The sequence below is a fragment of the Coptis chinensis genome, chromosome 3, assembly GCF_015680905.1.
Source record: "Coptis chinensis isolate HL-2020 chromosome 3, ASM1568090v1, whole genome shotgun sequence".
Taxonomy (NCBI): Eukaryota; Viridiplantae; Streptophyta; class Magnoliopsida; order Ranunculales; family Ranunculaceae; genus Coptis; species Coptis chinensis.
Window position 1 is genome coordinate 80580438 of NC_141458.1, and position 72089 is coordinate 80652526.

Below are 72089 nucleotides of genomic sequence, written 5' to 3' on the forward strand. Positions count from 1 at the left end.
CAAGGCATGCGGGAACTGCACATACGCTAGGAAATCATCATCAAAAGTCTTCTGGAATTCCAAGAACATCAAGCAATGCACGACATTGAACAGGAGGAAATCGTGGAACATCACTCTCAATCCTTGGAAAATCATGCTCTCCTAGTGGAAAATCAAACCATTCTCTCTGCCAACCAAGGGGACATTCAGCTTCAGCTCAGCCAACAAATTGATTAACTATACAGTCTTGTGCATGATCGGTATCCCCATAACCATAACCATAACCATAACCATCATCATCATCATCGTCATCCCTGGTCCATGATCATTTTCTCCTATATATAAATTATTAATTAAGTCTTTCGTTGTGTTCTCTAACAATTAAAATTGTTTGTTTGTGTGTGTCTTCTTTTTGTTAAGATATGTTTAAACAGTATGCCTACTAGGATAGTCATAATTCTAGTTATTATTAATAATTAGTCATTTCGATCAAATTTTAAAATGTTGTTTTAAATTTGAATACAGGAGGGGCTTATCTTCTTCCATACTCTTTCATCCATCCCATCAGACTTTATTAGATACTTCTCTTTGTATCATATTATCTATTAGGTGTGGCAGACATACTTGATTCCCTTACAGTGGGACCTTCTCATTGCTTCTTGCAACGTGACTATTTCATTTTGGACGTTTCCTCACACTGATTGATAGTCTGTCAGGAATCCCTACCTTACCCCTATATCTGCTCTAACTGACCTATCTTCATCAAGCATGGCTACACCAAGAATCATTCCTGAGCAATCTTTCCAGGCTATGCTAGATTCCAATGCTTATGGCCTTCACTTCTGTGAATACGTCACCAACATCGGGTGGTCTTCCCTAGTTCTTCGACCTGACCAAAAGTATTCTCCAAGTTTGGATGCATACTTTTATGCCAATATGGGAGACACAGAAGCATTTAATCATGCCCAAGGCTTCTTCTTAGACGGGTTCACAATCCAAGTTGGAGGCACACAACATATATTTTTTGAGCCAACACTTGCCTTAACTTTAGATCTTCCCTATCACGAGCCGGCAACAATGCGGCCATACATCAGCCAGAACTCTACTCGTTCCTTTTTATGGCCTGCTTTTCGTGGAACATATGGTGATGGTCTTGCAATTAAAGAAGAAGGCGCTGCAACTAATAGATGTCCAAGCACCACCATTCCCTTAGCAAGCATGACCATGAACGTGGGGAATGCGATGTTGTTTATCCTTCTAAACATCATGAGAGATTGGCATTTTTCTACTGCCAATGATGCTGCCTGTGTAGTTTTCAATGTGCTTGCTCAGGGTCATACATTGTTTGATATCATTAACTGTGTTATCACCAATCTAAAAAGAGCTCGCACTGTTCGACATCAGTATCTACTTTTACCTATAACCGCTTGCCAAATTATGAGGACACATTTCCCACAGTTTTCAACTACTTTTAACGACTGGGTTAAAGTAGTTTCAATATGCCCAGTGAACAGAATAATTTGTTCATTAAGGTTTCGGCAATGGCGTGAACATCTTTCATAGTACCTAAGGAACGTGAGTTGATACCCTGACGACGATGATATGTTGACACATTTGAATGAGTTGTGGGAACAATAATAGAGCACCATTTGGCAAACCATTATCTTTTGGCGCGATGCTAGGGAAATGCATTTCACTCGAGATGACGTGAGAACATCAGGACCTAGTGGTTGGTAAATTTGAGTAGGCTATTGTGTATATATATCGAACTGTATATAGCTGTGTTTAGTGTGTTATTGTTTTCTTTGTTTATTTCTGTATAATATATTATGTTAGAATAACTTTCTGTTGTAGCTATCTAGCCCTAATTTTGCTCACAGTTCCCAAGTAATTTCTTTCTTTCTCTCTTGATACTTCGAGGACTAAGCATCATTCTGTTTTGGGGTGCTATAAACCTGTAGCAAAAATTAGGCAAATTGTAGGTTGAATATAGTTTCTAGTTTCTTTTTAGTGAATGTACTTAGTGACAAAGTATTGTTTCCTTTTCTATGATGAAAATTATCTAGAAATCTCGCATTAGCATTCAAATTAGGATTTGTTCTTAAGAAACTTAAGATAATACGTACGCAATATTTTTTACATCTTTTCATGAGTATTCATGCACGGAGTATCATTGATTGTACATAGCAATAAGTTTCGAACTCACGGTTAGTCTACTTAAATAATCAATCATGTGAGAATCTAACCAACAAGCCTCGATATGTGTGATATGTGAATAATGACACAGAAGAGTAGTTTTTTTGAATAAAGAAAATCACGCGTCTACTTACTTGATTACCATCCAAACCCTAGGCGGGAATTTAGGCCGTCTTTGGATCGACATAGCCAAAAATTCATACCTCTTACAAATTTTACCGCTAGTAACACCACTAAACCTTTCATCAAACCTTTCACTTTCACCAAAAATTCCTTACCCATCTATTAACCTCAAATAAAATAAACCTACCTAAATGATGAGTATGAGAAATAGGATGAAATATAGAAAAATAAAGAGAAAGACTTGTCCCAAATCAGTTACTTGCCTCAGGAAAGAAAAAGAAAAGAAATATAGAATTATTTTTTCTTAAGCTTTTAAAAAAAACAAAAACATTTTGGCGGAAGCGTTCTATGGTAAGATTTTTGTTGGTCTCAAGAGGGAGTTTGATTTATCTGTTCGTCAAAAGGCAGTCATGGGATGCTTGCAGTCGGAACACACAAAAGATTCTCTACTTACTATTCTGATGGAGGGACTTGGACAGTGTATGTCGTCGGTGGAGTATCGTTCTATTTTCCGATACCGTCTCATGATTCCTTTATACTCTGACAGTGGTTTATGCCCTACTTGCAAAAAGAGTAGATTGAATGCTTTCGGGGACCATGCAGCACATTGTCGACATTTTCCAAGTTTCAAATACCGACATGATCATGTCAGAGACATTTTATGTGATGTATTTTGGAGGGCTGGGGTACAAGTGAATAAAGAAGCTCCTGTTAACTTTCTCACTGATCCAAATAAGGGAAGATTGACTCTTCGGCCTGCGGATGTCTTGATTTACAGTTGGTCTGAGGGAAAACATGCATGTGTTGATGTAACTGGAGTCTCTCCGTTGGTAGGGTTGGTGAATGGTGACTTTGAGGTGGGAGAAGCAGCTAAAAAAGCAACGGCAGGGAAGATGGAGAAGCATGAGGAAGCTTGCATGGCTAACCAGCATTGTTTCATTCCGTTTAGTTTCGACACTTTCGGTTTCTTAGAACAACAATCTGTTGAGCTTCTCAAGAGACTTCAGAAAGTTATGAATAGTAACATTATCACACCTGGTTCTAACGAGTTTGTTTTTAGAAAGATAGGATTTGCTATTCAGAAAGGACTTGCGGCGCAGCTTGTTGCACGCTTGTCCAATTTTTTTGTAAAATTTGTTATCAGTATCAATAAAATTTCCACTTAAAAAAAAAAAACTCTAAAAGCTTAAGAGCAAAGTATGGAAACTCATGTAGAAGCAGGAAAAGAAAACAAGGATTTCTCTAATATAAATATCTTGAAGACCTTATTCTCTTATACTTGTCATTTTTTATTTTCCATTCCCATTCTCGTCTACACCACCACCTAAGCCCTACAATACCTAATATAGACCTCTGGCTCAATTAAGAGTAGGATGGTGTGATAATAAGTAGTAGATATGATTGATCGACCTCGGCTCCTTTGTTTATCATTTGAGATATGAGGAAACATGTCACTGCACACTGGAGTTAGTGAAACCTGAGTGGAAAAATTAAGAGTGAATTTGTGTTTCGACACATACCTGTGAGAACCTATTTAGGGACGCTCTCCAAAGGATCCAGAAACGACCCTGTTTGTACATTTCAATATAAAGTTCATTGTATGTATGTTCATATGTAGATGTTTTAATTATTATTTGTATGCATATTAACTTGAGTTTTAAAAGAATTAATCATCATTCCCCACTAAGGAGATGTATAGATATCTTAGATTAATTTAGGAAACAAGTTTTTGTTACTGAGTTGGTGTAGTATAGATAAAGTTTGTGAGTATTTCTCTGGAAAACTCTCACGAAGCTATAACTTGTCTACTAGGGAATTCCTAGTGGTTTAAGGCCTTATTGCATACAGTCAATGCAACCGCACTCTATGGAAATAAGAACTAGCTTAGGACTACATATTTTTTGCCACTTATCTATTAAATGTCTCTTTTTTACTTAAGGACAAGCAAAGTGCTATTTGGGGGTGGTGTGATAAGCACCCAAAATTGTAATATAAAACCCCATAGAGACATAACATTTTGGTTAATTATGTGTTTAATAATCATGAAATAATCGTGCTTTTGCAGGTTTGAGCAATCAACGTCAAAATGAGGACAAAGCCAGTATTTAAGCATGGAATAGTGCGCCTACGTGAAGCTTTCGGATTTAGCTCATGCAAAACTCAACAAAGCTGCCTAAAGCCTAGGAACTCCAACAGGACGGTTCCAAGTAAGAATGGGATTACGAACAGAAAAGCATCCAACTTTCGAAGCTTATATCTCTTGAACCTAGACTCCAATTTCGGCAAGTAAGCTGCCCAGACAATCAATGAGACAATCTCTACCTCATGCCAGATTTTACAGAAATTGACTTGCGGACCCGCCACTGGACACAGCATATGGACCCACTCTACGGGCCCACAAGACATGATGAATCATCAATCATGGAGCAAGTTAAGACAAAAGTGGCAAATTATTAGCCCAAATTAACACCTTGCATGTATTAATTACCTTGACTAGACTTTTTGTGCCAAATAGTGTTTAATTTTGGCTTTGTTTGATTTGGAGATAAGATGAAATTAAATGTGAGTAATGGTGGGAGGTGATTCACGTGGGAAAATGAGAGAAAGCTCTTGAAATGGGCTGATTTGTATTCACTCTCATCCATTCTCATTCATAGATGCATGTTTTATTTTTTGAGAGAAAAACTTAAGTTCTTGTAATGTTGTTAATGGTGGAAACACTTGTATCATAAATAAAATCTTTTGCCTTCTAACTAAAAAAATTAGGTCTTTCATTCTTGTTTTTCTTCTTCTATTGTTTTATTAACTTAGCTTAGAAAAATTGCATATCAATTCACTCCAAGGATCATGAGCTAAAACCCTCCCAAAGGGAGGGTTAATGATGCTCATGTGAGGATCAGGTTACGAATTGAGAATTCCAATATCACGAATTAGAGGCTTAGGTTTGGTTTTTCATCCTGCCCCAAAATGGCAGAGATTGACCTAGTTTAGAGTCTGGAACTCCGGAAAAGGTCGCGTGTGTGACCCATTGACGCTGGGTACACTCGCGCAGGCGACCTTAGGGAAAACAGGTTGCGAAACTTGCTCGACTGGTGTAGAACGAAACCAAGAGTTGAAGGGATATTTCAGAGATGAAATATCTTGACAACTCCTCATGCTAGTAAGATGGACTCAAAGATGAGTACATCTTGCTAGGGATCGATACTCGAATCAGTTTCGGGTTTGTCTTTGAACCTGCAGCTGATTAGAGATGTAGTGATCTTATTTCCTAAAAGCTATGTAGCTAATCTTTACATGAGTAGGTTAATCATCTCCTTATCTTTCTCTCTCTTTTTATTTAAGAAACAAACTTGCAAATTTTAGATAACTTGTGTAGTAAGTAACCATTAGGAAAAAGAAATCTTCAACAAAACAAAAATCCTTCTCATGCACTAGTTCCCTTGAACATATTCTAGTTATGACGCCAGCCTAGTATTTAGGTTGCATACTATTCTTTTCTTGGAAATTTTATGTATACCAATGCGAGCATGTCTTATCTCCCTTACTATTTAGGAGGCATCCACCCTATATAAACTACCCATTTTTATTTTGTAACAACAGTTCAACTTACAAGTTCATCGAGCAAGGGTGAGGGAGCAACTTCGAGCTCAAACTCTGACAGAAAAACCCAGGTAATATATATATTTTTCTACACAAGAAAATTCAACTGAATAGTTTAGCGATCATCTCTATAAAATGGTCAAGGGAGTTAGGATATGCATATAATTCTTTTCTCGGCAAATTTGTTTTTCCCACTGCTTGCATGTCTTAATTTTTTTTGTAAAATTCATTTTTGCCCCAACTTATTGGTGGGCATATGCCAAACGGCACTTAAATTAGGCAAATAATTATGTTAGAAATTAATGTTTGGCATGCACTGTCTTGCAACATTCGTATTCAACATCTTGCATGTTTTGCTAAAGAAAAATATGAATTGGTCTTCCTCTAAGATTTGGACTTTGTTTGCTTTAAAAATCATATTATGTATTAAATCCACTTTAACTTGATAAAATTATCATTTTGAGGCATGTTACCTCTTGATGTCACGGTATGGACACACATATCGATACATTATGTTGTGCTTGAGGGAATGATCCCAGCCTTTGAGTTGGGATAGTGTAGCTTCATTTCAGCACTGTAGTATGTAATGTGTTAGTATTCATTTATCCATTATTACAGATGTCAGTATATGTCCACTTCTTTTATGCCTTCTAGAGGCTCACGTCCATTGATAATTTCTCCAGAGCGACAAATAATAACTCTTGACATTTGAATAGTACCCCATAATAAGGCATGATTGGAACATTTGAACATGTCAATTCTGGATATATAAGGATCGTATTAGGCTTGTGCAAAGTCCACTGAGGTCAATATTAGATTGATGACCCATTTATATATTATACGTATAGTGGTATTGTATACTTTCTTATTGTCCCTAGCATACCTAATACTTACACTGATCCCCCTTTCCCTTCCTAGATTTGCCCTTCCATTTTAAAAATGTGCGAGTCATTTATATGGTTTGCACTCCTTTAGAACCCTGGCACTCGCTAAATCGATACATGTAACCTCATGCTCTCCAATATCGTTTGTCCTTCTTACAATAATACACAACCAAATATTCATACAAAATTTTGTGGAGAAGTTTTGAAGGTAAATATTGTCGTGAAGGTGCATAATTTGGGTTGCTCATATAGGGATAGGTTTGTTGGACTTAGCTCTTTTATCAATTTATTTATCCTGCAGACCTAGGGTGATGAATCATAAAAATTGAAAATAATGTTGATTGGTTCTGCAAGTTCATTCCTCAATACCACAAGTAAAACATGAAATTGAAAGTTCGCAAAAGTGATTATCTCTTTAAACTGCCTAAAGATTTGTCAAGATAATAAAATGCTTTAGAATCCTTAACTGTTAATTTTCCTTGCTTAATTTCTTTTTTCTTAGGTATTTTTCAGAACTTATTTGGCAGGTGAGGTGGTATTGAACATGGACATGGAATGATACAATACTGTCATGTTTTCATCATTCATTTGTTTATTTTATGGAATCATAGGGTGCAGTTTTGAATATTATGGTTATCGTATGTAATACATTGCTTCTTTTAGTATTGGTTATGCTGCTTCTTGAAATGATCATAGTTTTATGTGGCCCACCAATCACAACCTGTGTAATACCAAATCCCAGGTAATTATATTCTTCATGACTACTCTACTCTCTTCTCTATTTTACCATTTACTTTAGGGAGTTTTGATCTCGAGATGATGATTTATTCGCTATTCGATTCAATCCTTGATCCCACCTACTGTATGTCAGTTGGTATATTCTCCAAAAAATTTAATCACCAATTTGTGAGTTTGTGCGATGTGGTTAAGGGCCATCCATTTAGCCGATTTGTTAGTCTTCCAATTGCAACTATTTGAACTTTGAAGTATTTGAAGGTATGTAGGAACTGCTCTGTCAGCCTTGACTATCTGTGTATTATCTTACCATTATTTGGACTTTTAATAGTTGAACGGTCAATATTAAAAACCATCCTTAGTGGGTTTTCTGTATAACAAACATTATTAGTGTTGCATTTGTAGGAACCGTTATGGTTTCATGTAATGATTTACAAACCGCGAAAACCCATGCGCAGCGGAATAAAAGGGTTCTCACGATTTGGTTTAGAAACACACCTCTTAGATTAGCTGTGATAACTCTGAGAATCCAAGCTCTACGAATCAGCAACCTCTTGATCTTCTGTTGTATTCATATCCTTAGAATGGACGTTGTGTGGGCAACGATCTACCAACCCTTTCTTTATCTCTTTGCCTCTCTTTTTCAATCACAGAAATTGATTAATTTTGGCCAAGAAGAAATGTTTCTTTATATAGGCTACAACAGGGACCATGAGGAGAAATTAAGGTTAGGTCTCTTGATGGGCTTGGGCTTCCCATGTTCACCCAGAACACACGGCCCTAGTCCGTCAACAAATAGCTTATTCCACTAAAGGCCATTGTTGTGATAGGGTTATATACTAAAAACATTACTTTTGTATTAATTCTAATTCTTCATTTTTTGAATAAGAATCATATGGGCAAATGTTATGCATATTATATATGTTATTAGTTATATGCATGTGTCTAATACTTTATGTTGTAGATGATATGGTGTGAACACACAGAAGATCATATCATTAGTACCTTATAAAGTATAACTAATCATTCACAACCTAGATGGATTTGGACAAACCATTGGTACGGTTATAGTATAATCTGGTATTAGTCAATCTTGACTATAGGATTATACTAGTACACTTTGTGTGTATTGAACATGACCAAGTGAGGTTGTTTCTTCTTATACTGACTATATAAGAGAACAAACACCTCTGTTATTATGGATGTTTGTCCTCCTAATCCGGATATAATAATGGGCACTTACGTGCATTGTACATTACTTTAAATCATCAATGAGTGAGATTCATTTGTGAATCAACAAACTTGATGGATTGGGTAATGACATTGTATGTAAGATGTGATATTGATTATAGAAGGAATCTGTGTCCCGCAAGAAGTCAGGTTGATGATGTCCCCTTGAGGAGCTCAAAAAGATTATCATGTAAACCCTGCAGGTGGATTTATTCCGACATGACAATGAGGTTGAGTGGTACTACTTAAGGAAATAAGAAGTTGATTAATGCAGTTGTCAGTAACTTGACTTAATCAACGGACATTTGATATCTTAAACACGGGGAGATCAACAAGCATATAATATAGAGCCCATAAACGCTGACACGTAATTTGGGATTAGGGCGGTAGTGCAACAATGGCCTTTAATGGAATAAGCCATTTGTTGACAGACTTGGGCCGTGTGTTCTGGGCAAACATGGGAAGCCGAAGCCCGTCGGAGGCCAACCCTAATTTCTCCTCATGGTCCCTGTTGTAGCCTATAAATAGAATACTCTCTCTGGCCGAAATTTACTATTCACTAGATTAGAAAAAGAGGCAAGGAAAGATAGATCCAGAAAATTGGATCTAGCTTTGTGAGAAAGAAGGGGATTGGTAGATCGTTGTCCACACAACGTCTAATCTATTCTAAAGGAATACAACAGAAGATGAAGGGGTTGATTGTTGATTCGGATTCATAAAGCTTGGATTCTCAGAGTTATCAAAATCGGATTCAAAGGTATGTTTTCCAATCACAAATCGTGGACACCCATTGATTCTGCTGCGCGTGGTGTTCGCGGTTTGTAGAAATATTTGCATTCTGAATAATGGTTCCTATATGTTGCACTACCGCCCTAATCCCAAATTACGTGTATTACGTTTATGGGCTCCATATTATATGTTCGTTGATCTCCCCGTGTTTAAGATATCGAATGTCCATTGATTAAGTCAAGTTACTGACAACTACATTAATCAACTTCTTATGTCCTTGAGTAGTACCACTCAACCTCATTGTCATGTCAAATTAAATCCACCTACAGGGTTTACATGACAATCCTTATGAGCTCCTCAAAGGGACATCATCAACCCGACTTCCTGCGGGTCATGGATTCCTTCTATAATCAATAGCACGCCTTACATATAATATCATTACCCAATCCATTGAGTTTGTTGATTCACAAATGAATCTCACTCATTGATGATTTAAAACAATGTACAATGCACGTAAGTGCCCGTTATTATATCCGGATTAAGAGGACAAGCATCCATAACAACAGAGGTGTTTATTCTCTTATATAGTCAGTATAAAGAGAAACAACCTCACTTGGTCCTGTTCAATACACACAAAGTGTACTAGTGTAATCATGTAGTCAAGATAGACTAATACCAAATTATACTACAACCATACCAATGGTTTGTCCAAATCCATCTAGGTTGTGAACCTTTACTTATACTTTATAAGGTATTGATTATATGATCTTCTGTGTGTCACCACACACCATATCATCTACAACATAAAGTATGCATATAACTAATAACATATATAATATGCATAACATTTGCCCATATGATTTTCATTCAAAATATAAAGAATTAGAGTTAGTACAAAAATAATGATTTTAGTATATAACCCTATCAGCATTAATGAAATTAGAATTTTTGAAAAGTTATGTGTCAATAAATTTCTTTTGTGTACTGTGTTGGGTATTCTCTTTTTTTTCAAATCCTTCATGATATTGGTTTAATGGCTTTTAATAAGTATCCTGAGGACTAATAAATTATAATGTACAAGAGATTCCAACTGCGACCAAAACTTGGAATTATTCATACAAATAGGCCTGCTCAGCTGGAAAACCTCATGATTTTTTTTTATCACTAAAGTTCTTCACCTCTTGATGCACAAGTCAGCAACTTATCAATTTTTTAAGACAGTTTATGTTCAACCTAAGCTCGGAGTGATAAGTAATAAACGATATGTGAATCATAGGTAAGCTTGTGATAGGAGATTTGCAGGGCTCAACATCGGAACGTGAATCTTTAAGTGGTGTTGGTATAGCATGTGGAACTGGGATGCTTCAAAAAACAATGGAACTTTCACGACGTCCGCCTTAACAAATTGAAATCAAAGTTCTAGGTAACCCAGGTCATGGAGGTGCTAGGATAGTCTACATAGGTCATGATGCTAACTTAATTATTATCATGGTATAATGTCATAGTCATATTAGCATTGGTGGTTGCAGCTAGCAAGAATTGGAACAGAAAAAGGTTAGAAACTAACATTAGTGCAGTGGTGCGGTGCTTGCTTCTAACAAGATGTGCCTTGGAAGTTCTGAGCATGGTGGGAAAGACCTTAGGCTCAAATAACATAATGGAGGCTCACATGGACGTTTTGGGAATCATTTTTACGGCTCAATTTGTTACAGCTTTAGAGTGGCCTTTTAGACCGTACTATAGGTTTTGTTGATGTACTCTTAGTAGGCCCTGCTTCTAATGTTAACTTTATGATACCAATTTTATTATTATTATTTATAATATTGCTCACTTTTCTTGGGAAAGGAACATTTTCTAAAAGAATATTTCTCCTGCTTTTGGTTGTTTTTATTGTGTTGAACTCGATCACCATCTTACCTTTGAGAATAATTTTGTGATTGTTAGTCAATATGCGTTTGCTAATCTTACTTGAAAGTTGAAATAGATTTATATAGAAACAAAAATAACTGCAACAATTATTTTTCACATATGCTAATGCAACTTATTAAAATATCACTATAACTTTATGCAATCCGTGCCTCAGCACGGGAATTAACTAGTTCATTCAACAATGCATACATTGAGACCAAAACATGTATAACACCTAAGCAACATAACGTCTGTGTTTGGTTCGTGGAATCTAAATTCCTGGAAAATGGAAAAGGGCGATAAAGAATATTGAAAAAGAAAATATCGAAGTTGGAGAGAAGTTACCCCATATGCTCCTTCCATTTGAGGAAAGTTAACACCATTTTTTCATAAATCAAGCTGTTTTTCCTAATTACGATACCCTTAGAAAGAAATCTCTTGGATTTTATGGCCTCTTTCCCACGAATTACCATTTTTGCTTTCTATTTTCGCGCCTCTCTGTTCCCTCCCCATTTACATAATTTATGAATTTAAATTCCTTGAACCAAACACAACCAACTAGAATACACCCAAACAACATTGCTTCATATTAAATTAACTATAGGGGTGACAACACAATCCCATATTTTTATTTTTATTTTCAAATTTACAATAGAAGTGAATTTATTATTTTACTCCTATACGTAAACCTTTCTTCCGACACAGGGCCTACACATTTGACAAAAACAAATTTAAAATCACAAAATTACTATTTTACTTTTCAAAAGTAAAATAAATAAATAATAATAATAATAAATTGTGTAATTACGAGATTGCCCCTTTGACGTACACAGATTACCGTTGGTAAGGCAATGGATTCTTATAAGGAGTTAGATAGAGAAATAGATATATTCAAGCCCAATTGAGAATCTTGACGTTTGACCAAAGTATTTAACCATATTCAAGCCCAAATGAGTTTTACTTCCTCCCCAAGAATACGTCCTCTCCAAGAAACAGCCCATTCTAATCTTCTTCACAGAACCTTCCAGAATCAATTCCCTTTCTATCACAAAGAAGTTTCTAGTCACTCAACCATCTATAAATACTTCCATCTCTTATCTTCTCTCTGTCCACCAAATTCATCAAACCCCAAAGTAACCCTTACCACTTTTTCCCAATTACCTTCACTATGCCGATGAGATCAGCAGGCCCAATAACACAAGACTGGGAACCAGTAGTTCTACACAAACGCAATCCCAAGTCCCAAGATCTCCGTGACCCAAAAGCCGTAAACCAAGCTTTACGAACCGGCGGTTCAGTTTCAACGTTGAAAAAAGCAGACGCTGGTTCAAACAAGAAAACAACACAACCAGTAGTGAACGCGAGGCTGAAACGGTAGCACTAGACCGGGTTTCTACGGAAGTGAGACAAGCGATACAGAAAGCGAGGTTGGGTAAGAAGATAAGCCAGGCTGAGTTGGCGAAACAGATTAATGAGAGGCCTCAAGTTGTTCAGGAATATGAGAGTGGGAAAGCTGTTCCTAATCAGAATGTTTTGGGGAAAATGGAAAAAAGGTCTTGGTGTTAAGCTTAGGGGAAAATTGGTGGTAATTGATTTTGTGTTTGTAGGTAATGGTGGTTCTTGAATCTTGTTGATATTGCGTTGGTTGTTGTTGATAGTATGGCTAGTGTTTGTTGTTCTGTTTCTCGTCTAGAATTTCTGATACTCCCAATTTCACGAGTTTGAAATCGTTATATACCGTTGTATTCTGTCAAAGCCATGATTTAGTCAATAAAAATGGGCTCGTATGTGCGTATGTGTAGAGAAAACGATGTTTTTTTTTTTATCTGGTGTGAAGGGCGCGACCCGTGCTCAGTTTTCACTTGGGCAAGGCGTGACACGCGCTCATGAGGTTTTGGATTCTAGTGATTTAAGCGCAACCCGCGCTCTACTTTGCCTAGTCGAGGGTGCGACCGGCATTTATGAGTTATTTCAGCACGAATTTGTTTTTTTTCGGAAATTTCTGAAATAGTATAAATATAGGTTTTTTCTATAGAAATCTAACTTTTCCAAAACCAAAAAGATAGATTATAATAGAACAATTCTTTGTGAGTTGAGTATTTATTTTTTGTGAGTGGATTGAGAGAGTTGTAATATGTTACTCCAGACATCTAATAAAACTTGGAACTCGCAGTGTGGAAATAGGCAAATTGCCAAACCATGATATATTTCGTCTTGTGGTTTGTTTTTTTTTTTATATTAATTGTTTTACTTTATATGTTTGTTATTTGATATTGAGAAGTGTTGGGATATTGTTTGGAGGGTATTGAAGTCTTGTCTAATAAGAAGGATTGATCATTGTGTAGGATTGATCTATTGTAGTGGGTAACGTTGTTTCCGCAGTGTTATATTCACAACAATTGGTATTTTTGTTTTGGGTTATTGTGTGTAACTTTAAAGATGGCTCTCAATATGTCAAACGCAAGGTTTGAAGTAGATAAGTTTAATGGGAAGAATAACTTTGGAATTTGGCAAGTCCAAGTAAAGAACATCCTCATCCAATATGTCAAACGCAAGGTTTGAAGTAGATAAGATTAATGGGAAGAATAACTTTGGAATTTGGCAAGTCCAAGTAAAGAACATCCTCATCCAACAAGGTTTGCACAAGGCTTTAAAGGGGATTAAATCTAAGGCAGCGAATATGAGTAATGATGATTGGGAAGAGTTCGATCTTCAGGCTTATTCATCAATCCGGTTATGTCTTGCTAATGAGGTCATGTATAGTGTGATAGGAGAAAATATCGCTACCGATATTTGGCTCAAACTAGAGTCTATATATATGACCAAGAGTATGACGAATAAGATGTACCTTAAGAAACGTCTTTATCGGTACATGATGGTCGATGGTTCAACAATGCAAGAGCACGTTAGTGAGTTCCGTCGATGTCTAGCGAATTATTTGAATGTGGGTATGAAGATAGATGATGAGGATCAAGTGGCATTTTAATATTCTCCTTGCCAGAAAGCTATGAGCATCTAATGACTACATTTATGAACAGAGAAATCGTCGATCTTGACTAAATTCAGAGTGCACTTTTTTCTTATGAGTTGATGAAGAAGACACGTGTAGAGAATATCATTAATACAGGTCAGGGGCTAGTGGCAAGAGGAAATTCGTATGAACAGAATTCTACAAATAATGAGAATTCTAGGTCCAAATCAAAGAAGCCTTTAAAACATATACAGTGTTACAATTGCAATGAAAATGGACATTACGCAAGTAATTGTCCTCACCCGAAGAAAGAGAACAAGAGAGATGGTCAGAAGAAAGGTAAGGCAAAGATTGAGGCAAGTTATGCTTCAAGCTCTAAAGAGGATGAGTTCAGTCTCTGTGTGTCCACACAAGACTATATGACTGAAGGGTGGATTCTTGATTCCGGATGTTCCTATCATATGTGCCCGAATAGAAAGTGGTTTACTTCTTATGAGCCATTGATGGTGGTTCCGTTTTGATGGGTAATGATGTTGCTTGTAAGACGGTAGGAATTGGAACTATACGAGTCAAGATGTATGATGGTGTAGTGAGAACTTTAACCGATGTGAGACATGTTCCTAAGCTAAAGAAAAGTCTTATTTCTCTTGGTACCTTAGATTTCAAAGGCCATAAGTTTGTGGGTGAAAGTGGAGTCCTAAATATTGTTAATGGCTCTTTAGTTGCTATGAAGGTCAAAAACATGGAAACCTTGTATACTCTGATATGTAGTACGGTGATAGGCGATGTAGTAGTGGGTGCATCTAGAAATGATTCTGAGTGCACTAAGATATGGCATATGCGTTTAGGGCATATGAGTTAAAAGGGTGTGTCTGAGTTGTGCAAGCGAGAGTTCTTGAAGAATTTGAAAAAACCAAGTATGGAGTTCTGCGAGCATTGCGTCTATGGAAAGCAGTACAGAGTCAAGTTCAAGTCAAGCAAGCACACGACAACAGGTATCCTTGATTATGTGCATACGGATGTTTGGGGACCCTCCAGGGTGGCTTCCAAGGGAGGTAACCGCTATTATGTCTCATTCATTGATGATCATACTCGCTATGTGTGGGTGTATATAATAAAATTGAAAGATGAAGTGTTTGAGACATTTAAGAAGTGGAAGGCAAGTGTTCACTACACCATAACAGCCTATTTGTAACGGATATACATCTATTACAAAAAATATTAGTAACGATTATCTTGCGTTGACACAAAAATGTGACAAATATTACTAACGGATATTTGTAACACTTATTATCTGTTACAAAATTTACTAACGATTATAAAGTGTCACTGAAATTAATTTCAGTAATTGATACTTAACCGTTAGAATTCATTAGTAACGGTTACCAAATTTGTTTGTCCACTGTCACTAACAGATATAAACGTCACTTTGATTTTCTATTGCTAACGGTTCTGTATCCATTACTAACGAATTTCCATTGTATAAAAAAAATTAATTGGTGTCTCTGGCCCATTTATATATATGCCATCTGGGGATGCACGTACCTATTCCTACACCTTTTTTTACTCCACAATGTATCATTTAAGTTCTTCTATTCATCTATAACTCTAACAAACTCTAGTAATTAAATTCCTTCTATTCATCCACACAATGAAACGTAATGAAAAACAACAAAATATTCTAAATGCCCACGCCAACCAGAACAACTCTTTACACCTATCTATCAACACTAAACAAATAAGCAAAAACCAAACTTCTAGTTAAAGTGTTTATCAATTTTCATCGACAAAAAATTAAAACTAACGCAAAGAAACAATAACAGAGCTACATAAATGACTCCGCTGCATAAAAGCTTTGCATATTCATTCCACAATGGAAAAGCTTGAATACCACCTAGAAGGAAAAAAATGGAACACATGAACAATATATATATATCTATTCAGTAGATTACTTTAACAATAAACTAACAAACTATTTTCTAGTGTTATTTAAGTTAACTCTCTAGAACATAAGGGGTTTGGGCAATAGTGAGACTTTGATCTTAGGGCTTAGTGATTTAATTACTACTACTATTTGCTGATATCCTAATACTACTACTATCTGCTCTTATATTACTATTGTGCCATTGAAATCTATACCATGGCTATGCTATTGGCCGAGGCAGGTATCCCCACCCACTAGTATATAAAATAAGCAAAGGACTACAAAATGATTAAAAGAAAACTATACATTGAGAAAAAAACACACCATTGACTCCTGAAACTTAGCTCCAAGATAGTCGCTGGTAGCTCGGAAACGGTTATCCATAAGCAAATAATATGCAATGGTGGCCTGAAAAGGTTTTAACAAATTACACCAATGAAGTGGAAAAAATATCAAGATCGCCATGAAACATCAGATAGTACCTCATTTTGTACTCTCATCGCAAAAGAGATTCAGTTAATTGACTCCTGTCAAATCCCATCTTAATCACTTCCAGGAGAATGTCTTCATCAATCTGAAATTACATAAATTATGGCAAAAAAATAACATCAGGATTACACAGTGACTCAAACAAAGGTAAACAACACAATCAGATCTATCGGCAATGGACCACTACATAAGCCATCCAAAGAAAATTTATGAAAACTTCTCGATTGGGTTTGAGTAAAACAAAATCCAAATGAGATTTACAAATACTAAGAATGATTTCAGTATTTGATAAATTTAACAGATAGTCGTCAGAGTACAGTATTACATACTTTACAGTCACAATTGACATTTCTAAAATATATAGGATAAAACTTCAAAACAATATATGGAAGTTTATGCTACAATGCTCTACAACAACTTATATGTGTCATAACAAATTGCACCGAAGAACTTTGTGATCATAAGACAAGCTTAAACAACAATTCCAAACATTAAATCAACACCCTGGAAACAAAAGCGAATTCGCAGATATCCATCCAGAACTAGCAGTAGTATTAGAATATCAGCATCAATTAATTGCATTCAAACAAATGATCATACCATTCATTTTTTCAGCTACAACAAACTATAGCAAGCCAAATTCAGATGCATACCAATCAACCAATAAAAAGTTACTAATAAAATTTCATATTAATAAACGTACTCTGCGCCTAAATCTCTGTTAGTCCTAGAACGAACTCTCATAACATGTGAGTGAACCTCACACGAAACACGGTACTGCATCTTAGCATAAACCCCTAACCAAATTCAAGGCATCATTAGAAATCAGTCTATCAAATCAACAAAAAAAGACATGCACAAAACCGATAGAGCAGCAATTTCATAACCAATATAAAATACCTTTTTTTTAGTAGTGATGAGCTAAGCTAGATCTCTGGAAGGCTCTACGTTTGTTGTTGAGCTTTCGGAATCTAATTGGTGCTAGACCAATAGAGTGTTGTTACCCTGTATGAAGCAAAGAAATTTGATTGAGCTATGTTTTGATGCTTGAGATTGAGCTTAGTTGTACTCTTAAAGAAATTCATTTGGAACTCTATAAAATCCTGACAAAAAATAAGATTCCACACATAATCTTGGCACATAATAATCTATCACCTTGGACCTAAAAAAGACGAATGATCCAAATTACAAAAACAGAGAACTTAGAAGACTAAACTAAGGTAGATAGGTAAAAAGAAATAGAATTTGATACATAAGGAAAAAACATACATAAAGTATGTACTATCTATTCTATGCACGTTGTACTACCTGATAGGTAACTGCAGGCCATTCCTTTTTTACTTCTCTATTTCCAGCCACTGCAGGCCATACTCTATTTCATTTACCAAGCAAAACTGAAGAAGAGAGTGGAGAGAAACAGGAAAAGAAGAAAAAAAAAAGTGGGAGAGGAGAAGTGAAATGAAGAACATAAAAAGAGAGTGGAGAGAGGCTGGAGAAGAAAAAGAAAAAAAGTACGAGTGTAGGAACGTACCTTGAGAGTGGAGAGAAGACCTGGAGCGCTGGAGTGGAGGCGTGAGATAGTTGAAAGTGAGGAATGATCATCAGTAAAGCTCCCTTAGACATTACAACCCAATGAACTGCTCCCATTCCTATTGAGAATGAAAGTTAGAACATAAGTAACTTTAGCACCAGCACCTTCAAATAGAACGAAAGAGCAGCTATCATATAGTAGAGGACCACCTTGTTCTAGAAGTTTACAACACAACTCCAGTGACTAAAAACATAGCTTAAGTAAGAAATGATAATTCAAGTGCAATTATACGACGAATGCATTTATTTTTCAAACATGCCATTTGGTGGAAGAAGGATCGACATTTAGTGTCCATTTAGTGAGTCCAAGAGGTAATGAAACTAACACCAGTTGACAACTCAGTTTCTACTTTCTACTTTTATCTAGTCCTTGATGTTAAAAGTAATTGTTTAGTGTCTCCCCTTACTCCACATTTCACCTTCAGATGGAAATAAGAATATATACAACTCATTAGCTACAGATTTCAGACAGAAGGCTAGAACTGAAGTTCTGGAAATCAAGTTAAATATTTATACAAAGAGTGTTGAACCTACAGTGAAGGTCCTTGTTGCAACAGAAATGCCTTCATCAGGGACAAACAAACCATACAATAGAGCCATGTGCACAACAGTGAAATAAGCAGAGAGTCTTCTCGCGATAAAAAGCAAAATCATAACCGAAGAGAACAATATTGTTAACGCAACACATGTGAAACTTACCAATAATGTTAAAGCAATATTCTTCAGCAATGACATTTCTGATTTAACGACATCACCACGCTTGAGCCAAATCTCACATAATGCAGCCAACAGATATGCTATTGCGATTCTCTAAAGGAAACAAATGCTTGTTCATCAATATATTTCAAAGGAAACAACACACCATACACATTAACAATATGAATTCTTTTATCTATCCCTTCCATTCGCAGGAAGTTCTCCCTTAAAAACCCTGGTATCAGGATGATAATATATATATCTCCCCAGAGACGAGAAGCAAATTTTGTGACATCAAATGGGATCCCATGGAGCTTAACATACAGCTTGTCAAATGAATGCAGTGTGAAAGACTAGCCTGCGTTTGCACTTGCAAAACAAACATTTCCACCTACGGTATGAATGGCCTCGATGCCTCCAGCAGTCGCAGCGGCAGAGATGTGGTTAGATCTTTAAATGCAATGAATTTGGGCACATTAATTAGAAAACAGAAAAAGTATTATCTATCCTATGTAGGTTGTCCTGGCCAAATCCAACTCCAACTAAGATAAAAAAAAATGTGCTCAAAATCAGTGCATCCCCGAAAGCAGCATCACCAGACAAGTAGCTAGCATTCTCGGAACACCCTCAAGGCTATTTCAACATGAGTAGTAGGTGCACTGTCTTCTTCAATCATATTTACAACCCCCTATTTGAATCAGCTATAATAACTATTAACCAATGAATTAAGACTACCACTAAGAAATCAGTTTGAATAACATCCACCATATTATTTAATGCACTGGACAAAATTCTGCATATTAGTTAAGACATTGGAAATGAGACCTGCACTTATTCCACATGCACAAAGAATGGAAGCCTCATTTGGAAACCAATTGGAAGAAAGTATGTTGAAGCTCTTGAAGGAAAATAAACACTAAAGTTACAATAGACTAAGAAGGAGGGTCGTTACTAAAGAGAAAATAATCAAAGTATTCTATAGACTATATATCCTAAAAAAGCATTGAATCATTCATTAACCAACATGTTACAGTTTAAGTGTTTAGAGGATTCTAGTTTGAATCTTAAGAAATTAAAACAAGCTTTACTGTACAGAGTAAACAACATCAAATAATTCCAAAGGACTAAACAAAAGTAACAAAATAAAGCTTCAACAAGTCAACACAAGCAATTTGAACAGAGTTCTCTAGGATCTTCTACCACTTTGATGCCTCACCCCCTTGATTAGATTATTGTTAAAAGAATATCCTTATTTAATAAGTTCTGTTACAGCAACAAAATAGCAAACGAAGATCAAAAAGTCAAATGTTAGTTCAAAATCTAAAGGATTTAACTGTGTGTCGCATCAACCATACGTCCATACTATCCGCTAGGCAAAAGAAAAACAAACAAGACCACTATATATCAAGGTCCGAACATCCCAAAAGAAATGTAAGGGGAAAACAAGACATGACCCTTGCTTAACTAGCACCAACACTGCCCTTGTCCTTCTATTAACTTATAAGCAGACTTGCTGTTCTACTATGAAATCTACTGGTCACTGTAAAAACACATTAATCATACACACTAAAATACTCAATGCTCTCATGCAATGTAGTCAAGGCTCGCGCCTAGGCGCGCTTAAAGCGCAAGGCGCACTTTTAGTGCCTCGCCTTGACCAAGGCGCGAGAGGTAACATAAGGCACTTTTGTCGAGGCACGAGGCACACAAGGCGCGCGCCTTATCAACTTTTACAGTTTTTTCGTTTTTTTTTACAATTTTTGCTATACGTAACACATTTACACTCGATCCAATTGTTGTATGATATAAGAAATTATGCAAATTTAGTAAGTTTCATTATGGAGTACACTTTAAACTTAATTTTGACTAGTTTTTGTTAAGTTGTATGGATTGAGAGAAGACACAAAAATGGATTAAATTTTAAATGAAGTTTTATGGGATTCTAAAATTGAATCACATGTTCTATTTTATGAAGAACTCATTTGACTCAATTCTATCGGTTCATTATTTTAGTTTATTGAAGTTGAGCTAGATTGTATTGAGAGATATGAGTTTTATTTTGCTCTTTACTTATTGCTTAAGATTTTTCTTTTAAATGACTACAATGGTTTTATGTTTACAATCACATAAAATTAATTTTAGAGTTTGGCTAAGCAAATCAGTGATAATTCATGTCATATTTAATATTTATTTTATTTTTTATTTGATATATCTATTTTTTTATTACTACTTCACTTTTAATTTAATCACCACGCCACACGCCGCCTTGCGCTTAAGGCACAAGAGGGTGTTGCGCCTTAGGTGCGCTTTAACGCCTTTACTACACTGCTTTCATGCAAGAACAACAAAAACAGTTATTACATTCAAGTATAATCATCAACGGAATAGAGTAAAAAATAGACACGTTCGACGGCTCAGTAAATAGTGTTTACTAATTAGCGTTTACCCATGACGGAACCATGTTGCACCTTAACCTCAGGCTTAAGCATTAAACAAGCCATGGTAGTACTTAACATTTAAAAATAGCTAATTAATCAAATTCGCTTGACAACAAGTTCAGCTTTTAGCCTATTACCCTATATGTTCGGCATTGTTAAAAAAATATTGTGTTTCTAACACCTAAAGTTTTTTGTTTCACACTTCCTCGAATACTCTGTGTTTGTCTATATGAAATTAATGCACGGAACCATATTCCTAAAAACAATTTTGCTCCTTGTTCATAATAATTCAGTTACTCAATAAAATTTCGGTAATATTCATGTTGGTGAAGTAAATTTTTCTATCTTTCTAACAACAAAATCAATAAAAACTTTAACCTGCAAACAATAGATAATATGAAAAATACCAAACCAGGAAATAATCGCACAAAATTTGAGATTAACAGTTTAAATTGTACTGAAGAAATAAGCGCAAACAACAAATTAAATGAAAAACTATACCTTGCGTGAGACGATTGTTCCTGCAATTGGGGAGAGAGTGCGTGTCTCGCTTGTTCTTGAAAAAGGAATTCACTCAATTGCAAAGAGGAAGAAGACAATCAACTAACCTTGTATGTTTAGATTCTTTTACCAATTACAATATCTTATTTTCAAAGAGCTACTGGTACTACTTCAACGCCGATTTTGAGTGAAGAAGAGAGATTCATGGGAGAGCTAAGAGCAAATAATCCCTACTGGTATTATTAAACTTGGAAACCCTAGCAGCACAAGTGAAGAGGGAGATAGAGTTGTGGGAGAGATAGAGCCACACAAGAGAAATTACCTGTGAAGCATATATGGAACGCAGGCTTTTTGTTTGTGAGTTGGTTTTTTTAACTAATTGAGTGTGTGCAAGGATAGAAATAATCAAAACAATCACATAAATGCAAGGTATTCATAACAGTTCCAGTGGAAATGTCACACAATGTTCCATCCAATCATCCACACATGTATTCTTTAAAGTAAACATCACAAAAAGTATGTCAAAAAACTTTTGTGACGGTCTAGGATACAAATATGACAAAAACTCTTTCAAAACAGTCACAAAAGGCCTATTATGTACTAGTGTCCCTTAGTCCCCTTTAAAACCATGTTCTCTATCTTAAATTATAATTTAATATCTACGTATATGTGACTTCAAACAACAGCAAGACCATTTCTTATCCTTATTAATAAGTAGTTAATGCCATTACATCAAGACAAGCATACCAACACTAAAATTACATCAGACTGTTACCAACATAGAAAGTTCATTTTCTTAATGTATACTTGTAAAGCATTGGGTTTGCCAATGCATGGAATTAACTAAAACCATAAAAAGAATAACATTGACTTTGTTTTGTAAGATACCTGGATTCCACTCATAATCTGCTTGATTCTCTCTACATCCAAGTATCCAACAAAGGAGCATATAAGAAACAAAAGAAATACATAGTTTAGAGTAGACAAGATAAAATGGTTAGCAAATTAAATTGCTGAAAAGGGCGAATGCACAACAGTTCAAGAGTACACTTAAAACTAAGTACATGATGCTTATAAGTGTCAGGGAACTTCCCTGGTATAGAAGGCGCTATTTTATACTTGAGTCTGAGATATATACAAAAGAAACTTAAACGCTTACGTGACTAGCCAAACTTTGTAGAGCTGAAAAGAGAAGCCTCCATTTCTTCCTGCAATTAATGTTCACACGGTCATATTCAAATAGGTATATCATAACATAACGTTATTACATTTCACTGATAAAGTGAAAGACTAAAATAAAAACCTGGGAATAAGATCGAGATTGAGGGCCATCAGTCTTCTATTCCAATTTCTGAGTTAGCATTATCAACTCCAAGTTCATTAGCATCAGGTTCTATTGGAGCTTCAAGTGGCTACCCCAATGCGACTTCATTCAAACGTTAGTTATCTTATCAAGGCAATTCAACCGCAACTTCCATGTTCAGAAATTGTTTCTGGAATTTTATCAAATAAATCATAGACACCTTACACCAATGCCAGACTCTTCTTCAACAACTCAAGTCTAAATGCAAGAAACCTCAAAGAACACACTGAATCATAAACCAGAAAACAAAATTATATAGCTTATTACCCAAACTTTGAGTTACCCTTGGTGACAAAATCAACGACTGCTTCTTTGATATTTAAGATGATTTGATAACTTAAGAACATAGATCAATTATTACTTTAGTAAATCTGAAATCAACATTGATCAAAAATCAAAACCCTAGATAGTTTATTGGAAAGGGAGGAAGAGAAGATGAACAAGGAGAAAAGGAGGGGGGAAGAGAAGTCGGACGACTTAGCCACAACACACTCCTGTTTTCTTTTTTCTTTGACTTCTATAATTCTATTTTAATTTGGGTTGGGTTTGGAATTTAGATGAGCGCGAGACCATAAAAAACTCCCGCTTAAGTTTCTGCTTTTTTTTCAATGTGATTTATTTTTTCTTTTTTAACAAAGTGATTTTTCCTTTTTCTGTAACACATGAGCAAACGTCACAAAACATTAAAAGAAACGTTACATAATATTACCAACGGATACTTGTATTGCTAACGGATTTTAAATGTTTTAAATTACCTAATGGATGTATATGTGTTACTAATGAAAATTCTCATTGGTTGCAAATTAGCCCAAATGGTGTAGTGGTTGAGAATCGCACAGATAAGAAGGTCAAGACATTACGGTCTGGCAATGGTATTGAGTATACCTATGAACCTTTCCAAGAGTTTTGTGCGCAACAAGGAATTGCCAGACACTGGACTGTCAGGGGCACGCCACAGCAGAATAGAATGGCAGAGAGGATGAATAGAACCTTGCTTGAAAGAGCGAGATGTTTGTTGTCTAATGTCAGTTTAGGCAAAGAGTATTGGGCAGATGCAATGTCCATGACGTGTTACCTGTACAATAGGTTACCCGTACCAGCTATAGATTGCAGGACACCTTATGAGGTGTGGTCAGGTAACCCAGCTGATTATAGTATTTTGCTAGTGTTTAGATCTACAGCTTACTACCATGTAAGAGAAAGCAAACTAGATCCTAGAGCTAAGAAGGCCATATTCTTAGGCTTCGCAAATGGGTAAAGGGATACAGATTGTAGTGTCTAGAAGACCACAAGTTCCTAGTTAGTAGAGATGTTACCTTTGATGAGACTTCCGTGTTATCGTTCAGTAAGCCGGAAGTAGCTGGGCAGAATGGTGAGTATATAGAAGTTCAAGCTACTGAGTTTGAGTTGTCTAATGCAGCAGATGACTGGTTAGATCATGATAAGGTACCAAATCATGCAACCACACAGCAACAGGAAGAAGAGCAAGAGCATCCGCAACTTGTAGTGGCTGACCCTAGGCCAAAGAGATAAGTTAAAGAAGTGCACAAGTATGGGCACGAGAAGCCGGTGAAACACTATGGTCAGGTGGATTTAGTTGCATATGCACTAAATATCGAAGATGATGATCCAGATAGCTTCAAGGAAACTGTCAGAGATACTCATTATAGAGATTGGTTGGTAGCTATGCAAGCAGAGATGGAATCCCTTGATAAAAATCACACATAGGACCTAGTTTTATTGCCAAAGGGCAAAAGGACTATCGGCAGTAAATGAGTGTTCAGAAAGAAAGAGGTCCTTCCAGAGTCCGACAGTACTGGGTACAAGGCAAGAGTTGTAGCAAAGGGTTTTTCACAGAAGGAAGGAGTCGACTACAATGAGGTATTTTCCCCGGTGGTTAAAAATACGTCCATTCGTGTGTTATTGAGTTTAGTTGCTCACTTCAACTTGGAGTTAGAGCAATTTGATGTGAAAACTGCTTTCTTGCATGAGGACTTGGAGGAAGAGATCTATATGAGACAACCTGAAGGGTTTGTCGTTGCTGAGAAAGAAGATCATGTATGCAAATTGAATCGATCACTGTACGGGTTAAAGCAATCGCCTAAGCAATAGTACAAACGCTTTGACACGTTCATGATGCAACATGAGTACACCCGAAGTAAGTATGATTGTTGTGTTTACTTTCGTAGGCTTCGTGGTAATAACTTCATCTATCTCCTGCTTTATGTAGATGACATGCCTATTGCTTCCAAAAGCATGGTGGAGATAGACAAGTTGAAATCTCAACTTAGCTCTGAGTTTGAGATGAAAGACTTAGGTGGAGCCAAGAAGATACTGGGCATGGAAATTGACAGAGACAAAAGTAATAATAGACGGATAGTTGTATCTCAGAAGAAATTCCTTCAGAAAGTCCTTTTGCGTTTTGGTATGGAGAATGCAAAGTCGGTTTCTACGCCTTTGGCTGGGCATTTTAGGCTTTCAGCTAAGTTCTCTCCTAGTTCAGTGGAGGAACAAAAGCATATGGCACATGTTCCTTATGCTAATGCAGTAGGCAGTTTGATGTATGCTATGGTGTGCACACGCCCAGACATTTCACAGGCCATTAGTGTTGTAAGCAGGTATATGGCTAATCCTGGGAAACAGTATTGGGAGGTAGTGAAATGGGTATTAAGGTACTTGATGGGTACCTTGGATGTAGGATTAGTTTATGGTGGAGGCACTTGTTATGTCAGTGGATATGTGGATTCAGATTATACAGGTGATCTAGATAAACGACGATCGACTATTGGTTATGTATTTATGATGCATGGTGCACCGGTTAGTTGGAGGTCTATGCTACAGGCTCCAATTGCTCTATCTACTACTGAGGCAGAGTATATGGCAGTGGCAGAGGCAGTGAAAGAGGCATTATGGCTTCGAGGTCTTCTGGATGATATGGGTATTGAGCAGAACAGTGTTGCTTTGCATTGTGATAGTCAGAGTGCTATTCATTTGGCAAAAAACCAGGTTCATCATACTCAGACCCAAGCATATTGATGTCTATTATCACTTTATACGGGATGTCGTTGAGGATGGTGATGTTGCAGTTAAGAAAGTGGACACCCATGACAATCCTGCTGATATGCTGACTAAGGTTGTCACCGGAGTTAAGTTCCAACACTGTTTGGACTTGCTCCAAATCCTACATACTTGATAGAGTCCTTTGTGGGCATGGCCCTTAGGGGCAGATAGACTACGAGTTTCTATGGATGTGTTCTTGCTGGATGTGTTCGGCTCGGTTTTATGTGTTAAAACCTCACCGAGGTGGAGAATTGTAGAGAAAATGATGTTTTTTCTATCTGGTGTGAAGGGCGCGACCCGTGCTCATTTTTCACTTGGGCAAGGCGCGACCCACGCTCATGAGGTTTTGGACTCCAGTGGTTTAAGCGCGACCTGCGCTCCACTTTGCCTAGTCGAGGGCGCAACCCGCGCTCATGAGTTATTTCAGCACGAATTTGCCCTTTTTCGGAAGTTTTCTGAAATGGTATAAATATAGGTTTTTTCTGTAGAAACCTAACTTTTCCAAAACCAAGAAAGAAAGAGATTATAAGAGAGCAATTATTTGTGAGTTGAGTGTTCATTCTTTGTGAGTGGATTAAGAGACTTGTAATCTGTTATCTCGACATCTAGTAAAGCTTGAACTCGCGAAAAGTGGAAGTAGGCAAATTGTCGAACCCACGATATATCTCGTCTTGTAGTTTGTTCTTCTTTTACATTAATTGTTTTACTTTATATGCTTGTTATTTGATATTGAGAAGTGTTGGGATATTGCTTGGAGGGTGTTGAAGTCTTGTCTAGTAAGAAGGATTGATCCTTGTGTAGGATTGATCTATATGCAAATTTCCACAGTGTTATATTCACAACACTATGTGATCCAAAATTATGTAATTTTAGCTTAGTTCATGCCTTTGAATCTTTGATAATTTGGTCGGTGGAAATTCAATCAAAGCAAATACTGATAAACATATATTGAGAACATTTTATTCCATACTATAGTACGTACTGCTGCAAAATTAGCTTTTTCAATGAGTTTGCCATGGCAATATAATTTGTACCAAAATAAAAACATGGCACACAATAGTCCATTTGATGCCAGCCAATATTTTGTTGACTATCACATGGTGGCATTCTATGAAATTCTAGAATTTGTTAACCCAAACTTCGTCATCTCAATCAGATTTTTCGTCACCAGACTCAGATTCTTCATCAAGATAATCTATATGTACGTACTGTGTACAGCCATCCACACCAGCAGTAATATGGAACTCCCATATCCAGGTCCTTAAAATCAAATGAATAATCTGGAAGCACTACTAGAACACCCGGCAGAGCTTTGAGCTTATTTCAAGTATCTATGTCAATTTCGGCAGATGGAGGCCTTAACCAAGCCATGTAAATTTTCTTTTTTGCTTCTTCTTTACTTCTAACAACCTTCGCTAATATTTCAAGATATAGTTGAAGGAAGTTTGGTTCCTTGGGAAATGGCTTCCTTACATTGATTATCCAATGATCATAGTTCCATTTGGAGTTACGTTCAGAAAGAAAATGATAACTGAAGATATTATCAAAAAAAAAAATTTTTGGCTAAGTCAAGATATTATCAATTTGGTATTCTAGTTCTTCGGAACAAAACGGGCGTTGAATTTCACATTAGGGTCCCTTCTAAAGGGGTTCTCTACAAACATGAATGTATGGGTCGTATTCATGACCTAGGAGGTTAGTGGCAACAATGGGACCGATGCGGTATAGTATGGGGGAACAGGTTGCATGGGATCAGATCCGCGGTATCCTAACTGCTCTGGAATTGCTGCGAGACGTGGACAGAGGGAGAGCGGAATCATAACTGCAAGATAACTGCCGCGATACATGGGAGAGAGAAGGGAGAATAGATAAAAGAGGATCGAGGGACCAGAGGAAAATAGGGGAGAAGAGAAGAGAGATAAAAAGGGCCAGGAGAGAGAATGAAAGGAAAAAAAAAGAAAAAGAAAAATACAGAGAGAAAAGTAAGGAAGAGGACAAGTAATCACATAGGTTGTAATAGTGGAGCATACATTTGGCACCGTCTGTGGGGACATGAAGAGAAAATGGCTACGGTAGTGAAGAGAGGAGTAGGGAGACCTAAGAAAGCAACGGTGAGAGAAACTATCGAGGAAATAGAGAGTACTGAAGAGGAAAGGATAGGAGAGGAAGAAAGGGTAGGAGAGGAAGAAGGGGTAGGAGAGGAAGAAGTATCTAACCTGGCAGCGGACGCTGCCAGACTTCTTCAGGAAGAGATAGTTAGGCTACGGACGGAGAATGACGAGTTAAGGAAGGAGAGAGAGGTTACGCAGGTTGAAAGGGGTCGGGGTGATCATCCTTGCAGCGAAGTAGAGGGAGAGAATGAGGAATACCCGCAACAAGAACCTGAACCAACGGTGGGTATCACCTTGGAGGTAGTACAGGCTATGATTGAGAAAGATAGGGAGAGGAATCGCACCGCAGAAAAAGTGAACCAGAGCGCTACGCAGAAGGAGGTTGCAAGCCTCAACAAAAATCCACTGGCAGATTCGATATGGAATTCGAAAGTGCCTAAGAGATTCTCCCAGCCCAGGTTTGAGAGGTATGATGGAAGGGGAGACCCGATGGATCACCTGCACCATTTCTGACAATAGATGCCGTTATGGCAGGAGAATAAATATGATGGGCTTCGTTGCATGATGTTCCCCGCTAGTCTAAAAGGGGGAGCCTCAGATTGGTATTACAGGTTGGCTTCGCAGAGCATCAAAAGATTTGAAGAACTGGAGCACGCATTTGTTGACCACTTCATACACCAGAAAAGAAGGGTGGTTGACATCGCAGCTCTATTCAACATAAAACAAAGATCGGCAGAGTCCTTGAGAGAGTTTCTGTGTAGGTTCAAGGAGGAGACATTGAGGGTGGAGAATTTAGAGGAACATGCCGCGGTCATAGCTTTCCAGCACGGCTTGAAGGCGGGAACTAGAGTTCATGAGTCAGTTTCCAAAATCGAAATCACTTCTCTACACGCTCTGTATCCCAAAGTAGAAAAATACATACGCTACAAGGATATAATGCAAAGAAATGCAAAGGAGCATAAGAGAGCAGGGAAGGCAGTGCAAGCCGTTGACCGCGATGACCGCAAGGGAAAAAGTAGAGTAGAGGAAATAGAGAAAGGAACGTACAGAGGAGAGAGCCGAGGTCCGGATAGGACGGGAGACCGCGGCCGAAGGGAGATCAGAGAGAGGAAGCCGTACAGGGAAATCGAGCAGACTCCGCTCAACAAGCCCCTAGAGGAAATCTTGCCGTTGATTAAGGGACAACAGTACTTTGAGGGTCCGTGGAGTACGCCAGTGGAGATAGAAGGGAAGTCATTCTGTGCCTATCATAAAATCAGGAATCACGCCACTAATGAATATTACGCCTTGAAATGGTTGGTGGAGAGAATGATTGAAAAAGGGATGCTTAGGGAGTTTGTCGCAGAGGTTCACCAAGCCGAGAGAGTGCCAGCTACGGCTAGAATTTTAGGTACCATCAATGTCATCTTTAGTAGGGAAACCCTGGGAAGAAATGCACACCGAGAAAAGATGAGAAAGACAGCAAGTTTACAACAAGTGAATGAGGTGGTCAGCATACTGCGGCTAGTGCGCGGAATCACAAAGGGTGATGAAAGCATAAGGTTCACCCCGAAAGACTTAGAGTCAGTAATTTCTCCGCATGAGGATGCATTGGTGATCACTATAGCGATGGGCAATTATCTGGTAAAGAAGGTGTTAGTAGACTGCGGCAGTTTAGTGGACTTGTTGTTTAAGGGGGCAATGGAGGAGATGAATATTGGAAAAGATCAGCTACAAGCGCCTCAAACTAATCTTTATGGGTTCAACGGCAGCATGACAGATCCCATGGGAGAATTGATGCTACCGGTTATAGCCGGTCCGACAACGGTGTTCACCAAATTTATGGTGGTGGATTCAAGTTTCCAGTATAATGCCATCCTGGGGAGAAAATGGATCCACAAAATGAAGGTCATCCCATCGATATTTTACCAAGTGATCCGCTTTCCTACTAATGGGGGGACATATGAAATAAGGGGGGATCAAGTAGCAGTGCAGAATATCCATCAAGTGACTGTAAAAAGTCTGGTCCGCGGAACAAAAGGAGAGGGGGCATCACACGAAACAGGGTCAGCATAGCAATTATAGGAGACAGGGAAACAGGGGGGTATGAGCCTCCACTAGGACCGAAAACGTTGGATGAGTTGGAGGTAGTGAACCTTGGGGTGGGAGATGAGGAAAAGTTTACCTCGATTGGAGCTGACTTGCCGGAGGAATGGAAATGTAAGTTGGTACAGTTTCTAACAATTAACACTGATATATTTGCATGGGTAATCGAGGACATCACAGGTTTGGATCCAGATTATGTTTGTCATCATTTGCATATGAATGAAGATACTAAGCCAGTGCGACAAAAGATGAGAAGCATAAGGCCCAAATATACTGAAGGGATCCGCGAAGAGGTTATACGACTGAAGGGGGCAGGGATAATAAAGGAAGTGGAATTTACAAAATGGTTATCTAATGTGGTCGTGGTACCGAAAAAGAACGGCAATGTTAGAATGTGTGTCGACTTCACAGACGTAAACAAAGAATACCCGGAAGACTGTTACCCAAAGCCCCGGGTGGATGAGTTAATTGATAGAATGGTAGGATACAAGGTGTTCTCCTTCATGGATGCATCGATGGGATACAATCAGGTCGTGATGTTCGGGCCGGATCAGGAGAAAACCACCTTTGTGGTGGAGGGTGGTACTTATTGTTATACCATCCGCCTTTTGGCTTAAAGAATGCGGGTGCTACCTTTCAGCGGTTGGGAGAAAAGATGTTCAAAGGCAAGATTCGAAAGGGGATAGAAATATATATTGACAATATAGTGGAAAAAAGCATGTCGGAAAAGGAACACTTAGAGGGCCTTCATGAAACTTTTGTCATACTGCGCAAGCATAATCTGAAACTCAATCCCGAGAAATACACATTCGGGGTAACTACAGGAAAGTTTCTGGGCTACATAGTCACCCACCGCAGAATAGAAACAAATCTAGATCAGATTCGATCGTTGATTGAGATGCCATCTCCACAGAATGTGAAGGAAGTACAAAGACTGGCGGGGAGAGTCGCCGCACTTAACAGATTCATTTCCAAATCGTCGGACAAATGCCGGCCTCTATACCTCTTGCTGAGAAAAACTCATGATTTCCATTGGACCGCGGAATGCGAAGTAGCCTTTCAAGAGTTGTAAAGGTACCTTGGGCAGGCACCCTTGCTATCATGGCCGGAACAGGGATAAAAGTTGAATTTGTATCTAGGTGTTAGCGAGTACGCGATAAGTTCAGTTCTGGTGAGGGTGATCGACAAGATAGAAAAGCCAGTCTACTTTCAAAGCAAAACCCTACTGGAGGCAAAGACCCGGTACAGTAGGATTGAGAAGTATGCTTTGGCGTTGATATTTTCAGCCCTTAAATTGAAGCCTTATTTCGAAGCTCATTCTGTGGTGGTAGTAACAAATTTGCCTCTCAGACAAGCGTTGAAGGCCGAGAAATTAGGTAGGATGCTTAAGTGGGCGGTATTACTCAGTTCTTATGAGATTACATATCAAATCGGAACAACAGAAAAGTGCACAAGCCATGGCGGAGTTTCTGGCCGAATTTCCTGCAGAGGATCCCACTTGGGAAGAAGAAATGGTGATGGAATCTGAAGGGGAGGTCGGCCGCGATCCATTGGATCCTTGGGATATGCGAAATGGGTGGAGAGTTTTTGCGGATGGCTCTGCTACAGATACAGAAAATGGCATAGGGTCGTGTTAGTGACTCCGGAGAACAATCGCCTTGAGCTATCCATGAAACTTGGGTTCGCTGCATCAAATAATGAGTCTGAATATGAAGCGGTGATAGCTGGGTTAGATTTGGCCAAAGATCTAGGGGTGAATGAGTTGTTTGTTTTCTCAGAGTCCAACTTGGTAGTGAGTCAGGTGAATGGAGGGTTTGCGGCTCGCTGTCCCCGGATGGCAAGATACCTGGAGGTCCTACAAACAAAGGCAAGTAAGTTCGAAAAATACAGTTTTGCCCATCTAGGCCGCGAGAATAATAGACACGCCGATGCTTTGGCTTATGTGGCTCTGCAGCTCTTCCCCGGATCGAGGGTCGGTCAATCGGCGTAAGAGTAGTTAAGCAAGCCAAATACATCGATGAGGATGGTATTTGGCTCACTACCGGCGGGATCGGGTTGGATAGAACCGATAAAAACTTTCTTGAAGCTAAGGGCGGAGTAGAGGTAGAGAATAAACAGACAGCGGAAGGATGGAATGGAACGAAATGAAGCATTACACATTCTTTGGAAGGTGACGTATACAGAGAAACTTCTGCGCCCATTGCTTAAATGTATAGGTCCGCGCAGCCTCATGAAGTTCTTGGTTGAGGTTCATGAAGGAGATTATGGAGTCATTCCGCGGGGCGAACTACAGCTCATAGATTGATATCACAAGGGTATTTTTGGCCCCATATGAAAAGAGACGCCACAGAGTACGCCAAGAAATATGAGAAATGCCAACGATTTGCTTCATTCATACACTCACCAGCTGAGCCATTGCATAATGTGTTCAGCCCATGGTCGTTCGCCATGTGGGGACTAGATATTGTAGGACCTCTACCCATGGCAAACGAAAAAAGGAGATTTATGTTAGCCGCTACTGACTACTTTACCAAATGGGTGGAAGGCGTAGCTTTGCAACAAGTTAAAGAAGAGAACGTGAAGTTTTTGTGGGAGAATATCATCTGCAGGTTCGGGCTGCGCGATAATCGCCATCATCGCATAACGGAACTTCGGTTCTGGGGGAAAGGTGCGAAAGTTTCTTCAGGCATTTAAGGTCAAGCAAGGGTTTTCAGCCCCGTACAGCCCTGAAGGAAATGGACAGGCAGAAGCATCTAACAAAATAATAATGGATAATTTAAAGCGAAAGTTGGAAGAGAGGAAGGGTGCATGGGCAGACGAGTTAAGTCATGTATTATGGGCATATCGAACCACACCGAGAACATCCACTAATGAATCACCATTCGCAATGGCGTACGGGATAAAGGCCGTCATTCCAATAGAAATGATAGATCCACGACCAGAACGCAGGCTGTGGAAAGTGGACTGAATGAGAAAATATTAGCCGCGGATTTGAATCTTGTTGAAGAGAAAAGAAAGATAGCCCGTATTCGGTTGGAGGAGTACCATCGGACTCTACAGAGACAGTATGATAAACGAGTTAAGCCACGGAGTTTCAAAGTGGGTGACTATGTGCTGCGACGAGTTACTCCAGCCACCAAGAAAGAAAACGACGGGAAGTTGGGGCCAAACTGGGAAGGTCCCTATGTCATCAGAAAGAAGGGTACCTCTGGAACTAAAGATTACAGACTACGACTGGGGAGAAGATAGAGAGGCCGTGGAATGTCAGAATGTTGAAAAAGTTCCATGTCTAGGATCTTTGCTTAGTCTTTTCATATTTGATAGCGCACTCTTGTGTTGTTTATTATTATGTCTATGAAATAAACATGCACTTCTTCCAAATCGAATGAGTAGTAGATAATAGAAATCAAATCGGGGGCGAGCATAGTGGCCCCACCAAGCTTCACAGCTATTCAAAGAGAGCGGGGAAGAGCCCTTCACGGACTGTATGTCCGAATCAAACTGGGGACAACCCTGACTAACTTCACAGCCTATTCAAAGAGAGCGGGGAGAGCCCTTCGTGGACTAAACGTTCGTATCAACATGGGGGCAACCCTGACTAGTTTCACAGCCTATATAAGAGCTGGGAGAGAGCCCTTTGGGACTCAGATGTCCGAATCAAATTAAGGCAACCCCGACTAGCTTCACAAATTGCTCAAAGAGAGCGGGGGAGAAGGGCCCTTCGCGGACTAAACGTCCGAAACAACATGGGGGCAACCATGACTAGTTTCACAGCTATATAATAGCGGGGGGGGGGGAAGAGCCCTTCGCAGACTGTATGTCCTAATCAAACTGGGGGCAACCCTGACTAGCTTCACAGCTGTTCAAAAGAGCGGGGGGAGGAGCCCTTCGCAAATTAAACGTCCGAATCAACATGGGGGCAATCCTTGCTAGTGTCACAGCTAACTAAGGCTGCAAATGAAAGGGCTGGAAACAACTTGGTTAAAATCAAGGTAGCTCCTTCAAAGATTATGAAAAATATATTCAAATTAATGTTTCATATAGATCAATGGCTTCAATACATAACGAATCAGAAGAAAGGCGAAATCGGAAAGTATGGCAGGTGGTAAATTACAGTGCAAATAGAGTACAACGCAAGTTGATTAACACCTACTACGCAAATGTAATGTGTCGATGAAGCATTTGTCCAAACACATACAAAAGATAATTGTTCAACACCAAAATTACAAATCAGAAAGAAATCTGCAAAGAAAGGAATCCGACATGTGTTACTGCTGAGGATCAGTATTCAATTCTTCTTGAGAAATATTTTCCTCTTCACCGACAGCGGTGCTGGTGTCTTCGTTCATTTCCACTGGAGAAGGGTCAACATTAGTAATGGGAGTAGTCACATCAGGGGTAGTGGTCTCAGCAACCTCAGGATGCGCGGTCGATGATACCAAGGATGGTGTATCCGATACTGAAGGAGGCGATGGAAGAAGACGGCCTGCAGCGCTAAGCTGAGCGAGTTGTTGTTGCAATTCACGAGCAATCTTCTTCGCAGCGAGACTCCGGAATCGCTTGCGGCTTCTTTTACGGCCTTGTCTACAGCAGCTTGAGTGGCAAGTTTCTCCGTCTCTTTGAGGCTTTCCAGTTTAGAATTGACCCCTGCTACGTAGTCACGGTGCTTATCCTGGGCCACCTGGAACTCCCTGTGGGCCTTGACTGCCGCGATCCGCAAATCATCCCTTTCCTTCTCCAGCTTAGAATACTTTGCTTTCCAGCCATCAGGGCCATGTATCTCTTGCTTCGCCACCTCCAGATTCTCCACAGTGCTGGTAAGGCCGCGCATCACATAGCTAATGTCTAGACTCAGTTGCAAAGACATATTGGGTATAAAGGGTAGTACAAAGGATAATGAGCAAGTAACGTTAATAACACACACATTTTCCCATCCAGTGTAAATGGAGGCCCTATGGGAAGCGACAGTGCCAGAATCTCCATAGGCTTGATCCCGAGGGAGATAAGAGCTGAAAAATAAAGAGGCGGCAACAGCTGGATTTTCCAAAGCTGAGTCTCGCATAGTAACATCGCGATCCCTAGCCTTGAAACTTGGGATGCCAGACCTCGACCGGGCCTGATGTTAAGGGACCAGCTGAAAAGGAATCCTGTCTGGGGCGGCGTGAAGATATAGCAGACCGCGATGGTTCAGTGCGATTACTAGTATGAGGATGAGAAGTAGAAGTAGAAGTAGTAGTAGTTTTGGCCTTTTTGGTGGGAGGACTCTTGTTTGAAACTTCGATAGGCGCATCGCCATCAGAGTCGCTGTCCCAAAGCTTATACTTGTTCACATCCATAGCGGTAGCAGAAGGGGGAGGGGAAGTATGGTCAAAATCGTCTTCCCACTTAGCCACACGAGAGCACGAAGGGGGAAGGGTGTCAGCAATAGTAGTCTTAGCTTTAGTAGCAGCGGCACGTTGGGCAACAGCTCGTGAATGAGAGATTTTAGTGGTATAGTTGAAGGACTTGTGAGCGGGACGTTTTCTTTTTTGAGGTGGGGATGGCTTGGGCTTTCTTTCTTTGGGGGGTAGCAAGCGATAGAGGGGGCCTTGGTATTTGCCAATGTCTTTTAAAGAAGGGTCAAGTAAGAGAGGAGTGGCTTTTTCCGGATCAATGCCGAGGACTTCACATTGTGCACTCCCAAGTTTCGCGAAGGGATTGGAAGATTTCTGAATAAACGTCGTTGTATATCTGTGATCGCGAATCGGGTCTCCAACCTATATCACCAAGAGTAAAGAAAAATTACAAACAAGTGAGACATAAATACTGTGACTCGAAACGGCTTACTTACCACTTGTTACGAAATGGAGATGCCTCAGAGAAACTTCCGATGGGAGGTCCGCGGATAAAAAACTTCCGGACACATACAACGGATAGTGGTGCCACACCTTGTCAGAAGTGGTGATGTGAAGAATAAAAGACTTCTTTTGTGGACGAGTGCAGAAGGATTGATATCCCACACTCCCAAGTTTAGTGCTTTTCTTTATATAGAAGTGAGCAAAGATATCGCGGAGTTGGATTTTGGAGGAGTGGGTCTCATTGTAATAGTTGGCGGCGTACATAACACGCCAGAAGTTACCTATGCCTTGGCACGGAGGAATGTTGAAATGGTTACAGACCTCCACGTCAAGAAGGGTTAAGGGAAAACGCATACTAGCCGCTATCTGTCCTACAGTAGCGACGAGATAACCGGGGCGCGGTGTTACCAAGTGAGGAAAGTGGGTGACGCCAGACACGTGTTCTAGAATAACATCACTAGGTATGCCATAAGCTACTTTAACGACATTTAAGTTGGGTCTGCGGTAGTAGGATGGGGGGGAGGCAGAGAAGATTTCCTCCCGTATAGATGGAACAAAGAATGGGCTCGAGAGAATCGGGTCGGGATTCAAATCGGTCCGCAGAGTGATGGCTAGATCTAGGGGTAGAGGATTCAGATCTAGCGGATTTGGTGGCGGAGGATTGGGTGGCGGAGGTAGCCTCCGATTCCGATACAGACATGATGGAACCAGTGCTAAGAGTGGAGTTTACAAAAAGAGAGATATGCAATTCCAGAAAGGAAGAAAGCGATGAAGCAACACCCCCAAAAACAAATAAAACAAATAATGAGAGGAAAGGAAAACAAATAAGAAAGGGGAAGACAAACCTGCGACGAGAGGGAGCCAAAGCAGTGGAGGTCGTAGAACACGAACAGTGCTGGAGAGCTACCGGAGGGAAGAACAGTGGGAAGAAGAGGGAAAGGGTTGAAGGGAAGGAAGTTGAAAAGATGGTGAGGGTTTGGGGTTTTGAGAGAAGAGAGAGGTTTGAGCGGGATTTGAAGGGGCAGGGGCAAAAAGGTATTAACCGACAAAGGAACCAAGGAAAGGGTGACACGTGGAGTCTCGATTTTCGAAGAGGCAAAGTACGAGGCGCGTGCGCCGTATTTCCAGGTGGCAATACAGGGAGCACGCGGGAACACGCGTCTTTGGGAAAAAAAATAGGGGGACAAAGTGGCAGTGTCAGGAAAGAGAAATATACCGTGAAAGGTGTATGAGATGAGAAATGTTAGTTCTCAACCCTATAGTTGTTCACGGACCATCAATAAGACCGAGAGAGGGCATCTGTATGGGTCGTATTCATGACCTAGGAGGTTAGTGGTGACAATGGGACCGGATGCGGTATAGTATGGGGAACAAGGTTGCATGAGATCAGATCCACGGTATCCTAACTGCTCTGGAACTGCTGTGAGACGTGGACAGAGAGAGAGCGGAATCATAACTGCAAGATAACTACCGCAATACGTGGAGAGAGAAGGGAGAATAGATGAAAGAGGATCGAGGGACTAGAAGAAAATGGGGGAGAAGAGAAAAGAGATAAAAGGGGCCAGGAGAGAGAATGAAAGGAAAAAGAAAAAAGAAAAAGAAAAATACAAAGTGAAGAGTAAGGAAGAAGACAAGTAATCACATAGGTTTTAATAGTGGAGCATACAGGGAACTACTGGAAAAGCTTTAACGACCTTTAAAGCAGTATCACTGTATACTTCAGCACAAAAACCAAGTAGTTTGTCACAAAATACAAGGTGAATTTTCCTATTTTCTTCTTCCCTCGGAACAACACTAGCTAGAACGTCAACATAGTAATCAAACAACGCTTGCTCGGTAGGAAATTATAAATGACTTGCTCTCAGAGCAAAAAGATAATGTTTTCCATCTCCGCATCCACGATATTTATGTGCCTCCTCAATCAGTTCAAGAAAGCCGGTGATCCTTTGAGGTGGAATCCAATCACCCGTGCTAGAAGTAGAAGTGGAACAAAAGTAAGCAGCGGATTGGTGACGACAGACCGCATGGAGGGAACGTTGGTTATTCTTCTAAGAGGGAAAGCATTATTGGGTTGAGAGACGGTTGTAGAAAAAGAATAAGGGAGAAGAAACCAATACGGTCTGATTAGTCTTCTGGTTATTGATAAAGATGCAAAAGCTAATGATGAGAGAATAAGGGGAGTACGCAAGGTTTGTGCTGCCACTCTCTTGTTTTATTTAGTAGCCACCAATGAATTACGATTTTAGGGGTTAACTAAGGACAAGGCCCAAAATATCGTCGATATATATATTTTTTTGGTACACCGATATAAATATATTCGATATATTTCAATCGAATATTGAATTTTTTTTCCGATATATATTACAATTTCCGATATAACAATATATATCGACCGATATTTATAATATATCCGATATAAATTGTTGATTTTGATCGATATTGTTGATTTTGACTAAATATTGTTGACTTTGATCGATATATTGACAATATTTCCGATATAATCAACGATATTTTTGATATATCGACATACAAAACAAAATTTTGACTGGTCAACAAAAAATAGATATCTCCAATATTTTCGATATATATCAGTTTTTGGATACATCGAAATATTAACCGAATTCGATATTTTGGGCCTTGACTACGGAGACGAAAACACAGTGTTATCAGATCTGACCCGGCCACGGAGGTTTCGTACTTATTAAGGAGACCAAAAACGGTGTTGGACTCTGTATATTTGAGGATCATGATTTTTAAATGAAATAGATATTTATGTGGCATTAGAGCATCTCTAGGTGGTGATAGTATACTCTTCAAATTTGAAGAATTTGGTCGCAAATTTCGATCAACTCTACGTGGTTGCAATTCCATTAGCAAAAAACAACCCATGCGACATTACCAATGTCGCGCGACAGTTGAAGTGTCGCATGTATAATTCCAAAACAACCCACGCGACATTAGGAGTGGCGCGCAATGATTCCAAAAGTAAAAATAAAAAGCTCACGCGACATTAGTAGTAGCGCACGACAGTACCACTGGCGCGTGGTACTAGTCAAAGTAAAAAAAAAAAATTGAGCGACATATGCAATGGCGCGCAACATTACCAATGTCGTTCCTCATCCGCATCCAAATTGCCAAATTTGCGAACAAGAATGCAAATAAACAGGTGATGCGACCGGATTTGAGGGCACCTAGAGATGGAATTCCAAAAAAATTCGAACTTTTCCTTCAAATTTGAAGAAAAACACAGGTTATACTACCACCTAGAAATGCTCTTACACACTAGCTAATTAACATTGAAAATAGTGTTGCATAAATTCCTTCATTTTTTGCACATTTTTTGACATCGATCACCTAGTTATAATGGCAAGAAGCCTTGTGATTTAAGATTCCCAGAAATAAAAACTTCAGCCTCGTATAGAATGCCTAGAGCAAGAGGAAATGCTCACTATTGCATTTGAGCTCTTTCAGTGAGACCACCATGGCATCGTAATAGTCCAATATTGATCTTAGCTTAAAAGACCACTGAAGTTCGACTATGCAGAAAACCGAATAAGCTAGACTGCACAGCAAGTGATTCCACATTACATAATTTTGTTCTTTGCGATTCAAAGTAAATGTGTCAGCAGTAGGGCATCGGTTCGTATGGAGAAAACACAAAAAGTCTCAACAGTTCAGCACTTGCTCAACCTCGCAATCAAGCAGTGCCAATATCGAAGATCCTAATGAGTAAGGAAAAATATATTAAGTTTGAAACTGTTGAGATGATTGGAATCAAATGCGCACAATCTTGCATTGGCAATGTTTTTTAATGGAGATGTTTATAGGAAATTCTTGAGCATGAAATTATGGATGGAGTTCTCTACTAATCTTGGTGATCTAATATAGCAAACATAGGACTTAGGAGTTTCCTTTTGATTTGGAAATAATCTCAAGCTAGTCCAAAGGTGGTACTAAAGCAACATGACGCAAGAAAATGCAACCTGATAAATGCCTGTGGTTTTCTCAAAACAGAATCCAACCTTTGGAGTTTGCTATTAAAATTTAGCATAAGTGAGAGTATCCATCTAAGTAGGGAAGCGTTCCAAACCAACAGTCCAACACGCACAGACTGGTATACACGCAATGGATTAGACATGAATTGTTAACGTTATAGTTGTACGCATTGAATTGAATAAGAAAATAATAATGTAGATGTGTGGAGTGAATTGTGAAAAACTCATAAGCCAACTATCATTTTAGTAGACTTTAGTTCCCTGTAAAAGTAGGAAAAGTAACAAGTGTAACTGATAGTCCCACATCTAATAGTATCACAAGAAACATCAACCACAATATTACTAGTGACTACAATATTCTTACATTCATGCAGCTACGCAGTGAGCACAGAGTGAACTATTCTTTCGCCTTTTACTGAAAAATACCGTGTGCTCGCTGCAGAAAGTAGCATACGCTCATTTTTGGAGGCCCTAATAATTGTAGGGCCCTAACAAAAAAAGTCAAAATCATTATGCGACGGGCAAGTGGGAACTATTTGGACTGGTTCGGCATATGTGGGTCTCTGCCCAAATGTGGTCGATGTAAAGTTACGGAAGTGATGGGGACTTAATGCACGCTTCTTGAACTTGTGAAAATGCAGAAATGCTACTACAACAGAGCATAAGATGAAAATGAAAAATGCTGAAACTCTAAAAGTATAAAATGTCTACAACTTTGCTATGTTGTTTAGTATGGCCAGAGACGCATGAGAATGTGGATATGCAGCCAGTGATTGTTTGAACAGTGATTCTACAAAATATGTGAAGACTGAAGACATAGTAGCGTCCATTCTTCCATTTGGTTTGAAGGCGTTTATACTGTTCAAATTACGAAAAATGACTAAAAAGAGTATCAAACTTTACATTTTTTGACAATATGCCTGACAGTTTTGAGACTAAACTGTTTGATTTTTTCAATGTAGGAACTTCCGTTAAATTTCTCTAACACCGTTTCTAATTTGTATTAATTTGTATTTTTTTTTCAACATTGCAAATTATAAAATTTATATTAATTTTTTTCAACATTACAAATTAATTTATATTAATTTTTTTCAACATTACAAATTAATTTATATTAATTTATAAAATGAAAATTAATACAAATTATAAACGGTGTTAGAGAAATTTGACGGAAGTTCCTACATTGCAAAAATCAAACAGTTTGGCCTCCAAACTGCAAGAAAATAAGTTTGATCCCCATATTGTCAAAACGTGTAAAGTTTGATACCTTTTTTAGTCGTTTTTTCGTTCAAATTAGGAGTCTATGCAGTCTCGTTATGTTCTCAGTGGACCCATACATCCAAGGATCATGGAGTTAATTGAAACCAACACTTTTATACCGCCAGTAGATAACAAACCAAAATCATATAAATCCATGACTATTCTAGGTCAATGGAGCTTGCTTCCCCATTGTACTTAGAAGCAACAGCCATGACTTGGGCAATGAAAAGGATTCAGATGTTCTGTGGTCCGAAATTATGTAATCCATGCCATGGCCCAAAATATCGCCGAGATATCCGATATCTCACTGATATATCTCAGTAAATTGGTACACCGATATCGATATTTCCGACATATATCCACCGAATATTGAACCCATTTTTTCCGAGATATATCGGAATTTCCGATATGAAACTTTATATTGCCGATATAATCGATATTTCTGATATAATCGATATATATCGGTTGACTTTTTGACCATTTTTAAATATAAATCCGATATTTCCAATATATTTCCGATATTTTTCTGATATTTCCGATATTATATGTTCGATATATCCGATATTTTCGATATTTTAAATAGTTTGGACTGGTCACCAAAAAAACCGATATATCCGATATATCTCGGTTTTTGGGTACACCGATATATTAACCGATATCGAAATTTTGGGCCTTGATCCATGCTTTAGAATGTTGATTGACAATAAATGGCCCAACAAGAGGAGCAGTAACTCTGGTTTTGAAAAGCCTAGTTTGATGTTGATATTTTGTAACATGAATCAGGCCCAAAATCAAAACCTATCTCCAATTTTGAATCATTTTTCGGATAAGAACAAAGTATGAGGGATACCGTACTCACTTAGCTGTAAGCATATAAAGATAAAAAAAACCAAGAGCGTACATGTAAAAAAATTGGCTCTTTCTAGTAATGCAACATCAGTCCAAAATCAAAAGCCTGGTCCAATTCCAAGACCTATTTTCAGCTTTGAGTCAAAGCGTCAAAGTTTTAACAGTCAGACCAACACAAGTTTTACAATGCTTACTCCCCAACAGACACTAGTACTAAGTGCATTCTCCACCGTTAGATAGTCACAAACAAAAAACCAAATTAACGGTTATTTTTTACCATCAAGAATCACCTTGTTTCTGTCTAGTCTATAAATTCCCACTCCTCAAAACAACACTCTATCATCATCTTCTTTCCAAATTATTCACACCCAGAAATACCCTTCACCAACCCTTTTAATTCCCTTAATACCCTCACCACCCCATCACCTTCATTGCATCATTTCAACAATGCCGTTAAGATCAGTAGGACCTATAACACAAGACTGGGAACCAGTGGTACTCCACAAACGCAAACCAAAACCCCACATTCTCCGTGACCCAAAAGCAGTAACCCAAGCACACCGACTCGGTGGTACAGTTTCAACAGTGAAGAAAGTTGACGCTGGGTCAAACAAGAAAACCACACAACCATCTTTGAACCAGAGGAAACTTGATGAAGCAGCTGAACCAGCAGCTATAGAAAGAGTTAAGAGTGAAGTGAAACATGCTATACAGAAAGCTAGGTTGGATAAGAAGTTGAGTCAAGCTGAGTTGGCAAAACAGATTTATGAGAGGCCTAGTGTTGTTCAAGAATATGAGAGTGGGAAAGCTGTTCCTAATCAGAATGTTTTGGGTAAGATGGAGAAAGTTCTTGGTGTTAAGTTGAGGGGCAAGATTGGTAGTAGTAGTACAGGAAAGTGATATGTTTGTGGGGGTAGTTTGGGTAGTGGTGGTGGTTGTTGATAATATATAAGGGTATGTATAGTATAGTAGTGTGGAAGTTGTTGGTTGTGTTTAGGGTTTGTAGATTTTGAAGCTTTGTTGAATGTAGGAGAAAAATGATGAATGTGGATGTATCTGGAAAGGAATAGTACTGTGAATCAATTTAGTCATTTTGGGATCTTGAAATATTTCTGTGAATGAATCAATATAGAAATCATTTTGGGTAATCAGTTCATTTGCTCTATGTTTTTTTTTTTAATGTTCTATTGTTACATATTTACATACGTCACTTTTTACAATGTGGGGATGCGATTCGCAATTAAATTGAGGCATATTTAGGTATACAAGTGGTGGTTATTGTTGAATATTTTTTTTATTTTCTGACCAAATTAACCTCTGCTTATTGGTCTTGAAAATAGTGGAGGAATAAAGATCAATTTCACGAGATTGGCTGTTAAGTTTTTAGTAGAAGTGTATGCGCTACATAGTACTACATACCATTGCATGACAGCATAATAACAGTAAAATTGATCTCAGGCTCTCAGCCTAGGTAGCTACCGGACGTCCCAGCAAAGCAAATCTATAAGCGCATAAACCAAATAACATGGCCACTGATTCCACATTGAATGAATTCTTGCTCAACTTACAAACAAACCATTTTCGTTTCTCATAAATCATAATAGTCTTCCAAGGTTCTAAGTGGTATACGAAGTGCGGACTTGCGCGTTGTCGATCTGTTTGCAGTCTCGATTATTTGAACTTATGATCAGGTATTAAAACTAGCTAAGTGGCCAGAAAAATATCCTCAATTTACCTAGAAGTGTTGCTTTAGTAGTTTAGTTTAGTAGTTCAGCGATTTTCTTTGTGAGTCGTTGTTTCCTCCTTCCTCATCTCCGGTAGTCCAAGGGAACGAGCGACTTTGCTATCCAGATCCAATATTATATGTAATCTTCATGCTTTATTTGGAATCTTTGATAATTAAGCACTGTAGAGCTAGACTCCACTATTACACGTACTACAAATCGGATTGGTTGTATTTCATCTATAAGAGTAAGTTTGCTACATTAATTGACTCGATCATATCAAAGAGTTCTAGTGGCATAATGGCCGGCATTGTGTTAAGAAAACTTTGTAATTCAGGAGAGGACCTTGTGATGTAGACTAGGAGTTCCAGAGACATGCTGCAGACTTGTCACATGTTTAGTAATGCTAATAATTAAACTTTGAGAAATACTATTGCATATTGGCCTCTTTCAGTGAGAGCGTACCGCCAGGCTGGGTCATTGTAAATTTGATCTCAGGTGAAGAGACTACCGATGTCCTGCGTCATGACTAAGCAATAAACCTTATAAGACTGCATAGCCAGTGAATCTACATTCCATAGCTTTGTTCTTTTTAAGTTTAGAGTGGACATGTACTTTAGTATTAAGGCATCAACTGTTATGGAGAGAATGCATAAGCGTCAACAGCTCATAGTCAACAGTTCGATCAACCTAGCATCAATCAGGTACCGTTGTTGATGTTCGCATGTATAGATCAACGCTTCGCGCAAATGCTGATGATCGTTGAGAAATACTGTTGCATTCGTGCTGCTTCAGTTATTAAAGAACCATGGCAGCATGCCAACATATAGTACCTTGATCTTGGTTAAAGACACAGCCAATGCAACATCCGACTATGCAATTAATAGACCAAGAAATTGGGCTAGAGAGCCTGGTTTAAAAAAAAACAACTTAAAAGCCGGACCAATAATTTTTTTGGGTTTTAATACCCCTAATTTCTTTTCATCGGCATAAGTATTGTTTTATAGAAAATCATTAGAATTTGGGCTTTTGACTCGAGACTGTCCGCCACCTGTGATTTTTTTGAGATAATTTCTTTACTTTTTCGCCCTTGCAAAATAACTACTTATCAGATAAATAATAACCGCCCTTAATTTATTTTTTGTTCTTCTTCTTTACATAACCTTTTTTAGTTTATGCAATTATCATTATTTTAATATCCCCTCAATTTAATCTCTTCTTAAAAGTGCATGATGCTAATCCATGAGCCAAAACAATTCATGATCATCTAATGAGCAAGGCACTGTTTGGAGAGCAATGAACAAATCTCCTGCAGTAGAGGCACCAGTGAAACCCACAATGATATCTCAGATCTTAATTTTTCTTTGGGTTCACATCAACAAGTTCGGGCCCACTGATACAGATTTAATGGTTTGTAGGAGCGATCGAGAATCATGAATGGGAAAGCATTGTTTGAAAAACTACATTTGTGTGTGTGAGTTTATTAAATTCATTTGCATTACCCTTTGTTTGGGCATAGAATTATACAGAGTTAGAAAATGTGAATTTACTTAGACAAAGTTGTGGGAGTGTGTAATTTTTTAGGAAAGGTGTAGGATCGGAGAACACCTTACTTTTACTTGGTTGATGTTCAACAGTTTCGGTTTGTGATTATCAACGGTATTAAGGGTGTATTCTTTTCTTTTACTTGACTGTACTTCTTTCTCAACACCTCGTATCTCTGATGTTTGCCATGTTAGTTTTGATGCACATGACTCTCTCCTTATTTTATAGGTTTGTAAATCCCCCATCTTAAATCTTAAAATCAGTGGTTTTGGTATGGATACACTTGCAGATTCTATGAAAAACGTTTTACTGAATGCAAACATTTTAAAATGCAGAAGCACTACGTTATAAACTTATACATTTTAAAATGCAAATGCACCATATTATAAACTTATATATTTTAAAATGCAGATGCACCACGTTATAAACTTATACATTTTAAAATGCATACACACCACGCATTTAAAATGTAGATATAAAATGCATTTGATTATTTATTTTGTGGGTTTGATTAACTACTATAAAATGCAACGGGTTGGTTTAGGGTTTAATATTTAGAAATTTAGGATATAGGGGTTAGGGTTTAGTGTCTTAAGGTTTAGGGTTTAGACTTAGTTTATAGAGGTTAGGGTTTAGTATTTTAAGGTTTAGGGTTTAGGCTTAGGGTCTAGTTTATAAAGATTTTGGGTTTAGTATCTAGTGGTTTGGGGTTTAGACTTAATGACTAGTGTCAAATGCCTCCACAAAATATTAGAGACATAATATTTTTAGTTTTTTCATTATATGTATTTTTAAATGTAAAGGCAGGTGGTTATAAGTGAAATTTTTGTGTGAAATTCAAATTTTTGTTTTGCATCCCACTACGTTACTGGGTAGATAGTCGGTTATGCTTGTTTCCAAGTGAGGATATTTTCGTCTATTCCTAGTAAAGTTGGGTAACAGGTGGTCAGTTTCATATTCTGGTCAAATTGAAGTATTAAATTCTAAAAAAAATTAAGAGGAGTTTTAGGACTACTAAATATTCTTAACTAACCCCTCTAGCCTAATTTTCTGATTAATAGACCATATAAGACTGCACAGCCAGTGATTCTGTAATCAGTACCTATTAGTACTTCTCCTCTGTGCACATCACATATTTTTGTTCCTAGCTTGCAATTCAAAGTAAACATGTGTGAGATTGATGTACTATGGGCCAATATATATAGGCCATGCATCAGTTCTTATTGTGAAAATGAATCAGCTGCGCTTCTGCGCACTTAAGCTTCAACTGTTTCAGCCCTTGCTCAACCTCCCAGTCGAGTAGTACCAATAGTAACATTTATCGGAGTTCCTAATGAAGAAAGAAAAAGCAGATTATTAGCCTAGGAACTATTAATTAAGATGGTTGAGGTGGAGTTAGAGTTGGAAATTGGAGTCAAGCGTCCCAATCTCGCGGTTGGATGAAGTTGGCTGCAATCTGATAACGCCATCAAAAGTTCATGACACGAGTGAAGTGAAGAGGAAATCTTGAAAGGATGTTTTACTCTGAAGTAGCAGCTGTAATTTACTCCACGAAACGATTCATATATGCGAGCATTTGAGGTTTAGAGCAATAACTCTTATGGAGAAATGAAGATGATTTACCCTTAGATATATATCTACTATCTATATACTAAACTAGAGACCTCTAATGGAAGATTTTCTCTCTCCTATGTGGCACTCTAATATGAGAGTTAGTTTTTTTTTCTCTCTTATGTGGCACTCTAATATGAAAGATAATCTTTTCTAATAGCCTACAATTGGAGAGTTTGAGTGTATTTCCAATTCTTATATATTTACTCAAATAAAAAAAATTGCTAAAAAATAGGTGATTTGTAAAAGGTAATTTCCTATTACGAATCAAACACTTTTAGTATTCCAATTCTTATATATTTGATCAAATAAAAAAAAATAGCTAAAAAATAGGTGATTTGTAGAAACTAATTCCCTATTACAAATCATACATTTTAGTGTTTATGATAAAACACCGACTTATTTTGAATATATCCTTAACACGGACTCAAAACATAGTTAAAAACAAAAAACAATTATACAAAAAATAACATCACAAAATTTATAATAGAAAATGAAAAAAAAAATAACCGCAAAACAATAATGACAAATATTTTTAAAAAGATATAATACTAAATGAAACTAACGTCAAAAAACAATTAATAGGAAATCGAAAACTGGATGCAAATGCATCGAACTAACCACAAATAATATTTAACGGGAAATCGGAAACTGGATGCAAATGCAAGCATTAAACTAATCTTAAAAAATAATTAAAAGAAAATTAGAATATGGATACAATTGCATTAAACTAACCTCAAATAATAATTAACGAAAAATCAAAACTTGGATGCAAATATACATCAAACTAACATAAAAAAATAATTGTCGAAAAATCGGAAACTAGATGCAAATGCATTGAGCTAACCCTCAAAGATTAAATTAACGGGAAATCGGAAACTAGATGCAACTGCATTGAACTAACCTCAAAGAAAAATTAATTATAAATTGGAAACATGATGCAAATGCGTGGAACTAATCTTAAAAAACAATTAACGAGAAATCGGAAACCGGATGCAACTGCACTGAACTAATCTCAAAAAATAAACTGGATGCAAATGCATTTAACTAACCTCAAAAAATAATTAACGAGAAATGGAAAACTGGATGCAAATTCATTGAACTAACCTCAAACAATAATTAACAGAAAATCGGAAACTAGATGCAAATGCAACTTTATCAAATAATAAACGAGAAATCGGAAACTGGATGCAAATGCATTAAACTAATCTCACGTAACTAATTAACGGAAATCGAAACCTTCATGCAAAAAACTGCATTGAACTCCGACCTTAAAGAATAATTAGCAGGAAATTGGAAATTGGATGCAAATGTATTGAACTAATCAAAAAGAATAATTAACGGGAAATCAGAAATTGGATGCAACGCATTGAACTGATATCAAAAAATAAATAACAGGAATTTGAAATTGAATGCAATTGCATTGAACTAACCTCAAAATATAAATAACAGAAAATCATAAACTGGATGCAAATGCATTGAACTAACCTCAAAACATAGTTGGGTTATATATTGTAGGAATGTCTCGATAAGTATAGTTTAGCATTTAAAATGATGTTTATCTTATCTCTTTCTGTATGATTGGGAACTCCTTGCTATTCAAGTAGTTTCAATATATATGAACTTCACCTTATTAGGCAATCTCACAAAACTTCAATCAAACTTCTATTATTAAATAACAAAATGAAGTTGAAGGGTTTTATTAAAGGCGAGTTTTTTTTTTAATGGAGAGTGAGGTTTTCACGTTATAAGAAATTTAGTTGAGTGATCAATATAATATTAAGATATAATAGTTCTGCATATTTGCAAATATTTTTCAGAATAATTAATATAACAACCCGTTTGTAGATAATTTTTGAAGATTCCACATAGTGAGTCATGCATAATTTAAAGAATGATTAATGGAAAATCGGGAACTGGATAATCTTCGATGATCCCACATAGTAAATCAAGCATAATTTACTTTTTATGTCATGTTTGCAAGGACACTACAAGTGGATCAGTAGAAGTTGGTATTATACACCATATTGGATAATTAAAAGAAAATCGGAAACTGAATTCAAATACATAACTAAACTCAAACTTTATGCAAATGCAATAAACTAAACTCAAAAAATAATTAACTAAAAATCGGAAACTGGGTGCAATTGCATTAAACTAACGTCAGATAATAACTAACGGGAAATTAGAAATTGGATGCAAATTCTTGAAAAATATTTAACGGGAAATTGGAAACGGTATGCAAATACATCAAACAAATCTCATATAATAATTAATGGGAAACCGGAAACTGGATGCAAATGCATTGAACTAAACTCAAAAAATAATTAACATAAAATCAAAACCCAAATGCAACTACATTGAACTAATCTCATAGAATAATTGGTGGAAAATCGGAAACTAAATGCAAATGCATTGAAATAATCTCAATGAATAATTAACAGGAAATCAGAAACCGGATATAATTGCATCGAACTAACCTCGAAGCATAAATAATCAGAAACTAAATGCAGATTGATAAAACGTTGATTTCACGTTTTGGTTTTATACTTAAGTTCGAGGACCAAAGTCCAAAGTCCAAAGTTCGTATAGCCGTCCGTTTAGTCAAGTTACCTTACTCACGTGGGTTTGGTAGGATAGGTCGAGTAAGGGATCGTCCAAACCTTAGGGCTCGGCAAGGTTTACAACTGGATTTACAACTTTTGGTGAGTAGTATTTTAGGTTATTTAGTTGGTTTTTTAGTATTTTAACAATATGTAAAGTACTAGAATGAAGCTACAGACTATAAATTTAAACTAACTAACTAATGAGCGAAAACTAAAGCATAAAATGCTGAAGGAGAAATATTGAAGACCCCCTTACATATATATAGGCTGGTCTCTCGTGAAGCCTTTTTAATTGGGTTTTGTCTTTTTGTTAAATCGAGACATTCAAAACTTTGAAATACAAAGTTTTGTCTCGAACTGTTTTACTTTAGATTTTGTCTTCTTGTCCCATATCAAACTAAAATTTATGTTTGGTTTTGTCTTTTAGCCCAATTCAATTCAAACTTTGAATTGGTATCGTTAATCTCTTCTCCTTTTGCAAGGTGGCACAAAATTGTGACCATCACTTGCCACCTTCCTATCTTGACTCATCATGCCTTTTGGGCCCTTGAGTGGGTCCACTTAGTGTGTCCACTTTTGTGCCGCTTTTGGTGTTTTTACAACTTTCATCTTTCGTAGAGTTAAATTAAGCCTTGGTCGCTCTGGCGTTCACTAGCCAACATCTTAGATTTATAAGATGTGAGATTCTGCTTTTTGTTTCTTTTTATGTGGACCCGTTAAATGTTACTTTTGTTCCTTTGGAAACTTCGACTCTAGTCGGGCTTTGTTGGGCTTCAACAAATTGGGGCTGAGTGGGAAGACTTCAAATATTCCAAAGATTCTCAATAAGAACTCGATGCATGTTTTATCATTATATTAGCCCGTTAATGCGGAAACCTGCAAAAGTACGAAAATATAATTATTACATGATTATTAAACACATAATTAACCAAAATGCTATGTCTCTCGGGGTTTAATATTACAGTTTTGGGTCTTTATCACACCACCCCCAAATAGCACTTTGCTTGTCCTCAAGCAAAGAAGAGACATTAAAATGATAAGTGGCCAAAAATGTGTTGTCCTAAGCTAAGTCTCATTTCGCAGAGTGTGGTTGCATTGACCGTATGCAACAAGGCCTTGAACCACTAGAAATTCCCTAGTGGACGAGTTATAGCCTCGTAAGAGTTTTCCAGAGAAGATACTCACAAACTTCATTTATACTACAATGACTGAGTAACAAAGGTCTGTTTCCTGAATTAATCTCAGATATCTAGACATCTCACTAGCGGGAAAACAAGAATTAATTCTTTCAAAATTCAAGTTAATATACATACAATAATCAAAACATCTACATATGAGCATGCATGCAGTGATCTTTTACAATGAAATGTACGAGCATGCCCGTTTCTAGATCCTTTGGATAGCGTCCTTAAGTAGGTTCTCACAGGTATGTGTCAAAACACAATTTCTCTCTTATTTTTTCACTCAAGTTTTGCTAACTCCAGTATGCAGTGGGCACACATTTCCTCACATACTCAATGATAGTCAGAGGAGCCGAGGTCGAGAATTCACATCTACTACTTATTATCACACTATCCTACTCCTAATTGAGCTAGAGGTCTTTATTAGGTTTTATGGGGCTTAGGTGGTAGTGTAGAAGAAATTGGAATGGAAAATTCAAAAATGATAAGTATAAGAGAATAAGGTCTTCGAGATATTTCCTGCTTCTCACATGGGTTTCCATACTTGGCTTTTTTAAGCTTTTGTATTCCCTTTTGATTTGATTTTGGGGGAAATTCTAACTCTGATAATTCTTTTGATTTTTGGAAACATATTTCTATTTTTCTTTTTCTTTTCTTCTGAAGCAGGTAACTGATTTTGATTTGTGACAAGTTTTTATCTTCATTTTTCCTCACTTCATCCTATTTCTCATACTCATCATCTAGGTAGACTTATTTATTTATGGTTAATAGATGGATAATGAATTTTTGGTGAAATAGAAAGGGTTAATGAAAGGTTCAATGGGGTGACTAGCGATAAATTTTTTTACAGGTGTGAATTTTTGGCTATATCGATCCAAAGAAGGCCTAAATTCTCGCCTAGAATTTGGGTAGTGATCAAGTAAGTAGACGTGTGAACTTCTCTATTCGGAAAAACTACTCCTCTGTGTCATTACTCACATATCACACATTTTGAGGCTTTTTGGTTAGATTCTTATAGGATATGGAAACTCTTCCGGCCCCCACAAATGTGGCCCAATAAAAGCCCAATTCAATACAAGCCCATGCTCAGAGCCCAACTATAAACAAGTCCACGCTCAGAGCCCAACTATAAACAAGCCCACGCTCAGAGCCCATGCTCAGAGCTTATCTATGAAAAAGCCCATGCTCAAAGCCTACATTCCACGAGCTGACAGATGTCCCGCCAGTTCTCCAACTTCATCCCACGAGATGACAGTTCTCCCGCCCGCCTCCAACTTCATTCCATGAAATGTGACAGATATCTCGCCAGCCTCCAACTTCATCCCACGAGTGGACGTTCTCCCGCCAGTTCTCCAACTTCATCCCACGAGCTGACAGTTCTCCCGCCAGTTCTCCAACTTCATTCCACGAGCTGACAGATGTCCCGCCAGTTCTCCAACTTCATCCCACGAGTTGACAGATGTCCCGCCAGTTATCCAACTTCATTCCACGAGCTGACAGATGTCCCGCCAGTTCTCCAATTTCATCCCACGAGCTGACAGTTCTCCCGCCAGTTCTCCAACTTCATCCCACGAGCTGACAGATGTCCCGCAAGTTCTCCAACTTCATCCCACGATCTGACAGATGTCCCGCCAGTTCTCCAACTTCATCCCACGAGCTGACAGATGTCCCGCAAGTTCTCCAACTTCATCCCACGATCTGACAGATGTCCCGCCAGTTCTCCAACTTCATTCCACGAGCTGACAGATGTCCCGCCAATTCTCCAACTTCATCCCATGATTGGACAGTTCTCCCGCCAGTTCTCCAACTTCATCCCACGATTGGAATATTGGAGAACGAGGAAGTAACTATCACCAATCCTACCTATAAAATCCAACCTTCGTCATTTTTCCAGAACTACGCAATCGAGACTTGATCCCAAGCAATATCTTTGGGTATGTAGGCAACTTCAAAACCGAAGTCCAGTCTCATCTTTCCCCAATCACCATCTCCTTCACCATCTCCAAAAAACATTACTTGCAACCCTCAACTGGTATGTTTTGGCAAATCTTGCTGAAACATATTTGGCGCCGTCTGTGGGGATACCCTCAACCACAAAAAAGTTGCATCAATAGCTTCACAAAGAACAAACAACTGTGAAGGCTCTCCTCTTGCCGCTCAAGTTCAACACTTAACTACGCGAATGAGAATTCCCTTTCCAAGTCTCGATGGTTCTCACCATCTCGCGACCGGGAGAGTGAGTATTCATATTGTAGATCTAATAACTCAAGTCGACCGTCCGCCTCCTAAAATTGAAGAAACATATACATGTATAGTTGTCGGGCGAAGTAACTACAGAATCAAAGCACTTCCTCATGCACCAAAAAGAATCGTGCGATTAAAGGAAGCAAACAAAACTACAATATGAAGACGCATAGTTTCAAGTGTGATCATGAGTGAGTTCAAAAACTCTTCTGCTAACTTTAATGTCGACCACTCATGGAGGGGTAGAAAACTCATCAAAGATATGAAAAAAAAATAATGTTAGTGTAGCCAATCCTAGCCAAAAGGCTATAAGAGATCGGCTCTTTCCTAGAAGAAATTATCTGTATGTATCACTTACCATGCTTTAGTAGTCCAACCTCTTTGAAAGGTCCCTCTCCAAGTCGTGGTCCCAACCCTCGAGCTCATTATCGACCAATGCATGTTTCACAGTTCATTGTCGACCAATGCATGTTTCATATTACATGGTCAGTTGACAATAGTAGTTCTGCAGATGGTGACTCACTTACAGAGGACTACAAAAAGAGTGATTAGATCCCAACCTTCCGTCCATATACTCCAAATGTTCACCCTAGGCGAAGAAAGAACCAATCTTCATAATTGGCTCAGTCTTTTCCATTGCCAATTTGCAATATCTAATTTTACCTACCTTAAAAAAATAAAATAAAATAAAAACTTGCCGACCAAATGTTTCAGAGAATATTTTGCTGATCCAAATGATCGGCAAGGAAAAAAAAAATCTATCAATTTTTTTTTTTTTTAATTTTGGCGCTCCAAGAATTTTATTTCTAAAAGCTCTTTCAATTTGGGCATCAAGCAAAAAGATTCAATTTGATGACCAGTAGACTAGTTTAACAATTCCGATCTGTTTGCCATCAATTCATATTTAGCTCGATCATCAAGATATAACTACGAAAATTGGTATACAACAAGGACGATAGTTGACCTCGCCATGGAACTTCGCCGCGATTGATAGTAGCCCAAACCTTAGGGCTCATCGACGTGGCTGATCTGTTCCATATGATGATGTCGATAGCGTTCTAATTGTAGCCTCACTAAAGAATGGATCGGCATATAATAAGGAGTGGTTGACTTGTCATGGAACTCGTACAGTTGATAGTAGCCCAAACCTTAGGGCTCATCAACATGATGATCTGTCCATATGATGGTCAATAACCCTTCTATTTGTTGTCTCACTGAAGAATGGATTGACATATAACAAGGAGTGGTTGACTTGTCATGGAACTCGCACAGTTGATAGTAGCCCAAACCTTAGGGATTATCAACATGCTGATCTGTCCATATGATGGTCGATAACCCTTCTAGTTGTTGCCTCACTGAAGAATGGATCGGCATATAATAAGGAGTGGTTGACTTGTCATGGAACTCGCACAGTTGATAGTAGCCCAAACCTTAGGGCTCATCAACATGTTGATCTGTTCATATGAAATTCAATAACCCTTCTATTTGTTGTCTCACTGAAGAATGGATTGGCATATAACAAGGAGTGGTTGACTTGTCATGGAACTCGCACAGTTGATAGTAGCCCAAACCTTAAGGATTATCAACATGATGATCTGTCCATATGATGGTCGATAACCCTTCTAGTTGTTGCCTCACTGAAGAATGGATCGACATATAACAAGGAGTGGTTGACTTGTCATGGAACTCGCACAGTCGATAGTAGCCCAAACCTTAGGGATGATCGACATGTTGATATGTCCATATGATAATGTCGATAACTTTCTATTTGTTGCCTCACTAAAGAAGGGATCGACATATAACAAGGAGTGTTTGACCTCATAATGGAACTCGCACAGTCGATAGTAGCCCAAATCTTAGGGCTGATCGACATGCTGATATGTCCATATGATGATGTCGATAACTTTCTATTTGTTGCCTCACTAAAGAAGGGATTGACATATAACAAAGAGTGTTTGACCTCATAATGGAACTCACACAGTCGATAGTAGCCCAAATCTTAGGGCTGATCGACATACTGATATGTCCATATGATGATGTCGATAACTTTTTATTTGTTGCCTCACTAAAGAAGGGATCGACATATAACAAAGAGTGTTTGACCTTATAATGGAACTCACAAAGTTGATAGTAGCCCAAACATTAGGGCTCATTGACATGCTGATATGTCCATATGATGATGTCAATAACTTTCAATTTGTTGTATCCCTGAAGAATGGATCAGCCATACGACAAGAAGCGCTTTACCAATTGCTGATACTTACAATCATTCTGCCTCAAAGTCATATTGATTCACTACAAAAAAAAAAAAAAAAAAAAAAAAAAAAAAAATCTTGCAATAACGAGTATCACTTTGTCATCAAATAAAAGACCTTCCATTCATACATGGGGCGTCTTAAATATCTTTTACATTTATAATTCATTTGTCATTCATACATACATGCATACATTTAAATTAACATTCATAACATTTCATTATATTCATACATTTTAACAATTAAATTAAATCATTATATTATCATTATACTTTGGGGGCGGCAATACCCCAAATTTCATTACGTTATCATTACACTTTGGGGGCGGCAATACTCCAAATTTCATTACGTTATCATTACACTATGGGGGCGGCAACACCCCAAATTTAATTACGTTATCATTACACTATGGGGGCGGTGACACCACAGATTTCATTACGTTATCATTACATTATGGGGGCGGTGACACCCCAGATTTTATTACGTTATCATTACACTATGGGAGCGGCGACACCCCAAATTTCATTATGTTATCTTGGGGGTGGCGACCCCCCAAAATTCATTACATTATCATTACACTATGGGGCGCGACACCCCAAATTTCATTACGTTATCTTGGGGGCGGCGACCCCCCAAATTTCATTACGTTATCATTACACTATTAGGGCGGCGAAACCCCAAATTTCATTACGTTATCTTGGGGGCGGCTACCCCCCAAATTTCATTATGTTATCATTACACTTTGGGAGCGGCGACACCCCAAATTTCATTAAGTTATTATTATATTATGGGGGCGGCGACACCCAATTACATTATCTTTAATTCTTATATCTCTTTTGCCGATCTACCTCAAGGCCAGATTACCAGACACTTATATCTTTTGACCGACCCCTTATATTTCGATCTATTTTGATTACCAATCTAATAAAAAAAAAAAAAAAAAAACAAATAAAATCCAAATATCATGAATACAGTGGAAAAAATAAACATAATCGAGAAATAAAAAACCGTAACCTAACCTCACATCATCCTAACAATAAAAAACAAAAACTTCACTCAAGAAGTTGCGGCATAATACTATCCTCCAATGGAACTGGAACACCTTTTAGATCCGACGGTGATACATCTTCCAACTTCCTATAACACATAGTATAATAATCTAACAGCTGTTGCAATTTTTCCCGTTTCTCAGAATCTCTCGATTTCCAAAGTCCAGCACTTGCCGATGCTTCACGCAACAACGGCCTAGATTTCTTAGTTTCAATTGCATGCTTCTCAATCATATTATCATTCTCTTCACACCCAACCCTAAAATAATCCACCTTTTCATGATATTCATCTAATATATGTAACAATTTGAGCCGCCTGATCTAATATATGTAACAAGAAGCTGGTCTTGGAGGCAAGCCTGATCAAGTATATGTAACAATTTGAACCGCCTTCTATATCAAATACCTTCTCCACATCCAATTAGTATTGTTAAACTCGGACCAAATTTATTCAAAAATTGACCGACCGCTTCAAGTTGCCGACCAACAATGCATTCAAAAACCCGACCTACTTTATGGCCTTGTTTGCCGATCAAATATAATGAACTTATGTGAATACCCAATTCCTAACGGATTTTGGAAACCACTTCTGCCCCGATCACTTTGAATTACCACCATCAAATTTGCATGAATGGCCGCTACTCGATTTGCTGCTGGCTATAGTTAAATTTTCCGCTGGCTGTACTTGACTTACCACTGCTTTATTTGCCCTCTGGAAATCTTATAGCATTCTCTTGAAAATCGGTGTCAATCACCTCTGAAAATTGTGGAAGCAGTAGTCAATGAGATTGGAGCTGATAGAGTTGGATATCTATCCCATTATTTTGAAGTGAGCCCACAACTTTTCCTCATTGCAAGCCGTGATCATGAGCTCACAGCTGAAAGAGATGTTGTGGAATGTTGGTTCCAATATCAAAGTAGTTTAGAGAATGTTGATTTGATCCATGGAAAGATTACTTGCTCCATGTTCAGTGTAAACCCCCAATGTCAGCTCCATGAAATTGCATTATTGTCATCGTGCGGGTTTGAAGCAAAATATTTTCTCCTTTTCTTTTGCCTTTACCTCAAACACTGACAAAATTTATGGTTGCCCATTCGAACTGTTTGGGGGAGATTGCCGTGTTTGTACCCGGACATAGGATCCTTAACCCGTTGATCTCTCTCAGCCACTTGGTGATAACTTGTCTAAGAATTTAGTGGAACACCTCTCTGCTCTTAGAACTAGAATAGTTGTCATGGCTGGCCAAGAAGCACCAGCAACAACAAAACCAAGGAGGAAAACAGCTACACAACATGGAGGCTCATCACTAGCTGATCCTCAGCAGGCTCTTGAAGATTACTTACCAGTTCTATTGGGTTTTGATGTTTGGACTAGCTGTGTTGTTGTCTACTATATTCTTGTTGCCGCCGCTTTCCTCAAGGTATAAACATAGATCATATATGGATCTCAAGTCGTTGATTCAAGCTCACAAGGCAGTGGCTAGTTTTAAACTTCAAACCCCAGTCTCTATGCTCAAAACAACATTCTGCAGATTGAGTTGGTATCTTTGATGAAATAGCGGTTCCCAACACCACGATGGTGGATATTGTTCTAAAGCCTCCGCGTAATCAAATGCAACAAGTGTGGTGTTTGCCGTTGGTGAATTCATATGGGTCGACAGTTTATCCTCCTACTACATTTATGGCAGCGGTTCTTTAGTGATCGGGAATCGTTTTCAACCTTATCCAAGTCACCAAGTCACCGATTGATAAAAGAATGGGTTAGTCAATCAATTTATAGCCACTCGAAGAAGTGCCGATAAAGTTGATAGGTAGAAACCTTTTGGTTTTTGCCGATCCCTTGAGGTTGATGATCCTTTGAGAATGCCGCTCTATGCCGCTGAATGAGTTGCCGAGCCTATAAATGCCGCTCGCATTGTCAATCCCAAAAATGCCGCTCGCATTGTCGAGCCCATAAATGCCGCTCGCATTGCCAATCCCAAAAATGCCGCTCGCATTGCCGAGCCCATAAATGCCGCTCGCATTGCCAATCCCAAAAATCCGCTTGCATTGCCGATCCCATAATGCCGCTCGCATCGCTCGCATTGCTGATCCCATAAATACCAATCCTTCTCCTATTATTCTCTTATTATGTTTTACGCCAAATGATGTGTGTTTTCTGGAATGCCGCTGATCCAAATGATATTTAGGAAGAAAGTTTGCCGCTGGCTGTACTTGATTGCCGCTGCTTGATTTGTCATTGAATTGAATTGCCGCTGCTTGGTTTCATGATGCTAACTCTTATATTGAAATTTGACTTTCCACCATTTATGGTGCCCATCCTAAATGATGGTACTATAATGACAATTTCGAAAGATTGAGTGAAGTCGACCCCTCTCCCAGACAGCTGGAAGCTTGAGGAGCTTTTTGCAACTGCTATAGTTCTTGGAAGTTACCGGGCAATCATGACAGTTATATTCTTTTGGGCTGCATACAAGACATATTTCTTCCTTAGTGTATTTAAGGTTCCAAGCCTACGACATACAGAACAACCCCTCCTTTCTAAAAGCCTAGATAAAGCCCATTCTATCAACCCCTTCAAAATCAACCCATATCTAGTTTAAGTTTGATCCCCATAACATCTATCAAAAAGCCCATGGGCTATAAGTCTATAACCTTTCATCTTTAACCATTTTAAGTATATTTACCAAACTGCCATTACATATTTTCACCATTATACAATAAATTCAACAATATCAAAATCCAAATTTATACCAAACTTTATATAAATTATATCAAGAAAAAAAAAAAAAATCCTATTTGCCTTCAACACCCATCATTTTTTACCAATTTACTAACCTACTAAGTACCATAAATATTAATACTTCTTTGCTACACAGGCCTTGCCCATGTAACAAAGAGAGGCGATGTTCCGCCCCCACAAATGTGGCCCAATAAAAGCCCAATTCAATAAGCCCAGCCCATGCTATAAACAAGCCCACGCTATAAAAACAAGCCCACGCCAGAGCCCATGCTCGTGAGCTTATCTATGAAAAAGCCCATGCTCAAAGCCTACATTCCACGAAATGTGACGGATGTCCCGCCAGCCTCAACTTCATCCCACGAAATGCCGGTTCTCCCCCGCCAGCCTCAACTTCATTCCACGAAATGACGGATTCTCCCGCCAGTTCTCAACTTCATCCCATCCCACGAGCTCTCCGCCAGCAACTTCATCCCACGAAATGACAATTCTCCCGCCAGTTCTCCAACTTCATCCCACGAGCTACAGGATCTCCCGCCCAGTTCTCAACTTCATTCCACGAGCCGATGATGTCCCGCCAGTTCTCAACTTCATCCCACGAAAGCCGACATGATGTCCCGCCCAGTTATCCAACTTTATTCCACGAGCCGACAGATGTCTCGCCCAGTTCTCCAATTTCATCCCACGAAATGCCGCGGTTCTCCGGCCAGTTCTCCAACTTCATCCCACGAGCTGACAGATGTCCCGCAAGTTCTCTAACTTCATCCCACGATCTGACAGATGTCCCGCCAGTTCTCCAACTTCATCCCACGAGCTGACAGATGTCCCGCAAGTTCTCCAACTTCATCCCACGATCTGACAGATGTCCCGCCAGTTCTCCAACTTCATTCCACGAGCTGACAGATGTCCCGCCAATTCTCCAACTTCATCCCATGATTGGACAGTTCTCCCGCCAGTTCTCCAACTTCATCCCACGATTGGAATATTGGAGAACGAGGAAGTAACTATCACCAATCCTACCTATAAAATCCAACCTTCGTCATTTTTCCAGAACTACGCAATCGAGACTTGATCCCAAGCAATATCTTTGGGTACGTAGGCAACTTCAAAACCGAAGTCCAGTCTCATCTTTCCCCAATCACCATCTCCAAAAAACATTACTTCCAACCCTCAACTGGTATGTTTTGGCAAATCTTGCTGAAACAGAAACTAAGTTGTCTAATCGTGGGTCCTAGAAACTTATTGTTGTGTACATTTAATGATAGTCAGTGCATGAATGCTCATGAAAAGATGTAAAAACTATTGCATATATATTAACTCAAGTTTCTAAGAACAATTCCTAATTCAAATGCTAGGGTGAGATTTCTAAATATTTTTCATCACATAAAAGGAAACGAGAATTTGTCACTAAATACATTTATTTAGACATAAAATAAAACTATATACAACTATGAATGCTTAATTTTTGTGAAAGGTTCTCGCCACCCTCAAACAGTCGGACGCTGTGTCCTCAAAGTGTTAAAAGGAAGAAAGAATATACCTGAGAGGCTTTGAGCAAAAAATATAGCTAACATCTTCCATAGAAATTTATTGTAACACACTATATATTATACATCATAAAAGTGAAAGCACACTGTTAGGTTATTTATTTTTCATATCAAAACATAAAACAAATATGTACATCAACTCACATTGCCCCAATTACGAACTGGGGGATGGTCCATCCTTGTTTCGTCTCTGTAGAAATGTCATTCTTTTGCGTCACGCCAATCCTTGTCTCTGTAGAAATGTCATTCTTTTGCGTCACGCCAATCTATCATAGCTTTCCAGACTTCGCTCCACTTTCTTTTTCTTGAAATGTCCAGGTGAGCTATCATTTTATCATCATCAGAGAAGCAACGAACTTTCTTTAGATACCTTGCAGGGCGCCGCCATACCCGAAATTGCAAAGAACGAATTATCTTGTTTGTTGGACACATAGAGTCTACCTTTACCCTGTCCTGAAACGTTGCTGCAAACTTTGGGAAGTACGTCCTCACTATCCTGCATTCTGTAACTGGCAAAGTTATATAGTGCTGCCGAAAAGACCGAGCCCTCTTAAGGTTCTCAATTACTAGGTCGGTGATGTCAAAGGCGGTATGTTGTTGGGCCAGGGCATGGAACGTCTTACAAGCTGATTTTGAGGCAGTGGAAAAATGTCAATCCCCCATGATGTTGAAGAATAAATAACATGGAAGTTCCAACATTCATGGTCATACTGGCTAGTGGAATAGTGATGTCTGGCCATCGGCTAGCTTCTGCACGTTCAATGACCTGGGCAAGGCTATTGCCATAACGAGCGGCGAAATTTTTCCAAGAATAGTCATTAAAGTTATTTTCTATCATGTATTGAATGGGGATGTCTGGCTGAAAAGGAGGAAGGTCCAGAGCTATAACAATTGCTGGCTCGTAAAAAAGGTGGCATGTGTTACCAATACGGATTGCAAATCCGTTCAAAGGGAAACCCTGTACAGCAGGTAGATCTTCCATATGATCGTAAAAATAAGTTGCCAAACCTGGGGAGTATGTTTGCTCCTGGTGTAGAATAAGGGAGTTCCAACCAACTCATGTGATGAAATCTCTGAAGAGATGTCCATATGCAGGAGAATTTAGCAACGAATGGAAAGATTGTTCTGGAATCATCTTTGGAACTGCCATTGTAGAATACGTGTGAAGAAATATGCCACCTGTAGACAAAGATAAACAAATATTAGAATATGATGAGAATGGTTAAGTAAAAACAAATTACCATAGAAAAATTTCACTATATTTAAAAACTAAAAAGAAAATGACAAAGAACATAAAATTGCAAAATTTAAATTGTGTAATGGCCCCAAGTAACGTTGAGGATCCTTTTGTGAGATAAATCCATTTATAAGATTCTCGATGCTGTCAATCCGTGCAACAGCCCATTGCAACATTTCCCTCTGTGTCTGGTAAATCTCGGCGTGGTTGTCCATTATGAGAGTGTGATTTGTCAAGAACTGGTTGTGGTTATGCAAGATTGTGCTTGTTCCTCTTCTTGTACGTATTGTCCGCAGGTCGTGAAATTCAAGAAGATTAGTGATGATAATGTTATGACGTTTGTATAATGTCATCAGTCCTTGCTGAATTAAACGAAGGCCTTCCATAGGATTAAATACGTTGCATAATACATTTTTAGTAAAGATGTTGTCAGCGAAACAAGCTTCGCCAGTTTATGTACTGACATGGCTCTTTGCAACGTCAAGATTCTAGAAACCGTTCCTACAAACTGAGTGAATGGTAAAAATGTTAGCTATTCTGAGAGGTGTATTAGGAGAAGTACTAGAAAAACCCCAACGCATCATGATAAGTGTCACAATGGTTGGCAAAGAAGCTGTCTTTTTCCTGGCACGTGTGATAGCGTTCCAGAGAAATTTAATAATGCAAAAATCATTGCAGTTAATCTGCAAGACCCAGAGTAGATGGAGGAGGGGTTTTGTTATTTCGGAAGTTTTAGATGTGCCGAGCATATTATGAGCTAGCCATTGGATCATAGATAATTGGTTTCTTTGTAAGGATCGCTGATAAACAACACGGTTTTTCCGGTTGTATTCGCCGTAAAGGATAGTTGCAAACATCAGATGTCTGATATTGTCGAATGGTGAATCCTAAAGGTGTACCCCTTGGTTCGTAATGGGAATTTAAAGTACCTCGGAGATGATTTCCATAGTCAATTCACGCGCGCATCCGTTTGCACGGACAAAGAATTGCCCGTTTTGGAAATAACCGTGTTTATAAAACAGCAGGACCAATTCTCTGGAATAAAATGCCTGTTTATGATGTAAAAGAGGGTATCATCCTCGACGTAAAATTTCTGTGTCAAAAAATGGATGAAAAAGACTATTTTGGAAATTTTCCATAAAATTTTGCTCAGGCACGAAAATTCGAGTGAGGGCCATTAAAGATGGAGTGGTGAAGAAAATTTAGCGGAAAAAGGGAAGTTGGTGTTTAGAGGTGTCTATCCTTGTTATAAATAGGCACCAATCCAAAGATGTAGAAAATATGGATCGAGGTGTCACAGGGTAGTTAGACCACGTGTATCTTCTAAAATATGGCGCAAAAGTGGATGAAGTGTGGATGGGAAAAATGGGGCATATGACTACAAGGAGTGCCCTTTTTTTTTTAACGTAAATAGCGTAAGTAGAAGGACACGGAAGATGTAGATATAATATCACAATAAGATGTAACAACGTACAGAGATGTGAAAATACATTATAATGACACGGGGAATAAAATACAAACTTAAATATTAGATAGGACTATATGCCACATTAACAACATTACTATAATAAAACAACCGAGCATGAAGACTTGAGTAGCATATTCAATCTGCTGTTGCTCAAACTTTTCTAGTGCATCCATGAATCTTGAAACTTGGAGCGATCTAAAAACGATTTTTAGAATAAGAAGTGTAGAGGGGAGAAGATGAAAGGAGTGAAACATGAAGAATGTGTTGAACTTATTTATAGAAGAAAACTGAACCATTTTCTGACCGTTTTTGGAAGCGATTTCTTGACCGTTTTTAGGATGCGATTTCATGACCATTTTTTGACCGTTTCCTAGCCGTTTTGCAAAACATTGGTTTACGGTAAAATTTGCCGTTAAGTGTGACGTCTAAAATATATATATATATATATATATATATATATATATATATATATATATATATATATATATATTATTACTAATATTATTATATATGTTTCTACCTATATAATATTGGAGATAACTAATATACTATTTGACAAGACAAAAATTTTGGAAAATGTAGGAAATAATAGACATCCTAGGTTGGAAAATTAAAATGCAAACACGTGAATAAAATATCTGACATAATTAATATACAAGAACGGGAAAATAAACTGTCTACTGAGAATCCTCGGGGGCTGCAGAAGAAGAACCATGAGTCCTGTAATGGCGTGCAGGACGAGCTCATGTGGAGGCTAACTGCTCCTGGATATCACCTAGAGTATCCATCACCTGAGCTTGAAATTGATGCAAGTTCACCATGAGCATTCGCTGGAACTGGTTATGGCGAGTAGTCATTTGGTCCTGAAATGCATTCATGGAAGCTCGCATTTCCTGCTGAAATTCGCCCATGCTTTCTGTCAGCGACTCGTGGCGAGTGGTCATATCCGTCCTTAACTCGCCCAAGGTATGTTTCATTAATACCTGGCGAGTGTACATGTCTCTCATGCCACTGTTCATAGCACATAAGGCATCATTTGGAAACTTCGGCTCTAGTCAGGTTTTGTTGGGCTTCACTGGGGCTGAGTGGGAAGACTTCAAATATTCCAGTATTCCCGTACTTCGATGCATGTTTTATCATTATATTCATGTTAACTGCAGAAACCTGCAAAAGTACGAAAATATAATTATTACATGATTGTTAAACACATAATTGACCAAAATGATATGTCTCTCGGGGTTTAATATTACAGTTTTGGGTGCTTATCACAGATGTATTGAACTAACCTTAAAAAGTTATTAACTGAAAATCGGAAACTAGATCTAAATGCAATGAACTAATCTCAAAGACTAATTAACGAAATATTGAAAAATGGATGAAACTGCACTGCACTGAACTAACCTAAATAAATAATTAACGGGAAATTATAAATTTGATGTAACTGCATTGAACTAACCTCAAAAAATAATTAACGAGAAATCGAAAACTTAATGCAAATGCATTGAACTAACCTCAAAGAACAATTAACATAAAATTGGAAATTGGATGCAATTGCATTGAACTAACCTCAAAAAATAATTAACGGAAAACCAAAAACTAGATGCAACTGCATTAAACTAAAATCAGATATTAACTAAGGGGAAATAAAAAATTGATGCAAATGTATTGAAATAACCTCAAAAAATAGTTAACTGGAAATCGAAAGTTGGATATAACTGCATCGCACTGACCTCAAAGCATAAATGTCCTCTTTTTTAGCCTTCTCACATGAGTAATTACGAGTAATTAGAAACCCAAAACGAAAGTGAGTTTATAAAAACAGACTCTTACATGAATACAAATTGTATAGAAATTGTAAACTATCGAACTAACCTAGAAAAACAATTAATGGGAAATTAGAAATTGGATGAAAATGTATTGAACTAACCTCAAAGAGTAATTAACGGGACATTGGAACTTGGATGCAAATGCAATGAACTAATCTCAAATACTAATTAAGGAAACATCGAAAATTGGATACAACTGTACTGAATTAACCTTAATGAATAACTAACGGGAAATCATAAAGTGGATGCAATTGCACTGAACTAACCTCAAATAATAATTAATGGAAAATCGGAAACTTGATGCAACTGCATTGAACTAACCTCAAAGAATAATTAATGAGAATTTGGAAACTGGATGCAACGTACTACATTAAACTAACCTCAAAGAATAATTAATGAAAAATAAAAAACTTGATGCAAATGTATTAAATTTAACTAATAACCCTAAAACATATTTGTATTATATGTAGGGGGAATAAATGTCTCGACAAATATAGTTTTGCATTTTAAGTAGTGTTTACCATAATTCTTTTACTGTGATTGGGAATGTCTTGCTATTTAAGTTCCTTCAATATTATCTTCGCCACATTAGACATTCTCACAAAACTTCAATCAAACTTCTATTGTTAAACCTAACAATAAAAAGAAGTGGATGAGTTTTATCAAGGTTTGATGCTTCCTTTTTATAGAGAGTTGTGCAAAAATTTAAATGAGTAATTAATATAATTTTCATATCTCATAGCTATGCATAATTGCTAATATTTTTTAGAATAATTTAATATAACGACACCCGTTCGTAGGACATGTTCATATGATAAATCTTTTCAAATGGTAGTAATGTATTATTTGAAGATATGGAAATAATCAATCTGTTTTAGTGATTTGTACACATTAGTACGTAAGCTGAACGATGATGATTTACCGCTAAATCACCATAAATCTAATAAAACTATTATACAAGCTAGATCGAGTTTCAGATAATTCCATTTGAAAATTATGGATTAATATCCTAAGCCACAAAGTGAAGATGCTATCTCAATTTGATCCCTTAGTTTCCAAGTACTTATGCACCATAATCACGGCTCATTAACGTATTTCGGTTTATTTTCAATAAAAATATATTCTAATTCAAAAATTTGCCGCTAAATCACCATAAATTTAAGAAAACTATTATACAAGCTAGATCAAATTTAAAATAATTTTATTTGAAAATTACGGATTAATATCCTAAACCACAAAGTGAAAAGGCTATCTCAATTTGATCCCTTAGTTTCCAAGTACTTATGCACCATAATCGCTACTCATTAACATATTTTAGTTTATTTTCAATAAAAATATATTCTGATTCGAAAATTTGTGTGAGACATTTTATAAAGCCTTTTCAGCACACAAAATATTTAATAGATCCTGGGCGTATGCCCGTGTCCAAAATCTAGTTATAGTTATACCCTCACCAATCTATTTTTCAGAGCATTCATAGATACTCCAGTTTTTTCTAAACTCTATTACTAATTAAGAAAAAAAAAGAATATAAATTAGAAAACAATCCCATCAAGAGTTTCACAGAGTCTCCAACTTTTCCTAAATATTACAGCTAATTATGAAAAACACAAGAAACAAAAAACTAAATTGCTAAAAACAATAGTTTCCACCGAAAAACAATTTTCTTAAAACGAAGTTTAACATAACAAAGTTTCTTTATGGAAAAAGACAATGAAATAAAGTAAAAAAAATGAATTGAGTTGCTTGAACATTTACTTTCTATATTTGTTAACCACACATATGACTGGAAAAATAAATAAATAAATAAAAGTAAACTAATCATAAAATAAGTAACAATGTACACCCAAAACTAAGGAGACAACAAATAAAATTGTATTGTATGCACTATATGTCTATATATGGGCCTAAACAAATAAAGTTGGATCGATATGATGCGCCATCCACTTTGAGATTTACACATTTAGTCATAGTTAAAGATTTCAAAAGCCACAATTTCGGCCACAATAATTACGACATATTCCAATTGAATTTCTAAATTTATAATTTTTTTCAACACTATAATGTAATTTCTAATTTAAAAAATATATATATCAAACCAAATCAAATTACATTTGGAAAATTGAATTATACAAAAATAACATCACAAAACATATAATAGAAAAGTTTACATTCATTTTAATGCAAGTTCACATGTATATAAAAAAAAAAAACGGCAAATCAATAATGTCAAATATTTTAAAATATATATTATACTATATGAAACAAATATCAAATAACAATTAACGGAAAATCGAAAACTAGATGCAAATGCATTGAACTAACCTCAAATAATATTTAACGAAAAATTGGAAATTTGATGCAAATGGAAACATTAAACTAATCTTAAAAAGTAATTAATGGAGAATCGGACTATGGATACAACTGCATTAAACTAACCTCAAAGAATAATTAACGAGAAATCAAAACTTGGATGCAAATATATTGAATTAACATCAAAAAATAATTGTCGGGAAATCGAAAACTGGTTGGAAATGCATTGAACTAACCCTCAATGATTAAATTAATGAGAAATAGGAAACTGGATGCAACTACATTGAACTAATCTCAATAAATAATTAACAAAAAATCAAAAATTGGATGCAAATTCACTGAACTAACCTCAAACAATAATTAATGGAAAATCGGAAACTAGATGCAAATGCAACCTTATCGAATAATAAACGAGAAATCAGAAACTGGATGCAAACGCATTAAAATAATCTCAAATAATAAGTAATGGAAATAGAAAATTGGATGTAAATGCATTGAACTGACCTTGAAGAACAATTAATTAGAAATTGGAAATTAGATGCAAATGCATTGAACTAATCGCAAATAATAATTAATGATAAGTCATAAACTGAATGCAACTGCATTGAACTAACCTCAAAAAATAAATAATGGAATTCGAAATCATAAACTGAATACAAATGCATTGAACTAACCTCAAAACATAGTTGTGTTATATGTTGTGGGAATCTCTCAATAAGTATAGTTTTGCATTTAAATTTTAAACTAGTGTTTATCTTATCTGTTTTCATATGATTGGGAACGTCTTGATATTCAAGTAGCTTCAATATGAACTTCACCTTATTAGGCAATCTCACAAAACTTCAATCAAACTTCTATATTATTAAACAACAAAATAAAGTTGAAAGATTTTATCAAGAGTGAGTGTTTTTTTAATGGAGAGTGGGTTATCACGTTACAAGAAATTTGGATGAGTGATTAATATAATATTCATATATAATAGTTATGCATATATAGTTGCAAATATTTTTTAGAATAATTAATATAACATCACCTGTTCGTAGAAAATCTTTGAAGATCTCAATAGTGAGTCATGTATAATTTAAAGAATAATTAATAGGAAATCGGGAACTGGATAATTTTTGATGATCCCACATAGTAAATCAGACATAATTTATTTTTATGTCATGTTTGAAGTTGGTATTACACACCATATTGGATAATTAAAAAAAAAAAAAAAAAGTGGATTCAAATACATTGAACTGAGCTCAAAGAGTAATTAACAGGAAATCATAAACTTTATGTAAATGCAATAAACCATACTAAAAAATTAATTAACTAAAAATAAAAAACTGGGTGCTACTATATTAAACTAACGTAAGAGAATAACTAATGAGAAATTAGAAATTGGATGCAAATCCTTGAAAAATATTTAATGGGAAATTGGAAACGGTATGCAAACGTATCAAACAAACTTAAAATAATAATGAACGGGAAATAAGAAACTAGATGCAAATACATTGAACTAATCTTAAAAAATAATTAACAGGAAATCAAAAATCGAATACAGCTGCGTTGAACTAACCTTATAGAATAATTGATGAGAAATTAGAAACTAGATGCAAATGTATTGAAAAATAACCTTAAAGAATAGTTAACAAACAATAAAAAACCGAATGTAATTGCATCGAACTAACCTCAAAGCATAAATAATCAAAAACTATATGCATATATATTGAACTAACCTCAAAGAGTTATTAATATGAAATCAGAAACTGGATGCAAATGCAATGAACTAATCTCAAATACTAATTAATGAAACATCAAAAAATGGATGCAACTGCACTAGCCTGAACTAATCTCAGTGAATAATTAACGGGAAATCATAAATTTGATGCAACTTCATTAAACTAACCTCAAAAAATAATTAACGAGAAATAAAAAACTTGATGCAAATGCATTGAACTAACTTCAAAGAACAATTAAGTAGAACTCGAAAATTAGATCCAATTTCAAATTGAGCTAACTTCAAAGAATAATTAACGAAAAATTGAAAACTGGATGTAACTGCATGAAACTAAAATTAGATATTAACTAACAGTAATCAGAAATTGGATGCAGTATCTTGAGTAATATTTAATGGAAAATCGGAAACTTGATACAAATGCATTGAAATAACCTCACAGAATCTCAAGGAATAGTTAACTAGAAATCAGAAATCAGATGTAACTGGTCGAACTAACTTCAAAGCATAAATAACCAGGAATATTTGAAAGTAGATGCAAATACATCGAACATCGAACTAACCTATAAAAATAATTAACGAGAACTCAGAAACTGGATGCAGATGTATTGAACTAACCTCAAAGAGTAATTAACAGGAAATTGGAACCTTGATGCAAATGCAATTAACTAATCTCAAAGACTAATTAACGAAACATTGAAAACTGGATGCAACTATACTGCATTAACCTTAATGAATAACTAATGAGAAATCATAAACTTGATGCAACTGCACTGAATTAACATTAAAGAATAATTAACGGGAAATCGAAACTTGATGCAACTACATTGAACTAACCTCAAAGAATAATAATTAACGGGAAATCGAAAACTTGATGTAACTGCATTGAACTAACCACAAATAATAATTAATGAGAAATCGGAAACTAGATGCAACTACATTTAACTAATCTCAAAGAATAATTAACAAAAAATCAGAAACTTGATGCAAATGCATTGAACTAACCTCGAAACATAGTTGTATTATATGTAGGGGGATATAATGTCTCGACAAGTATAGTTTTGCATTTTAAATAGTGTTTATCATAATTCTTTTATTATGATTGTGAATGTCTTGCTATTCAAGTAGTTTCAATATCATCTTCGCCACCTTGGACATTCTCATAAAACTTCAATCAAATTTCAATTATTAAACCTAACAACTAAAATAAGTCAATGGGTTTTATCAAGGTTTGGTGTTTTCTTTTTATTGAGAGTGGTGCAAGAAATTTGAATGAGTGATTAATATAATTTTCATATGTCATAGCTTTGTTGCTAATTTTTTTAGAATAATTTAATATAATGACACCCATTCATAGGGCAGGTTCGAAAGCTAGTATAATAGTTAAAGCTTTTGCTCAACCTCCCAAACAACCATTTTCAATGTTGCTAATAAACAATACAAAAGACCGTAAAACAGTTTAGCCGTTGAGCTACTGGCATAATTGGTAGACTCATAACCAAGGTGTACGTCCCAAATCTTTGTGGGTTGATGGCAAACTCAAGAGGTTGCATTGTTTGAGAGCAACTTTGGGACTAATTTCCCAAAAGTGGTATCATTAGTAGAAAGAAACGCATTCAGTTTTGAGTCTGACTATGCAATAACCGATTACTGGAATTGCAATCTAGTAACCGTTGCAATTTGCAAGCCATGTGTCCCACACTTAACTCCACTAACTTTCCGTCTATTCTTTTTTATGTTTTTCTTTTCCTTTTTTATTTGTAACAAAAAACTAAAACAAATAAAGAAAAAAACGAAAAAGGAAACTTAAAAGCAACTAAGCCTACGAACAATACCAAAAATCCCAAAATCCTGGCTTTGTTGGGCAGAGTACTAAAAACGTAAGTGAATGCTAAAACTTGTACCCAAACTTGTTGTATGTAGCATTTAGAACATTGATAATTAAATTTCAAAAGTACTATCACAATATTTCACTGTGTTTTCACAAAAAAAAAAAAAAAATGATGGTTCTATTGCTAATGTAAAATCACGGTCGCTCATGAATCATCATCATGTTAATCCCAAAAAAATAATCTTTGTATCTTCTTCCAACATGTCTTTAAATTGCTCGTACGACAAAATCTGCAACATAAATATATGGCTACATTAAAGTTTGGAGTATTTACGATCATCTATAATCAATTCATAATTGATGTATAGCATTTACTTACACGATATACTAAGAGAGGATCTTCAGGTCATGCTCATATCATGCATGGTTGAAACTCAACTTCTTGCATGGTGTTTGATAAGGCTTACTAGTCTGACATAACTCTAACTGCTATTTCAACTTTAGGTCAGACAAAATTTTAAAACAAATTGTATGTAACATGGTTAATAATGGCCAACACATTACTGAGTTCGAAGCAAAACTAGGTTCCTTGCTGCTACAAAATGATGGTTGAAACTCATCATGATCTATCGATTT

General features: G+C 37.3%; 2 protein-coding genes, 2 long non-coding RNA genes, 1 other non-coding gene and 1 pseudogene across 8 annotated transcripts; 4 read left to right on the top strand and 2 right to left on the bottom strand.

Moving 5' to 3' along the window:
• The first annotated feature begins 11953 nt into the window (after positions 1–11953).
• On the top strand, positions 11954–13589 carry LOC147511031 (multiprotein-bridging factor 1c pseudogene; annotated as a pseudogene). The gene has a single exon (XR_015219167.1). The product of XR_015219167.1 is annotated as a multiprotein-bridging factor 1c pseudogene (transcript).
• A 3194-nt stretch (positions 13590–16783) lies between these two features.
• Positions 16784–22515, bottom strand: LOC147511032 (uncharacterized). Of its 3 annotated transcripts, XR_015219170.1 has the most exons (7): positions 21994–22515; positions 19058–19168; positions 18300–18417; positions 18077–18162; positions 17669–17773; positions 17472–17565; positions 16784–16853 (listed from the first exon to the last, which is right to left on the bottom strand). It is a non-coding gene; the product is annotated as an uncharacterized LOC147511032 (long non-coding RNA). The 3 variants fall into 3 exon arrangements; XR_015219169.1 differs by lacking the exon at positions 18077–18162; XR_015219171.1 differs by lacking the exon at positions 17472–17565.
• A 109-nt stretch (positions 22516–22624) lies between these two features.
• Positions 22625–23824, bottom strand: LOC147511033 (uncharacterized). Its single transcript, XR_015216911.1, has 3 exons — positions 23297–23824; positions 23153–23201; positions 22625–22913 (listed from the first exon to the last, which is right to left on the bottom strand). It is a non-coding gene; the product is annotated as an uncharacterized LOC147511033 (long non-coding RNA).
• Positions 23825–29046: 5222 nt separating this feature from the next.
• On the top strand, positions 29047–30582 carry LOC147511034 (uncharacterized). The gene has a single exon (XM_086598335.1). The coding sequence runs from the start codon at positions 29047–29049 to the stop codon at positions 30580–30582; it is 1536 nt and encodes a 511-aa protein (XP_086454461.1).
• Positions 30583–40816: 10234 nt separating this feature from the next.
• On the top strand, positions 40817–40932 carry LOC147511035 (U5 spliceosomal RNA). The gene has a single exon (XR_015219721.1). It is a non-coding gene; the product is annotated as a U5 spliceosomal RNA (small nuclear RNA).
• Positions 40933–42724: 1792 nt separating this feature from the next.
• LOC147511036 (multiprotein-bridging factor 1c-like) lies at positions 42725–43704 on the top strand. The gene has a single exon (XM_086599359.1). It carries the CDS (start codon positions 43001–43003, stop codon positions 43451–43453), a length of 453 nt encoding a protein of 150 aa, XP_086455485.1. The 5' UTR covers positions 42725–43000; the 3' UTR covers positions 43454–43704.
• Positions 43705–72089: the final 28385 nt, after the last annotated feature.

Excerpts from the sequence above, each read along its gene's own strand:
- LOC147511034 (XM_086598335.1), top strand. The coding sequence starts at position 29,047 with ATGCCGTTATGGCAGGAGAATAAATATGATGGGCTTCGTTGCATGATG.
- LOC147511036 (XM_086599359.1), top strand. The coding sequence starts at position 43,001 with ATGCCGTTAAGATCAGTAGGACCTATAACACAAGACTGGGAACCAGTG.